Raw genomic sequence first — 72,089 nt, 5'->3', positions numbered from 1 at the left:
TTCACAATGGAAGGCCGCATGCCAGACACTTTCAGTGACTCCTGCAGAATGATGAAGATACCCTGCTGACTTGCGGTTGAGATAATTTTCACCTTTAATACGCTGGAATTATACTGCGGTCTTGTCCGAGACCATAAGCCGAGACCCGGATCCAGACCAAGACACTGAGTAATGAGACCCACACTACGGTCACATTAATGTGGTCTTGAGAGATCTCAAGACCAGACCCACAACATCAAGACTCTTGATTCAAAGCATAATCATTTAAAACTCTAAATTGGAAAGATTGGGACCTGACAAGGAAATGGAAAACATTTGGGATGTTCCAGCAATGACAGTGTGGTTCTTGTTCATTTCAATGCTGTCTAAGCGCTCCGATGAGCTGGAGTCTAGGTGTGGAAACAGTCAGATGGCAGGACCAGAGCCAGTGTGGTTTCTGCGGCAGACCTACTCTGACAGGTATGAACAAATGAAGTTGAACCAGAAAAAAAGGGGGATAAAGCAAGTGCGCTAGTGCTAAGAGGTCATTTATGCTATCAAAAATACCGTAATAGGCTCTTTGGATTGAAATAATACACATAGCTGTATAGTACCTATTCTAATGTCTGACTCCTGGACAGCTTTGTCAAAGTTGAGGGGATCTTAATAATTCTGGTATGGTGAAATTGTGTTGAGGCTTTGGCCTTCTCTCCAAATGTTCCCTGCCATGACTGTGAGGTTCATTCCATCCTGATTATAATTGCTTTCATCTTGCATCGTGACTGTTTTCAATTCATCACGGTCTGTCAGCCCAACCAGGTTCACTGTTGCAGGAATCTAATGCTGCGTTCCAGGTAGGTTTTTGAGCGAGTAAATCACGACTTTGTAGCGTTCCAGGGTCACGCCAAACTACCTGAGCGCAATATACATACTTATTGTTTCAGATACATAACATTGTAATACAAAATCGTGTGTATATTATTATCATTATTATTATATTATTATAAATTTTACTGCAACGTTATATTGTCCTGCAGAAACACTGCATCCGTAGGGGCTGCCTTTGTTGTTTTGTATGGTTTCGCAGACTATGTGACATCAGAGCTCGTAACTGGGAGTACATTGTAACACAGTCTCATCCCAAAAAGTCATATAACTGACGTCTTGGGACGTCTTTTGACCAGACGTCAATATCCGCCTTTTTAGGGCCCCCTTAAACGTCGGTAGATGGCGATCCCGGGCCGTCATACAACTGACGCTTTACCTTTAACGTCAGTTAGGTGACGGGTTAGGTTTAGGGTTAGGTTTAGGTCTGGGGTAGAGTTAGGGTCCCATAACCTCATCTACCGACTTTTAAGGGGGCCCTAAAAAGGCGAATATTGACGTATGGTCAAAAGACGTCCCAAAACGTCAGTTATATGACGTCTTGGGATGAGACCGGGTTGTACATTGATCTAGTGCGAGTTCACGGGTGGGAAGTCACGGGTTTGACTGCCGTTCGGGTGCACTTTCACGGGTATGAGGTTGGAAAAACACGGGTTACGGGTTGGCTGGATCGCGGCTGAAACAGGTTGGCTGAAACATGCGTTGTGGTGCTCTCATGAACGACTAAGTACTAGAGGGCTACACAGGTGCAAAAATTCAAAGCCTGAACCCGAAGAGACCTGTAATGTGCTACATGGAACCAACTCGGACCCATCTATTATTTCGAAAGCTGGACCCGGACCTGTGCGGATCCGAGAAATGGCATAAATGTATACCCGGACCTGACCTGGACCCATCTATTATTTGAAAGCTGGACCCGTACCCGGTGGGAAGACACAGACTCGACTGGACCCGATTGTCACATATTCCACCCCACACAGGAACAGGAAACATTGATGAGTGAACTAAAAGTCCTTGAAAATGAAACTAAGAAAAACTAAACTGAACAATGTTACTGTAAGAGCTGGTATTACTGGGACTGGCATATTTCAATTCCAGTGTTTGAATATGAAAGTGTTTACTACATGACTAAAATAGCAGTAATAATGAAACACATTCTGGGTTTTAAAATAAGACTTTCCTTGTCAGGCATCAATTTTCTTGTCAAATGCAGGATTTCTTTTCCATTCAGTTATTTTCCATTTTCTGTAAATCCCAATGACATGTTACAATAAATCTATAAGGAGTACATTTTAGGTTCTTTCCATTATTTTAATTGAGAACATGTTTACTCAGAGAGAGAGAAAAAAAGTAAAGGTGATGTGTATTTTTTTTTTCTACAATAAAATACTTGTACAGCGTTCATAAGTAGGTCCATTTGGTGGCTGATTTTTCCAAAATGGCGAAACTGTAGCACTTTCAACGTTAGTTTGTTTGATATAAAATATTGTTTCAACCAGTGCAGAGAGTTTTTTTGTCCATTTTTACAGCATGGCAGTCTGTGGACACTGAACATTTCCCAGACAGCAATATGTATTCCCATATCTGGTACACGTGGATTCCACACGGCCCTGATGTGGGGTGGATCAGGGCCGAAACTATGTTGCTGTATGGGTTGGAATGACAAAAAAAAATTAACCCTCTGGGGTCTAAGGTGTTTTTTGGGTCCTTGAGATGTTTTGACATGCCCTGACATTTGTGCTTTTTTCAGTCGCTTATAAACATATTAATGGCAGAGGTGAAATGACACTATTTAGCATAAACAGGGCTACTATATGATGAACATGTATGTACAAACTTGGCTGAAACCGGGGGTAATGCGGATATGACGTCATTGACTTGCGACTCCTCGCCCCTGCTCACACGCCCCGTTTCCTTGGTTAAAAACAAACAAATAGTTGGAAAACATTTGTGATATTGTAAGTAATCAACTAAACACAATATATAACATTGGCCTAGTGGTTTTTGGATATTTTACTGCAAAAATCCTGCATAATGTACCTTTAACAGGGACTGGTAGTGTTAAGGAGTGGGCGTGTTATGGATACGTGTAAATTTTTTTAATCATCAAAAAACATGTCTAATTAATTGAAATATGTATTATAAACTAATACAACATTTTTTTTTAAATCACACTAATTCTGTGTTGTGTTTTTTTCTGGTAATAAAATTAAGACATAAAACACACATTTTATCATTTATCATCAATTTTAATCGTATGAAATTAAATAAACTTTTTGTCAAATAACGTGCTGCACAGCTTTACTGTTAAAATTAAAACATTGATTATTCCCCAAAAAAAAATCAGTTTTGATGATAATTTATTTGGATTAGTAGTTTTAGTATTATTACATTGGGATAGCTAAATTATGCAACGGTAATATATTTCTGTCAAGTTAAACTGAACTTTTATTTTGACAGGTTGCCATGAATACCTTTGTGTTTATATCATGATGATGATTTTTCTCAAATGAAGTGATTAAATGATCACGAGTAACTTTCGAAGTAGATCAAGAGCCTGAGAGGAAGTTCGTGTGATATAGTGAATTTTATGTATGTAGTGTCTCTTTTCAAATGCCTTTTACATTTTGTTTAAAGGCTTATGTGTGTTTTGTTAAAAAATAATAATAATGTTAATTTATTAAATTAATTATTTTAGCTCGTCATACCAGAGTGATGACGTCATCGCATGCCCAGTAGCCCGCGCGCCGTGAAGTGCTTCACTCAGAGTAAATACTTCGAAGCTATCACTGTCGCGCTCGTGTTAAGTTATATTACTTCTTCAGGTAACTAAAATGCCTTGGTTTTGAGTATAAACATTGGTTAATCGGATACTGATGATTTGTGTGTGTTCATAGCACTTTGTTTTAATAAATGAATAGTGTTTCATGAGTTTGGTATGCTCGAGCACATGGTTAGCATGTGTTTCGCGATTAGCGCGTCTAAAGTTACCTGAACGTTACCCGCTATACACAAGAGAGGGCCATTTATGTCAATAATATTTGAGTATTTAAAAGTTCATGATGATATTTCAGTTTTTGTGTTATTTCAAACTTGCAAATTTGGTTAGAAATCAATTTTAGGTCTGTAAATTGAGTTATGCATTGCATCATCAGTCTTGTATGTGACTTTTTGGTAGGAAAATATATCAGAGAATGAGTGAACATGTGATTAATATCTCAGCTCCATTGTTGTCATCAATTTCATACTGGCATTTAATGTTTGAGTAGTCAGATATCCAGTCGAACAATGTTCTATTTTGTAAGAATGAGATTTGAGTGTCAACGTGCCACACGTCTTGTGTAATGGGACATGCTTAAACTCTCTTACATTCACAACCATTCATTTCTGTGAAAGAAAAGTGACATGCACTGATAATATATACTATGAGTAATTGTTACACTATGTATGCTTTTATTAATTCATTCAGAGGAAATACGACGAAGCCATCACTGCAGCGCTCGTGTGATTTATCTGCTTTATACTTCAGCCGTATTACACATGCATTTGTATCTTCATAAAGGCAAAAAAAAAAAAAAAAAAAAGTGCAAGCATCACACGTGCTTCAGTGTGACAATGGTAGGGGAAATAAATAAATCAAAATATATGACAGTCACATTTTTAGTCATACCTGGAAACAATCCTGTTCAAATAGGTTACATGGGCCATTCAGAATTAGTTCAAAGTAAGAGTTGGTATTGGTAATATGAAAAGAAATAACTTTAAAAAAAAATGTCTTTTTCCATAAATTTCTTATAAATTGTTTTTTTTTTTTTTTTAAAGTAGGCCAATACATTTTATCATGTATATTTCCAAGTTAAGGATTCATTATTTTGATATAGTCTACCTTGCATTGGAACAATCTATAATAGCTGATTAGTTTATTTTTGACAAAACACACTGTATATTTAACATATGAGCAGAAACTGCCTAACAAAAGCGTATGTCTATGTTAGTGTAAAAACTTTATAATATTAACAAAATATTGTCATTACAAACACTGTTTTATATTGCGATTAGAACAAATCTCAGTAGGCTATAGCAATATAGTTTGGATGTGTTGAATGTAAAAATAACGTTTACTAACATTTACTAATGTAGGAGCGAGAGTGAATGAACGCACAGATGTGATGTACATCTGTAGTAAACAACATCATGTGTGCGTCTGAGCTATTCATTCATTCACACACAGACACGCAATTCATATTTAAACTTTAAATCTTTTTTTTCAGTTTACAGACACTATTCAATAACGCGATTAGAACGAAGCACTTAAAGCGATAGTTCACTTTGAAATTAAATTAAATTAATCTTTAAATTAAGTTAATTTTAATAAAAATTAACATCGGTATTAATTATCTGAATGTGCTCCTCCCGAACTTTGTTAATAAATGGCTTAGCATATGCATAATGTATTATTTTAAGCAGCTCACTTTAAGCAAGTTTTTTTCTGTCTCTGTCCTCATGTCTTTTCTCTGGCAGCTGACAAAAGGATGGAGGACAAACAGGAACAATCTGAAGAATCATGAATCTAAAGAAACATATGTTGGTGTTGAAGCTGGTGAAGCTGGTGTGTTTCCAGTTTGAGAAGGTGACTTTTACAGCACACTTTGAACGATTTTTTAAAAAAAAGACATAGAATGTGCCAAATCATGTGCCATGTGCATTTAAAGTAATTTTAATGTTTATTGTATTTTAAATATTCATCTTATGATTTTCAGTTGTTTAGTTTATCATGGTAACAGGGTTGGTGTTTAAATATTGCCTTTTCAACAAATTGAAATAAGAAGATAAAAGAGTTCGCTTATTGAAAGTTTGATGGTTTCATTATTGTAATATCACATTTGTATTTGTTTTAATATGGTCAGATGAAGACACTTAACTTTCTTGAAGAGTTCACTTCGTGAAAGTATGGTTCATTATGGTAATCACTCATTTATTGTTATTTTTTAATATAGAACAAAAATAAAAACATGATGGTAACAGAGTTGACTATTAGTAGTGTATAGGCGACAATCTAAAATACAAAACAAGATACTTTCTTTAAGAGTTCGCTAACTGTATGATGGTGTCATCATAGTAATGTTTTAAATATATGTATTTAAAAATGTTTAGAACAATTTAAGATAAAAATCTTTAAGTCTTTAAGTCTAATAGCTGTCTGAAAATGCATTTAGTTTTCCATCAACAAAAAAAGTTAAAATAAAAAGAATTGATTTTTTAGAACTAAAAATAGTCATGTTTAAACAAATTAACATGGCGGAAAAAAATGTCCCCATTCTGTAGAACGACCCTGTAACTCAAGATGGCCTAAAAAAGACATTATGTTTACACAGGAACAACTGATGCTTATTTCTGGATAGATGTGCCTGCAGGAGAAACATGGAGGTTTCTGTTGGAAAGATTTGCTTTGCAGTCTATCAGTAGTACCAATGATGTCCACAGTCCTGTCTTCATCTCAGTACATGCTGTTCCTCAGAGACTTGTCCTGTTGAATGTTTGATGTCCTGTGATAGTATCTGGTCTGTTCATTAAGACACACCTCTCTTGAGACGGTCAGGGTGAGTGAAAAACATCTCCCTTTGCAAATACACACGTAGTTACGCACCAACTTTGGTGTGCTTTAGGATGACTTGTAGATCATGAGGTTTGGGCGGAGAAAATAATAAATACGGTTACTTTTCAATGGAATAACATCCTAGCATGCCAACCAGCCAAACCTTGACCCTTTGTCTGGAACTACATGTAATTCTTTACTGTAAGCGACATGCGTTTTAGTAGTCTATGATAATTTGTTCTAATGATTCCTCCTGATGGCGACGTGAAGAGGTAGCCAAATGTGTCAGCTCTTCCTGAAAGAGTCCACCATGAATCTGGTGCAGAGACAGGCGTCAGTGAAGTACCAGGATCATTCGAAACGAAAGATGACGTTCATAGTGAACACTGAAACAAAGGCGCTTTAATGTTGAGGGACTTTACCCTTCACTTTCAATTCAATGATTCGCTTGCTGTGCATTTGGATGAAGTACTGATGGAGGGTTAAATGAATCAGATTGGCCAGTAACATCAACAAACCATTTTCCCTTCACACCTCAGTGCTGCTGGCCTCATAAATTGAGACTTTGAATTCTTGCACACATGGCTTTTTGCTTGCCAGTAGTCAATATGACTATGAAATGTCTGAAATAAGAGCCTTCATTGAACAGTTTGAGAGTTCATGCAGGCTGCCAAACGCATTGCTTGATGGTCTATTCCCCTCAGACTCTCACTAACCCTGGTGGTCTTTGAAGCAAACTTCATAAGTTTTTCTTTGCTAGAGGGTGGTGACAAGGTTTGAATCTCTTCTCCAATTCAATACGCACATATCACATTACTCTCCAATGACACTTCCATGTTGCAGAGTGCACAATAAAAAACAAAGAAGCAGTCCCTTCTTATTTCAAAGCTTATTGCAATGGACTATTTTATTCTTAGCAGAAGAACATTTTAAGCATGACCATATACTTATTTAGTAAGAACTTACTACTTTGCTTTTATGGTTTATTTTGTGATAATGACCTTCTTACAGTACTTTATGCCTTAAATATAATCAAATGTTTCTGGTTAACATTGCCAGATTCCATGTATACTGCTTTAATCAACCACGGGGCTATTAAAACGGTGAAATGTTCGAATCACTTTAAAGATGACTGATCTAAGGATGGTGAGGCAGTGCATGCAGTCCATTCATCAGCAGTAATTAAATTACATCACAAGCATGCAAGCCAGAAGGCCCCTCTCACTTATGTAACCATCAGTAGTTTCCCCCCTCTCTCTTTGCCTAGTACCATGCATGCATATATGTTTGCAATAGCTGTGCTAATTGTATGTATGCTAATTGTCAATAGTATTTGACGATAGTGACAGAATTTTTTTACTGACAAAAATAAGATAAAAATACATTACTTTCTTGAACAGTTAATTTCTTGAAAATATGATGGAGTCATTATCTTTTTATTTATGTATAGAACAATTTAAAGGAATAGTTCACCCAAAAATGAAAAATTCTGTCAGCAAACACTCGCCCTCAGGTTGTTCCAACCCCGTAAGACCTTCGTTCATCTTCGGAACACAAATTAGGATATTTCTGATTAAATCTTGAGAGCTGGATCACTCCTCCAAACTAGTCCATAGGCTTCTTGAGGAATTGAAACTTGCCGGCCTCGAAAAGTTATTAAAGACATCGTTAAAACAATCCAAGTGACTTCAGTGGCTCAATCTTAACTTTATCAAGCGACGAGAAAACTTTTTGTGCGCAAAAACAAACAAAAATAACGACTTTATTTCAACTATTCACTTCCTTCTCTATGGGCATCTAGTCAGTTAATGTAGTGTGATAGCGTAGAGCTACGTCACACGTAGAGTCACTATTGGTTGACGCTGGTCATGTGCCTGATGGGTGTGACGTACAACAACAAATCATACGCTGTTAAACTAGTAACCTGACTCGACAGCCATCTTAAGTTTGTAAATGGACCGTACCTTTTCCCGATTAATGCGCAATTGAACCGGATCAGAATAGTGCAATTTTGCAAATCTGTTTTCTATATTAGTGAATGTACGGAAACAAACAACAATTTAAAATCATAAGCATATGTAGAGAGGACTTTCTGCTCCTACACCAATGTCGAATGGGTAACTTCTGAGCATAAATCTATGAATAGTGCCAAAAGTCAAGATTTCAATCGGTCAAAGGCCTCTTTGCCTGATTGTATTGACAGCCAGGTTGGCGGGCACAACGATGGCCTGAAACTGCAGAGCTCATCAGGTGAAGAGATATTCAGAGGATTTGTTTCCCTCTTCTTTTGTCTGTTTAAACAATTAAGGCCTGGACATGACAGAGAATTGGACGGGTGTCCCCTTCGAGGTCTCTGGTGTAAGATCCCACTCCAGCCGTGATTAAGTGATGTCTTTTGGAGCCGGTGCCGGTTTAGTTATTTCTTTTGTTTTGGGCTCCAAGGAAAATCTCCACCAGAGCAGATGGTGGGGTAGGCAGGAGTGAAAGGGAGATGAAGGAAAGCGAGAGAGAGGTGACACATTTTCTCCGGGAAACCTCGGAGGGCTCATCACGGCCTGCTGATCTTCCAACTGCTTCAGAATATTTTAGTGTTTTTCCTTCTTATTGGGACCTAAGGAACTTGCAGAGTTGCTATCCAGTACATTGCAAGTCCAATAATCATGTCAGATTTTATCTACAGCTTTTACTTCCAGAAATGTATAACTTTATAGATCAGGATGAGTTGAAGTGATGCAGTTGTAAAGGACAAAGTTTTGTTGGTCAGTTTACATATGACTGGAAAATGGCTTAGGTGAAGGTTTAGTTCACATATCTCAAATATACAGGATCTGTAATAAAACAAAATTTACTTTAAAGGTGTAGTTCCCATTCTAGTTCCCTGTGCAATGAATTATGACCAGACCTTTCAAGCTTCTAAAAAAGCAAGAGAGCACCATAAAACTATCAAAAGTACTTCACATGACTCTTGCAATAAATTCCAAATCTCCTAAACCATATGAAGCTTTTTGTGAGAACAAAAATAAATAAATTCAAATCACCTTTCATTGATAAAATTTGAAAATTTTCCTTTAAAAGTTCTCCTGTGTGCACAAATGCAAATAATTCCCACCGTTATTAGTCAGACCTATTGTATGACTTGTGTATTGTATATTGTACTGTATATCACTCGAATTGCATATGGACCACTACTTGTTTTGAAAATTTTATGGCGCGTTTTCATAATTTTTTTTGAGCCAATCACTATTCACTTTATTATATTGAAAAGAGCAGACAGGATTGCCTTCAAAATTCTTCCTTTTGTGTTCCACAGAAGATGGAAAGTCACACAATTTGATGGCAGATTTTTAATTTATTCCCTAGGGATAGTTCACCCAAAAATGAAAATTTTGTCATCATTTACTCCCCGTCATGACGTTCCAAACACGTAAGACTTTCATTCATCTTCGGGATTTCTGTCCCTCCATTGAAAGCTACTGTAACCAACTACAACTATGATGCTTCAAAAAGTTCATAAAGAGATCGTAAATTTAATCCAAATGATTTGAGCGGTTTAGACTTGATCGCTTTATATGATGAACAGATTGAATTTAGCCATTTATTCACATGTAAACATTCATAAACTCACATATTAATTATGGTAAACGGAAGCTCAAGCATGTAAGAACCAAAGAGGTTTGTTTATCGTGTTATGCAGCACATTTGAGCTTCTCCAAGAATCAGTGAGGTTCATTCTCGTGTTACGCAGTATGTTTAAGCTTCAGCAAGAACCAAGAAGGTTCATTCTCATGTGTTACGCAGCATATTTGAGCTTCTACAAGAACAGGTTCACTTTCATGTTACTCAGCATGTTTTAGCTTCAGCAAGAACCAATGAGGTTCATTCTCGTGTTACACAGCATGTTTGAGGTTCCGCAAGAGGGTTGTTCTCGCACGTCAAGCAGGTTCATTTGGCCTTCTGTTTCTGTTCCCTGATCAATGTTTAAATGCGAAAACATACTGTAGCAAGGTTCAGGGAAGAAGGAGGGAGGAACCGGATAACAATCAAAAAAATAAAACTTTATTTAAATGAAATAAACAAAATACCTGCCAGCAGTCCCTCACGGAACTGCTGGCTACCGAAAATAAAACATTTCCCAGGCGGTCGGTGGCGAGCTCGAGCGTCCCACCGTCAACGCACCCCAGCGCCCCGCCTCGAGCGTCCATGGCCGCGAGTCCCCCGCTCCCTGTTCCTCCCCTTATGTGGCGGACGGCAGCAGGCTCCGGCCCAAATCGAGCGGCAGCGACTCGCGCACCATGCTCGATGGCACCTTTATGTCTCCGCTCCTCTGTGAAAGATGAGAGACCGGTGTGCTTAGCAGGTACTGCTCATTAACAATCGCACCACCGGCCTCGCGACTTTCTCTAGCGTCCCTTGGCCGTCCTGCTCACCACACATACTAAATAAAATATTTTCATAATTTAAAGCGATTGATTTAATTTGGACTAAACCGGTCATTTCATATGGATTCATTTTACAATCTCTTTATGAACTTTTTGAAGAGTCAAAGTGGTAGTTGCTTAACCGTCAATGGAGGGACAGAAAGCTCACAGATTTCATCAAAAACATCTTAATTTGTATTCCAAAGATGATGGAATGGAACAACATGAGGGTGATTAATTATTGTCAGAATTTTCCTTTTTGGGTGAACTATCCCTTTTAAAGACGGAATTAAACGGAAGTTACAATAGTCTTTTTAATTTTTCCTATTATTACGTATATCCTTCTTGAACACGAAAATATAGAGTGGGACTTGATTTTATCCATGGAGAATTGATTGGATGGTTGTGGTTTGCTATTGGTTGATCTCATTTGTAAGGTTGTCCCGCCATAATGCCAGTAAATAAATGCATCATCAGAGAAGAAATGTCACTGCAAGAGGGAGAGGAAGTTATTTTGATGAAAGACTATGAGTGCACAAGAATATAAAAATATTTTTTTTGTACATCCAGAGTTTTTAGTAGTTGCATTTTGCATTTGAATGATATAACTCTAACTTCCTCTTTCGGAACCTACTCCTACTGCTTTGTGTAATGTAAGCCACCACTGTTCTCCATCATCCTTCTCTTTCTTTCTGGCTCCAGAGGTCTTGTGAAGAATTGCTGTCCACTTTTGGCCTTCAGACCAGGCCAGAGAACAGGTGGTGAAGCCATCTCCAACAGCTTTTCTTTCGCTTCAGCTCTCTGCGTAAACGAAAACGAGCCATGTGGCGTGCAGAGGCGCGCTGAAGGTGAAGGCAGGACTGGGTCAGCACGGGCACAGGATGGAGAAAGTCTTTCAGGAAATTCCTGCGCAGAACAAAACGTTTGACACAAAGCCTGGTCTTAAAACCGATTGCTACATTTCTCTCCCTTTCGTTCTCACATTCTCCAACGTTTTCCATGCCATCTGTTTGATTTTCATTTTTTTTTTTACGTACGAAGAAACCCAATTTCCTCTTTTTTAATCATACCGAGCAGTGCTGCATTGCAAACAGATCTGACCTTTTTACAGGCCCTAACTTTGCTGTTACTGGAGGCCTTCTTGCTAAACGATTTGAACACACATGATGGTAATTGACAGCGTATGTTCTTGTTGAAGTGCAATATGGAAACTATTCCTTCTCTCAAATGTAATTTCGAATCACAGGTGTCCAAATACATGAGATTCTGTGGAGTGTTCCTTCATTCCAGTCGATGGGGTCAAGCGAATAAAGGGGGGGGAGGATAATAACAGATGCAGTCACTCAGAAATGACTCCCTTAGAGTACTGTGAATTGAAAATATCTGAAAAATCTCGCTCTGACTGAAAAGCCCAATATGATTTCTAAGTATTCAAATGAATGCAGTTCTCAGTGTGACCCATTCACCTTACACTGAAAAAAATGACTCTTTAAGTGTTAATTTTAATTCGTTTTTTAAAACTGATCTTTTATATATATATAAAAAATATAATAAATAAATAACATGTTATATGTATACACATTTTATATACACATTTTTGGTGTATGAAAACCAGCAATTCAAGTCAAAAAAACTGATCTTTTCAGCAGGACACTGACAAGTTTTCAGGCATTAGTTTGGTGAAGAAATAATTTAAATGACATCACATTAGGAAAATTACGAAGACATCTCTTGACCTACGTGTCAGCTAAAAAAAATTGAATTAAAGATCATCTTGTAGCGTCTGGTGGCAATTCTATTTAGCATGGAAATCAGGTCACCAAATTATCATTATTGTCAACTAACAAGTGGAAGATAAGTATTTTTCTTGTGTTGAAGCATGTGTGGCATTTTTTGAATCTTTAAAGAAGAACTCCTGCGCAAAATTAACCTTTGGTCTAATAAAACATTGGCACCTAGTCAATCGTTCTCTGAGTTTTTTTTTTTATGATAATCGAATGTAAAGAGTTTTATCTCTAAAACTGTTCACCATGGATTTATGCAACATTCACAAATGGATTTAACTGCCGTATTATGCTATTACTGGGGGGGCATTTACTAAGTGAAAACTGTCTTTATAACGTATCATCTTATCAAACGGTCTGTACACTTACAAAGTTCTCAATGCTTCGTTTTGCATGTATGGATCCTCATTATGTTACTGTGTTAGTGTGGGGCTATTTTGAGCCTTGTTAGTGGTATAAACTAGCGATTTCTTTTTACTTAGTAAATGCCCCCATTACTAGCGTTATACACTAAACAGTTTTTAGAGATAAAACTCTTTACATTCGATTATCATGAAAACAAATATCAAAGAACGGTTGACTAGGTACCGATGTTTTATTAGACCAAAGGGCCATTTTGCGCCGGAGTTCTCCTTTAAATTCAGACTGTTTTGAAGGTTTGTTTTCCTTGACCCAGTCTATCGCGCACATCGGCATCTAGAAAACAACACTGCGTTCATCACATCCATTCTCACAGAAGTGAAAGATGTTCATTTTTAATTACTGGGTGTTAGCGTAATTTTTATCATGATCTGTCTGCATACACGATTGTGATTGGCTGGTAGGTGTCTGTTAGCTTGGTCCATTTAGATGTCACAACTATGTTTTTCTTCAACGTCCAGTAATTTTAAGTTTCACTTGAATCTGACAGCTTTTAAACACATTAAATCTGTCTTGAAACTTCTTGTTTTTTAGTTGAAGAAACATAAACAGTCTACTGTACAAAGCATCTTTTTGTCCATCAGGTCTTTCAGAGAAGACTTTAGATGCTAAATGCAGAGCTAGCATGTTGCTGTTCGTCATCTAATGCGAAAACAAGAGCGGTTTCCCTCTTCTTTCTCTTTCACATGATTGATGTGCTATAGGAGTATGAGCTTTGGCTTCAACAAATCGCATGCTCTGACTGGATCGATGGAAATAAGTTTCGTGTTGAAAAGCAAATAACATTGCGTTTATGTGTGTGTGCCATTTCTCTGCTGGAGGGGATTCTCAACACATTGTTTTGGAAACACTGACTCTGTCTTTTTCTTTCAGGTTGACATATTTATCCCACCGGGCTGAGATTTGACAAATGACATGGAGAGTTGTGGAGGAAACCCCCTGATCGTCTTGGTGTCGGGATTCCTTGAGTGAGGGAGCTGATGGAGAGATGGCCTGCTTGATACCTGGCTCTCAAGAAAGCATGTGAGAGAAAGACAGAGAAGAAACAAGATTGATGGTCCTTGTCTCTGTTGATTGGCTGGGTGATCGGTGAGTTGTGTTCAACAGGATGGTAATTGTATTACCATCTCTCCCTTGTATCTCTCTCTCTCTCTCTCTCTCTCTCTCTCTCTCTCTCTCTCTCTCTCTCTCTCTCTCTCTCTCTCTCTCTCTCTCTCTCTCTCCTGTTTTCATCCCTTCCAGATAGTTTAGCATTAACTGGCCCAGATTCTGACCAGGATGAGTAACTTTAGGGGGCATTTGGCATTTCGAAGGGGACACACATTTGTCACGTTCATACCCACAATTCATAACCTTGAGAAGTGGTGTAGCTCAGTTATTATTATTAGTTATTATATAATTAGTTATTATATTATTATTGAATCTTCCGCAGGTGTTTTGCATGTATTTTGAAATCATTGATTACAATATGTTGCATTTTAGGGTTGACGGAAATTTACGTAAAATCACTGTGTAAATGTTCTGGCAGAAAATTATTTTGTTTTTTTACAGTGATAGTAGTAGTATTACCATCAACACGAGGAATAATAACGATATATACAATAAATATGAATATATTTTGTCAATAGTACATTTTATAATGTTAGTAGTACTGTTATATATTGATATATATTATTATTATTATGATTATGATTACCAACAACATTACCTCAAATTATAAAAAATCTCATCTAAATTGATAATCGATTAATGATAATTAATAATAAATGTTAATATTTCAAAAGTGAGGAATGGTAATGATAAACAAATTAATAATATATAATGTTAAATATATATATATATATGTAACAGTACATGTATTCGTATTGAACCGCTTCCGGTTCGGTACGCATAGCCGAGCCGATCTCGATCAAGCGACACTGTTACACAGTGCAAAGAGATCCAGAAAAGAAAACATTTGAATTCGCCACTGAAGTAATAACATCGCTGCGAGATCTAGTGAGAAGCATTTACATTTCTCCGTCATTAACCGTAGATCTCTATTTGATCAAACAGCACTGATGTGGAAACCAGGAGAAATATTGTGACGTGAAGGAACTACTTTACGTCCACAGACCAGCAACTTTCACCATGGATTTAATATAGTAACACCAACTGGAACCAGTTTGGCTGGAATAGTGAAATGCTTTCAAGTACTTCACACATCTTTTTCCAGCACTTCAAAACTCAAATATTATATAAATAAATATATATTTAAATGTTATTTTTAATGTGATGACCAAAACATTATTTGTTCATCCTTCAAAGATGACTTCCATTAATAAACCTGAAAGTTTCAAGATGTAGGAAACTCAAACCTATTTAAAAATATTTTTTCTTTTAATAAATAGGAGATTTCTCTGGCATTTCTTTCTTTCTGCTGTATCGAAAAGGTACCGAACCGTGACTTTAAAACCGAGGTACCGACCGAACCGTGATTTTTGTACCGTTACACCCCTAATATTTTGTATTATATATTATAAAATTGCAATTTTATGCCTATTTAATTTGTGAATTTCCTTTAAATGCAATTTAATAAGTTCCTCTTCCTGTCATTCAAAGTCAAATTCCAATGTAACATCCTGTGAGATACGGCTATTTCCCTTTAAATTCACACTATTAAATGGTGTGAGCGTCTTTGTTTGTGTATGTGTGACTATGGTTACATTTAATGAAAGGAATTATTTGATCACAGAATAAGAAGAGAACGATAATGATAACAGTGAAAAAAATAATAATCAAACAGTGTGTCCGGTACAGCTGTGGGACAGAAAGTTTTCCTCTGGCTTTAGAACATTTCTCAAATTACTTCCTTGAATTTAATTCCAAGGTGGATTAGCAGAATGTTTGTGGTGCTTATGAGCGTTTGAAGCGTTTATAAAGAGCATTCTCACTAACAATATTTCCATCTTGGAAGCATCTTATGAACAAAATGCACATGCACATCTGGTTTTAAGTCTTTAAGGGCAAAAAAGAAGAAAACAAATGGACACTGCACTCTGCAAAGAAAAAAAAAACCCACATGGCCAACGCAAAAAGCTGAGAAACTTATTTCAAAACAGGATGAGATAAATGACAAAACTAGTGAAGGATAGTTCTGTGTTACAGGGTGAATCTTTTCAGTGCTCATCCGTCTTGTTCACAGACCATATGCTACTTATATCACAATCTTCAATCCAATTGGCTGGTTTTCTGGTAATTCCAGGAGTTAGGGTCAAAGGGTCAAAGTTTGGCTAGTTAGGACATGGACGTGAGTTTATGTAACTTCACCATCTGGTTTTGAAAATCATCTTACTCCATTGGAAATGTGCTGAGCTGGTTATTATGTGGATGTGTATGTGTGTCTGTGGTTAAAACCACATATTCACTTCACCACAACTGATCAAGGACATTTAGTGACAAGATGCGCACATTAAAAATGAGACCAATTCAGTAGTACTCCAGTGAGCCATGGAAATTACCACAGCATGTTTTCATTTGCTCTGTGGGGATCGGTTTGATTCATTCCTCTTCCCTATCCATATTCCCCAAAAACCCTTTGGTTTGTGCACACAGTTAAGAGCTTTAAGATTTTTTTAATCAATCTCATTATTGGGCAATTAATTAATCAAAATGATCACAATTAAAAGGGTTTGTTCACCAAAAAATCTAAATGATCCCATCATTTACTCCCCCTCAAGCCATCCTAGGTCTATCTTTTTTTAGCCAAACACAATCTGAGTTATATATACACTCACCGGCCACTTTATTAGGTACACCTGTCCAACTGCTCGTTAACACTTAATTTCTAAGCAGCCAATCACATGGCGGCAACTCAGTGCATTTAGGCATGTAGACATGGTCAAGACAATCTCCTGCAGTTCAAACCGAGCATCAGTATGAGGAAGAAAGGTGATTTGAGTGACTTTGAACGTGGCATGATTGTTGGTGCCAGAAGGGCTGGTCTGAGTATTTCAGAAACTGCTAATCTACTGGGATTTTCACGCACAACCATCTCTAGGGTTTACAGAGAATGGTCCGAAAAAGAAAAAACATCCAGTGAGCGGCAGTTCTGTGGGCGGAAATGCCTTGTTGATGCCAGAGGTCAGAGGAGAATGGCCAGACTGGTTCGAGCTGATAGAAGGGCAACAGTGACTCAAATAACCACCCGTTACAACCAAGGTGGGCAGAAGAGCATCTCTGAACGCACAGTACGTCGAACTTTGAGGCAGATGGGCTACAGCAGCAGAAGACCACACCGGGTGCCACTCCTTTCAGCTAAGAACAGGAAACTGAGGCTACAATTTGCACAAGCTCATCGAAATTGGACAATAGAAGATTGGAAAAACGTTGCCTGGTCTGATGAGTCTCGATTTCTGCTGCGACATTCGGATGGTAGGGTCAGAATTTGGCGTCTACAACATGAAAGCATGGATCCATCCTGCCTTGTATCAACGGTTCAGGCTGGTGGTGGTGGTGTCATGGTGTGGGGAATATTTTCTTGGCACTCTTTGGGCCCCTTGGTACCAATTGAGCATCGTTGCAACGCCACAGCCTACCTGAGTATTGTTGCTGACCATGTCCATCCCTTTATGACCACAATGTACCCAACTTCTGATGGCTACTTTCAGCAGGATAATGCGCCATGTCATAAAGCTGGAATCATCTCAGACTGGTTTCTTGAACATGACAATGAGTTCGCTGTACTCAAATGGCCTCCACAGTCACCAGATCTCAATCCAATAGAGCATCTTTGGGATGTGGTGGAACGGGAGATTCGCATCATGGATGTGCAGCCGACAAATCTGCGGCAACTGTGTGATGCCATCATGTCAATATAGACCAAACTCCCTGAGGAATGCTTCCAGCACCTTGTTGAATCTATGCCACGGAGAATTGAGGCAGTTCTGAAGGCAAAAGGGGGTCCAACCCGTTACTAGCATGGGGTACCTAATAAAGTGGCCGGTGAGTGTATATATATATATATATATATAAACAAAAAACATCCCAGCTCTTCCAAGCTTAATTATGGGAGTGAATAGCCTAGTAACTAGGATTTTGAAACCCTAAAAAAGCACATTCCATCCATCATAAATGTAATCCATATGACTCCAGTGTGTGAATAAAGGCCTTCTGAAAAGAAGCCAGGCGTGTTTGTAAGAAAAAATATTCATATTTAAAACTTGATGAACTATAATCACTGGCTTTCGGCAACAGCTGTACACTAGTCTAGTTCTAGCAGAGGAGTTATCTCTGGCCAGACGCATGACGTATTGACGGACACAGAAGTGCAAAACAAAACAATGGTCATGAATTAGAAGACTAAAATGAGAATTTGTAAAGAGAAATGTGGAGATTGAGTTTGTTCCCCATCCCTATTTGTTTGAACCATAAGATGGATGGGCTTCAAAAACTCTGGCACTATTCACTGCCATTATAAAGCCAGGATAGTTTTTTAATATAACTCTGATTGTGTTTGGCTGAAAGAAGAAAACCCTATACACCTAGGATGGTTTGAGGGCAAGTAAATGCTGGGATAATTTTCATTCTTGGGTGAACTGTTCCTTTAATTGCAATATTTGCTGAGTAAAACCCATTACCATATTGTAGCCAGGAACATAGTAAACATTATAACACTTTTAGAAATTTCTAATTTTGCACTCACTCCCACCTTTGAATAAATAATAATTATATTGTAATAGTTTTATTTGTCGCCAGGATGAAGATAAAAAATGTAGCTAAATGGCAATTTTAAGATATCCAAATGGCCGCCAAAAAAATGTGGCTTAAATCCTTTGATTTTCCTTCCAGATTTTAGTACTTTACCTACCCTCAGGTTTATATTGAGTGATCAACACTCAAAATAACCCTGAGCTCAATCTGGCAACCAAAGTCTCGTCAGTAAACCCAGAGCTCCTTTAATAACAAGCCAATGCGTATTTGTGACCATTCCCGAGATCCTCCCAGCACGTGTTGGGACCTAAGTTGGACACTGGACTTGTTGCAGGAAGCTTAATTCTTGCTGACAGCCCAGGCACGGACCAAGCAGCGGCTACTTTCAACACAGCTGTGAGAAGAGTTTGGCTTTAAAGCGAGCTGTAAAGTTTGCAGAGAGATAGCTGTTGATTTGTGTGAATGCCTCACTGTCGAAAACAACCAAGTAAAGATGTGAGGGTCACCTGAAATCGATAAGTTTAGGTAAAACTTCTTGTAATCTGCAGCTTTATACCAGTCGAAGCTGTTCATGACCTCATCACTCCATTTAAAGTCATTCCTTCATTGTCTTCCTGTAAACCTTCAATCCCAATCTGGACTTTAGACCCATTTCCCCATTACTAGAGCATTGGTTGCCCAGTCTGTAGCCATACATACATCATTAAATTGGTTAGAAACATTAGGTTGCATAATAACAAAGTTTTTATGTGAATAAAGTTGTGGAAAATGGTGACCCAACAGATTGTTTTGCCATTTTTGCTGATTTGGACACGGTCTGTTGGCTTTTAATTGTCTTCAACCAAAACTAACGTTTATATCTTTCTATCTTTCTCTTATATGCGCCTCCTTTTTCTTTTGGTTGGAAACCTAATAAAGTCACAGAGAGGCATTTTGAAGTTTATAGTCTTTTTTTTTTTTTCCTCTCTAGCTTGTGGTTTTCAGAGAATGTCCCTGTATTGGGTTTGGCAGGGTAAACTCCTCTCTTTTTCTAGCTCTGGAAAAGTATAGTAATGCAGTAAAGCATGTATTGATGTTTATATTTATAATTTGGGTTGGTGAAATGGGGCAAGTTGAAAAGAGTTTAATGGTGTTCAAATTCCCAAGGGTCAAAGCGACTCAAGTGTTAACTGACCCACCTGAGAAACTGCATTTCAATGTATTCTCTAGAAATCCATTAAAAAATAGTGTAACAACAGAGACGGATTAAAAAAGAAACAAAACTTCTTGTTTTTATTATTGTAAAATACATACAGAGGAAAACAAATCCAGAACAACAACAACAAACAACAGTTTCATCTTACAAACATATTCCATGAAAATACGGATAAGCCAGAGAAACTCTGCCAAGGGATTGGCAGGGACATAACTGTACAAAATATGGGACCCAGACAAGCTCTCCTTGAAGTATTAAAATCTTCAAGACTCCTTGAATGTATTCAGGGGGTTAACACTCAAAAAAAGCGAGAATTATTTTTAAAAACTTGTATCGTGTTTCACAAGCTTGAGGGGAAAGGTCTTTAATTCTCTCATAGGTTTCCTGAAAAAATACTCTCTCCATATACATATAAATACATTTGTGCTGTGCAAATTGCAAGAGTAAGGTCATCCTTACTATCTAGAACCATCAAATATACCAGGACATACATGGGAAGACAACAGCCATGGTACAAAGCATCTGAGTGAATGAGAATTTGCATGTGTTGTGTGTGTGTGTAGATGTGCGTGCGCATGTAAAGAAAATGATTATGTTCATCCCAACCCATTGTAAACATAGACGTGTTGTCGTCTTGAGTCCATCCTTTCTATTCTAGTGTGGGTAAGCTGACTTGTTGAGCCAGTACAATGTGTTTGTAAAAGCAACATAGCGAAGAGTCCCAGCTATACATATAATCTGACAGAACAGAGACCTAAACTAATACAGCTGCCTCTGGTGGTAGACAAAAGCCCAGGCTGTCTTAAAAGCACTTAATAAAAGCCTGGCCCTTTCTCACTGAAAGAAAACCAGTGAAGAAACCACAAACTTTGATAAATAATATTACACAAAATATCAAAATAGTTTCAGGGAGCCAGCTTCCCAATATTTAAACAAGTATTTTTTTACCTTTCTTTTTTTATGTTCATCACTTCAATGTATCCGGTGTATTTCTCATAATGAACTAATTTTTTTTTTGTTCTAGTTACTGTACGATAAATAAAAAGATGAGGCATTGTTTTGCTATTACATGTCACAAATGCCCTAAAAAGTATTCCCTGACTCTTTGATCCTGTACACTATTATACATGGTACGAACTTTCGGTGATGTAGGCTGAGGAGTGACCGAACTCACTATCATTGGTGGGGGTGAACAGTAAAAACAACAAAACAAAACTGTCATGTGACATTAGCAGGCACCGACCCCAACCAATGAGAGTTGCTCTTCAGGGTTCTGTCTGGACGCTGTCCTACCATTTCCCTGGGATTGGTGTACCACACTCGTACCATGCAATGTAGGTGATGTGAGAGTTTCCACCTATCTGGCCGAAGTGGACTGGCTCTTGTCTCATTGCTCTGTAGAAACCTGAAAATCATCAAGAAAAGCATGAGCCATGTAATTGGTTGCATTCAAACTTGCATACTTCCTTACTCTTTAGTAGGCGAAAAACAGTATGTGACAAATGTAGACAAATGACAAAAGTATGTCCGAATTCAGAGTTCTCATAAAAGATGAGATGCATATAATGGACACTTAACTATCCCATGAGGCCACGGGAGAAGTTTATTAGTGAAGGTGAAGCGGCTAACGCTATGAGGGTAACATGACTGATGTCGTACGTCCGAATTACATTCATACTATATAGAACATACTTTTTTTAGCGGTCGTGAAGTAATTACTAATTCAAAAAAAGTACCTACTCAAGATAGTATGCGATTTTAGATGTCATAGTGTTTGTGTCAGAAACAAATAATTCCAAGTTTGAGGATGTGAGAAGCTCTGAGCAGAATGTCAACAGGTCGTTGTCTCATTATGTTTATTACAACATGGTGTCGACGCAGCAAAAGTCTGCATGGGGACCGAAGATTTCAAGCTTCAAAAAGGATGCAAAGGTATGAGTTTAATAAAAGTGGTTTATATGACTTGTATATCAATATCTATACTGTATAAATCCATTAGTGTATATTAAGTTTTCAGAATTCATACAATAGATTTGTGTGAATAGCCAAAATAATTAATTTTCAATGACAATCTTCCCCTCTAGAGCTGTTAACTGCTGCAAATGGATAATTGATTCACTGAAGCGGATCAATATAATTTCACAATTAATCATTCAGAAGAGTTTTGTGAACTGGATCAACCGGTTTCAAAAGAAAGCTTCATTCTGGGTTTGGAACTTCAAAAAGGTGAGTAAATAAAAAACAATTATAAGCACAGTTACATTATATCAGTGGTTTCTTGCCGTTCTAATATCAATCAATCAATCAACTTTTATTTATAAAGCACAATAAAAACAACAGTAGTTGAACATTGTGCTGTACAGAAGAAATAAAATATCGTAAAAAAAAACAACAAGACTGACCGCAAAACTAATGAGAAAAGGGGGGGGGGGGGGTGTTTACATCGAAACCACCAATTTGACCATTCAACATTAAATCAAGGACACTTGTAGGCCAGTGAAAACAGGTAGGTTTTTAACTTAGATTTAAAAACAGACTCAGAGGATATTAATCTTAAAGATACAGGAAGACTATTCCATAGTTTTGGACCAACAACAGAAAAAGCACGGTCACCTCTCGTCTTCAGCCTTGATCTTGGAACCATCAACAATCTTTGTTGAGATGACCTCAATGATCTAGTACAGTCATTTAGTTTCAAAAGATCAGACAGATAGCTTGGAGCTAAATTGTTCATGGCTTTAAAAACAAAAAGCAAAATTTTAAATTCTATTCTATGACAAACTGGTAGCCAGTGCAACGAACGCAGTATTGGGGTGACATGATCAAACTTCCTTGTGCCAGTCAAAAGTCTGGCTGCTGCATTTTGGACCATCTGAAGACGACTAATATTGGACTGGCTCATTCCAATATAAAGAGAATTACAATAGTCAAGTCTAGATGAAATGAACAAATGAATCACTCTCTCAAACTCTGCAAATGTCAAAAAGCTCTTTGCCTTAGATAATAGTCTTAGTTGAAAGAAACTAGATTTAACTACGGCACTTATCTGTTTGTCAAATTTAAGATACCTGGCCTTGATGGTAGCTGGTCTGCAGGAAGCTGAGTTCCTGTTCTGCCATCTAGGAATGAGTCCACAAACTGGCAGTGGTCTTCACCGTGACCCGTCTGGTCTCCAATATTGTAGAATTTACCTAAAGAAAAGGTACAGGGAAGAAAAGAGCAGCTAATTTATAATCTATTCCTAATATAATTATAATTTATATAATCTATAATCTAATTTATAATCTATTGTATGGATCAGTTTTTAGAAGACTGACCGTTGAGGGAGTCGCTCAAGTAGATCTTGTACCGAAGGGAGTTGCAGAGTTGGATGCCAACAAATTTGCGGTACCATGTCCTCTTCACATACTGCTTCCCGTTGCACTCGGAGTAGGAGTCGGTTTTGAAGGGGAACTGGGTCCAAATGGCATCTTTACCTGAAAAGCATGCCGAGAAACCCCAAGATGTTATTTTACAAACTGACAAGGCCAGATATTATGTTCTGGCGCAGATTGAGCAAAACAATGTTTCTTTCAGTGGTCTTTTGAAAAGATTACTGGAGTACAGACCCCGTTTTTGTTTATACACGTGTTAGAAAAGGCTTGCTGGACACTAAGAGCAGAGGGGCTGCTACATTAGTCTGTGTTTCCATTGGCTCCTGTCATAACCTTGTCTGACTTCGCTCACTATATCCATTGTTCATTACTCTCAATTTCATGTAGAATAGACAATACACAGGAAGAAATCGAGGGAGATGAATATCAAATTGGCCCATTCTTGCAACCCATTAGTGCAAGAAGGCAACCAAGGCCCTTATTTGAGAACAGGGATGGAAGAGGATAGTGTTATCCATTTGCCACTTTTGAGTAGATGTTTTATCTGGCTGAGATCTTGGTATGGAAGAAGTGAACTCATAGGAAGTCTCCACAGCTCCCTTACTCGTTCGTTTTCTTTCCTCTACTAGGACTGCTCATTACATTATCCATTTATTCAACAGATAGGAATTTGTCACCTGAGAGAAATAGGGTGCAAAGCAGAAACACGTACCTGAGACGTTCTCGCTCACTCGCGGATCCGCTGCAAGAGAAAACAAGGCTCAAATGAGGAGAAATCAGAAATTGTGGTTTTGTTTTACAGCCACCTGGTCATAGAGACGATCAAAATGATCTGTAGCCTGCAGGAAAGTTAAAGACACAAATCGGCCAACTCTGTATTGGCTATCCATGGGTGGGCAGAGTGCCTTGAGCAAAAAACAAAAGTACAATAAATTCCAATAAGCAGAAAATACTGTGCTTTTCCAGCGGATTTTGAATCTCCCTTATGAAGAGAGATCAGCTGGCATGAACTAACCTGCTGGATCTGCCAAAGCTATAGGGTAGAGACTGAGCCTCAGGGGTTTTGGCGGTAAAATCTCATCATTCAGTTTTCCTCTATTTCTTCTCCGTCATCGCACATATGGACTCTCGTTCCTTCCTAGTTGCCTTTGCCCTGCTTTCCATTTTGTTGCTAGACTTTCCTTATGCAGGCCAGACTAGGTTTAAAACTAAAGCCTCCTCCCATAAAACATGTGGATGATATGGGTCTTTATTTGTTCCTTATTTATGATATGTTGTTAGTGAGCTTGTAAGACAGGGAAAGGTTGGATGTGTGACAACGCTCCAGGGGTGCATCAGCAGGCAGTGATGGGGCCAAACGTTACGACAGTGCGGGGACATGCTGGAGTCATTATGCTAATGACAAGCAACTCATTACATATACTGTATCTCTAAGAGATAAAGGAGAGGTCACAAATATTGGCTGACTTTCACAAGCCATGGAAAAGCAATTTGTAGCACTCCTCTGAGGATATTTACATTGAATGCCTAATGTATGACTTTAAAAACATATTTTATTTTAAAACTGGGATTTGGTTAGAATACGACGACTCATGGTTTAACTATTACCGAAATAAACAAACATTCAGATAGCTCTAGGACATCTATTTCACATTAAATAATGCATATGAATAGATAAGATACGATCAAAATTCTCTTGGAAATAAATTTTATAAGGGTCTTTAAGTGTGTCCACAATAAAGAAAAGGAAAAATCTTGTTAGTTTAAACATGTGCCAAAAAATTCACTTTTTGTATTTGTGGTTTTATATGGTTTTAAAACAACTTTTATACCATTTATTAGAATGTTTACCCCACAATATGTAATGAAACCATCAAGTTAAAAAACAACAACAAGATTTTTTCATACACCTTATGTATAAGTAAATGTTCACATTTTAGTTAGTTCACAAGTTTTTAAATCTACTTTTTTAATTCAAAATGGAGGGATGTCCCGAGTCAATCTCAAGTATCGTCATCGGGGCTGATTTGGCAATTTTTTTTTTATTTGATAGACTGAAAGTCTGGCATTCAGATCGGTGCCAAAAAAATAAGTAAAATAAATCTTGATTAGGACATACCTTGTAAAAAGTTTGTGTGTGTGTGTATATATATATATATATATATATATATATATTAATATCATGAATGATTAATTCATAAAAGTCATTAAGTTTTACAACCGGAACTAACCTTGCCTAGTCTTAAAGGGGTCGAATTAAATACATTTGGGGGACAGAATTGTTCAAATAAGCAGTGAGTTTATTTTGTTAAAATGTTTTTAATTAAGAATTAAGAGCGAATGCATTACCAGACTCTGTGTTGAAAGACACTGGTTCGCTGGGTGGCCCTTCACCAAGCTCATTCTTGGGCTTCACCTTGAATTCATAACTGTAAGGTAAGAAAAACAGAGGTGATGGGACATTACGTTTCTGCTTTGATCCTCATAAAACCATTAAGTATATTAATTTCAGATCTACTGTTATGCTTCTGACAGTGCTTCTGAGTCTGCTTAATCCAAAATTATTAAAATTGACTTCTGTATTGGAATCCTGGTGGGCTGTTGTCAAATTCCGAGCAAAATGAGGTTCTTATTTCCCGTCTTCTGAGCCCTGACACTTGATATATTTATTCTGCAGAGACTGAGGACTCAAATCCTGTGCCCCCCTTTTAATGGATCCTCCATGTGGGATGTAGAGACATAACCAAGGCCCACGTGCCTTGAGAAGCAGTCCATAGGAAGCCCTGGTTTATATTGTGTCACCAAATCTTGAGCCTATATTCAGCCTCATTAAAAAGCTAGCAAGCATGACGGCTCCCCTACAGCCAGACCAGAGCGCGCACATTCAACACCTTGTCCAGGCCTCAGGATGCGTGCAAGTCTTAACGCCCCTGGTATTTGACACCCACATCAACTAAAATACATCTATCAAATTGAGCAGAGTGCCTTAAATAGAGAGGTTGGTGTTCTGCATTTAAACTGTACCTGCTCTCTGGTTTAAGGTTCTCCACAGCTGTATGAGTCTGGTTGGTGGTCAGAATAGAAACCTGTTCACCATCAGGACCTTTAGTTGTTGAGATAACCTCATATTCTGTGAAAAGTCAAATGACAAAGAAATGGTTACACCACAGTTTGGTTACACCAAAGTTGAGAGTTAGTTCCTTACAGTTAAAAGTTGAAAGTGTTTGACCAATTGAAGTTGAGGGTTAGTGTTTTACCAATCCAAGCCAAAGTTTAGTGTTTGACCCATTAAAGTCAAGGGTTGGTGTTTTATAGATCAAAGCCAAGGGGTTAGTGTTTTATATATCAAATTCAAGGGTTAATGTTTGACTGATCAAAGTCGGGGTTAGTGTTTGACTGATCAAATTCGAGAGTTAGTATTTGACTGATCAGTCAAACACTAACCCTCGAATTTGATCAGTCAAACACTAACCCTCGGATTTGATCAGTCAAATACTAACTCTCGAATTTGATCAGTCAAACACTAACCCTCGAATTTGATCAGTCAAACACTAACCCTCGAATTTGATCAAAGTCGAGAGTTAGTGTTTGATCAAAGTTGAGGGTTAGTGTTTGACTGATCAAATTTGAGAGTTAGTATTTGACTGATCAAATTTGAGGGTTAGTGTTTGACTGGTCAAATTTGTGGGTTAGTGTTTGACTGATCAAATTTGAGGGTTAGTGTTTGACTGGTCAAATCTGTGGGTTAGTGTTTGACTGAGCAAATCCGAGGGTTAGTGTTTGACTGATCAAATCCGAGGGTTAGTGTTTGACTGATCAAATTCGAGGGTTAGTGTTTGATCAAATTCATAGTCGAGAGTTAGTGTTTGACTGATCAAAGTTGAGGGATAGTGTTTGACTGATCAAAGTTGAGGGATAGTGTTTGACTGATCAAATTCGAGAGTTAGTATTTGACTGATCAAATTCGAGGGTTAGTGTTTGACTGATCAAATTCGCGGGTTAGTGTTTGATCAAATTTGAGAGTTAGTATCTGACTGATCAAATTCGAGGGTTAGTGTTTTACTCAGTCAATGATTAGTGTCTGACTTATCTAAGTCATGGGTTAGTTTTTGACACATCAAAGTTGACCAATCAAAGTAAAAAAGAGGGTTTGTGTTTTACGAATCAACGTTTTCAGTTAGGTTAGTGTTAGTTATGTTTTGACTCATCAAAGTTGACAAATGAAAGTAGAGGGTTTGTGTTTGATCAATCAAAATCATGGGTTAGTGTTTGACAGATCAAATCCAAGTGTTAGTCATACCCTAATCCTAAGACAAGGTCAAATTCCATTCTAACACCACAATATATTACACATTCCATTCCTCAGATACAAATGGGTATAACCAAGTAGACATTAAACTATGGGTTTCCATTGATAATCCATCCCTCTATCCTACCTGTTGTTTCATTATCGGTTTTCTCCCAGTCGAGAATAATGAAGGAGGGGCATCCTTCCACGGTTACAACAGTGAGATTGGATGGGGCTGTTTTTGGAGGGTTAGTGACATTTTGTTCTCCACCCTCCTCCTGAGGGAAGTAACTCAGAGAGGTGGTGATGGAGCAGGGCTCATCTGGCTTCTTATCTGTCTTGTAGACCACATGTGGAGCTGGACAACAACACATTTGTGTTTAAATTCAGACACTTCTTTGCTTTGTTTATGAAACTCAAATTAGCATCATTCAGAGTTTTTGGCATGCACGTCTCCAGTGATTAAGAAAGTATCATTACCAATGTAGCGTTCTTTGCCCAAGGCATCAACTTTAGAAGCAGGAACAGAGCTGAATACAGAAGAGTTCTCCCAGGTCTCAAATCGGGGTGCTAGGACACCAAAAATATGAACAGTGTAAATAATTTCAAACCAATGGGTAACAGATGGTTACCATCAGGGTATTTTTAAACACCACGTGAAAATGTAATAAAAAAATGTTTAACCTTCTGCACAATATTGCAGAATATTATAAAAAAAAATCTATGAAGACAAACCTGTCACTGCAGGAGCAGATGTTGTCTTTGGTTTGGATGGTTTTGCTGTAACAGGTGGTGGCTTGGGTTTCAAGATAGAAGCTTTGTCCTGATTCAGGTCTGTTATCTTGTCTGCTGTGTACATTAATGAGTGAGTGAATACATTAAATGTTTTAAACATAAAATCTTCCTAAGTTGTTCAGTGTTAACTGGCAGAAAAGCATGTAAAACATTTTTTATTCAAATTTCTGTAGTCTAGGGGTCAATTGTTATGACAAAATAATTTTTTGCTCTTTTTTGATTGTAACTTTTTACCCACCTAATCCTCCAGGCTTGCCCACAAGATTAGGCTTTTTTGGTGGAATAGGAGGGCGTGCTGCTGGAGAACCTGCAATGATGGAAGTGAAAGAATCAAGTTTCCTCTCCCTTTTCCAGTAATGAATGAACAAACAAGGACGTGGTAAGTCAAAAATGGCACCAAAAACACAGCAGTAAGAGGTCAGAAGCCGTTAGTTCCATCTATTTGCCACACAACCCACTTATTATCTATCTTTTACCTTATCAAATACCTTTTGGTCTTATTTTTAGAATATTTGGTGTTAATTTCCACTGTGGATGACACTCAGCTCTATTTGTCAGCCGCCTGTATAATTGCTTGAACTTCTTCCATTGAGCACATCTCTCCTGCACTTTATCAATTACACTGCATTCCTGTTAAACAGTGTGTACAATAAGAGATTCAGCTTTTCACTTTTAAAGCTCTGCACAATCTTGTTCCCTCTCTGACTTGACACATTTATACTCTCAACCGTACTCTTAGATCTTCCTCATCTTTTCCCATTGTTAACCAGCAGTACGTTTAACCACTATGGGATCCAGAGTGTTCAGCTGTGCTACTCCTTGTCTCTGGAACTCTCTTTCGCAATTTGTATTTGAAAGTGATTTTCATGAATATTAAACCATGTCTTAACTCCATCTTTTTAATTATAATTTTTTTAATTTTTACTCCATCTTTGATTGTTTTGAAAGGAGCCTATAATTAAAATGCATAAGTATTACTATTATCCTGCTCATGCTATTCACACATCTTCCTAATATTCCTAATGTTTAACTTAGGTTAAATCTTAACTTAACATTTAAAGGGATAGTTCACCCAAAAATGAAAATTATGTCATTAATTACTCACCCTCATGTTGTAACAACCCTGTAAGACCTTCGTTCATCTTCGGAACACAAATGAAGATATTTTTGTTTAAATTTGAGAGGTGGACCACTGCTACATAGGCTGCCTAAGGGATTGAAACTTGACGCATGCATGAGAACTGCGATCTTCTTCTACTACTTGTTCAGTTCTCGTGCATGCGTAGTGGAAATCTCTTGAAAAGGAATAGTCGAATAAAGTCGTTATTTTTGTTTGTTTTTTCGCACAAAAGTATTCTTGTTGCTTGAAAAACTTAGTTGTGCCACTGTTGTCACATGGAACGTTTTAACATTTTCTTCAATGACTTTCTGGGCCATCAAGTTTCAATCCCTTAGGCAGCTTATGTAGCAGTGGTCCACCTCTCAAATTTAATAAAAAAATATCTTCATTTGTGTTCCGAAGATGGTCTTACGGGGTTGGTACAGCATGGGGGTGAGAAATTAATGACTTCATTTTCATTTTTGGGTGAACTATCCCTTTAATTCTCATGAAAAACAGTGGAACACATCACTACCAGACTCAACTTAGTTCAGCTTTTTTTTTTTTTTAGAAAAGCAAAAGGCAATACAAGTTTAATGCAAAAATGTCCCTCTCATTAAATTGTTTGGGTTTGAATGAGTTTGACACCTCTTTGATTTTAGTGGCTTTTTTCCTGCTTTTTTTAGCCTTTAAATATTTATATTTAGTGTTTTTGCCTTTAGTATGATAGGACAGTTGCAGACAGGATGCAAAGAGAAGGACAGGATCAGGAAATATCCACGATATGTCGGCGTACTGCCCGGCGTATCGGCGTCGACTGCTTTCAGCTTTTAAGACATTGGCATATTGATAAAAAGGAAAGAGAAATAAATCCAATAAGCCTATTTGAAAATGCAAAGGACAAGAAATCTCCTAATATGAAAACATTAATTTCCAAATCCTTGATCTATGGAAACTAGAGTATCTCATACTCTAAATAATCAAACTGACTATGCAATTTGGATGCTTTGCTAAATGGGAGCAGCAAATTGCTCAAACTCAAAGTTAATTGGAAATGAGAGAAAATTGCTTGTTTTCTTTCTCATTGCATGGATGAAGTCTAACCATTGGCACTTCATCCACCTTTTAAGCCTTCAGTTCTCAGTGCCATCTTGGAGTACAGTCAAAAGCAAACTGATTCAATTTACATTCAGTTCATCACAGGGCAATCAAACCGAGTGCAGCTCACTAAACCGTGTGGTACAAGTTAAAAATTGCTGGTGAAAAGGCCAAGCTATGCTGAAAATAAAACTAAAGACCAACAGATGTCATACTTTTACAGAGGGAAAGCAATTTCCAGAGAGGTAGCTGAGGTTTTCGTTGGTGATACCCAATGTTTTGGGTGATCTAAAACTTTTGTGGTATCATGACAGTGGTTAGAACATTTCAAGCAGTCACTGTCAAGCAAATCTGCCATACGACCCCTCTTTAATGAGAGCCATCACTGATTTCCACAGATCTTTGGCTTTTGGTCAGAAGATTCCATGAATCCATGCCAACAAACTGCTAATTTAAATGACCTGTTGTGTTGTATTCCACTGTCTTTGCACAAGCTATACAATGTGACATCACTTTGCAGATTGTTATTTCTCATCAAGTTATCAAATAATAGGGAAGAGTATGAGCAGGCTAATATCCAAACATTTAGTGTAGTCGTACATACTTTTGGTAATTTAAATATCACAGTGATGGAGTCATACTGCATAGTCTTGGAAAGTACGCCATATTGCAGAAGTCTGCTGCATCTTCCAAAACCAAGTCTCTTCAGAACCGATACACTGTGTGTTTGAATTCACCTCACCGCATATTTTGTGTCTATTACCCGATTTGTCAACTAGTTCACTAAAGCAATTCCTAGCAAGGTCCCCTTGAATTTTGGGTTGAAAATAACAGTAATGTGAATGAATAGGTTGTGGATAAATACTAAACTTTTGTCATCTTTCAGCCTTTTTTGTTTTTGCTACACAGATAAATAGTATGGCATATTGAAAAAGACCTCATACCACATGGAAGCTCGTGACTACAATAAAGCATGCAAGTAGTCATGCACACAATGAACTTTAACCAGAAGCAGCAACAGTCCTCTGCAGAAGGGAGTTTCAAACATTATTGCTGAAATGCACAAATAAAAGAGCCACAGAATGTTACGAGACAGTTTAGGACATTGCGGTGGGTTTCTGTGTCCTCCAAAAGACATGTTTTTCTCTTGAAAATAAATGTCCTAGAGCACCATGATGGTTTAGAAATGAAAGAAACCAATCTGGGGAAAAGCTTTGACAATTACACCACAAAGCTCGCGGCAGCATGGGATCTGCAGAAGCTTGCAAAACGACAACAAACGTTGAAGACAACAGGCAGATTTGCGAGCAAATGGGTTGACTGGTGAATGAGTAGATGGATGAATGGACAGACACGAGTTTACAGGAGATTATGGATGGGAAGGACACCAACATGGGCATGTGGGCTGCGTCACAAACAATGTTTCTGCAGGTTAATGATGGCTAACACACAAACAGGACGAGTTGGCTCTGTTTACCCATTCTTGGTCTGGACCACATGACGTGTTTGGGGAGAGAAAGTCCCTTATGGTGCTCACCGTTAACTGTTGGAGGGGAAAAGAGTGGATGTTATGGAGAAAAGGAAGAATAAGGTAGCATCATGTTGTTTTTGCTGAGATGCACTGCAGCTGAAGAAAACTGAAGTTTACATAGAGAGTTATAGACGGCCGCTCAACTGCCTGAGGGGAAGAGAGGCCTTTCAAGATCAGATTAGTGCAAATGCTGGCGGTCTGCGTGCCCATCGGGCTAAATCACACATACTTTGCTGACAGTAAAACGTCAGGTGTGACAGAGTATGATGGCTGGTTTGCACCCACACACCACATGTTTCAAAGGAAAAAAATTGATCTCTTAAAGAGAAAATGCCCCAAGAGAGCTGCAACCAAATGACATTGTGTTGACAGGGGAGAATGGAGAGCAAAAGAAAAGAAAATCATTTTCTTGAGTAATAATATTTTTTTTTCTATCTATTTTTTGTTGTTTCTTAAGTTAGGTAAAAATTATAAAAAAAAAGAAAAGCAGAAGAGAAAACACAAATAAGAGTACAGAAAGAAAATACTAGCGTAAGAGGGGTAAGAGTAATGTCTTTTACCCCCATATCTTCTAGAGGAGTCGCCAGGCCTGGGGGAAGAATGTCTCATGCCATTAGAGAGAGAGAAAGGGTTTCTGCTCAGTGACGTCTGGTTCCTGGTGGTCACTGTTAGGACTGAATCGATGGGTTTGGATGGAAGAGAAGAGATGGAGTCTCTCCGGATGCTCTTACCTAGATAAAAAAAAACAACAGCAGTTTTTGTTATGCCTTGTCGGCTCTAGGAAGTGCATGCTGGGGCAGATACTGAACAATTATGTAACACTGCTATGTGTTAAAAAGCTTTTCTATCTGTGAGAGATGTCAAAGTTAGCTAGTTGTGTTTCAACATATCATCAAGGGATTTAAGTTTTCTGTAAGTGTTGATTCTGATCTTCAAATGCTAAATTAAACTGTATAGTACATTCTTTCACCAAATGGAAAATGACATGAACTCTGTTCCAAAATAAGCGATCTGTCCCGCTAGCCTAGTGGTAGCATCCTATCTGAAATTACTGAAATCACACGCAAAGTACAATAGAGACCCGACATAAAATTGATTTCAATAGTATCATGCTAGCATGTTGCTAAGCTAACAGTGCAACATTTCAATAAACATAAAAATATAGCGTAATATAATTATATTTCAGTTTTAATTTTAATTTATTTTATTTAATAATACCTAATTATACCATTACGACTATCATTTGATTTGCATAATTATATGTTTTCCACATAGGATGTATGCTAGCATGTTGTGTACATTTTGGAACGCTTACAATGCGTAAAAAATACTGTCTTTGTTGGCAGCTTACTACATTGTTTTAGATAAAACTGGATGATGTGTGAATTTAACAATAATAATGTCAGTGTTCTGACTACAGTAAGGCTAAATCTGATGTGTTGGTGGTTGCATTAAAGTGCAGCAGTGCATTCCTGTGAAGACAAAACATGTGTAGGGGTGTAGGGGAGGATACAGGAAAGCTGTGACTTCAGACAATAACACAGACATGATATACACCGATGGGACAGTTGTGATAGCTTGCCTGACAGAGCAAATAAATGAGAGGATTATATGAACTGATGTAACCGGTTCTTACTGTTTTTACTGGCCGTCTCGCTCACACTGACTAGAGACAGCTCTTCCTGTAATCCATTGAGCCGGAGTGTGAAATAATGTCTGTTTGTGGCTGAAGTTACCGAATGACTGCATTTGATTGAAACGTGGTTTGAACATTCATTAATTTCTCGCGTATCACTTTTCTCCAAAACCGCCCAAAAAAAGAAGAGAATGAATTGAATAAAGCTTTGAAGTCTGATATTCTGGTGTTTAGACTACGTTTGCAGTGGTAGAACGTGTAGCCAAAGGTTGAACGGCAAACTGTGTGGTAAATAGTGAATCACTAACGCGATATGTTATTTTCTCATTACCTGTCAACCGTTAACCTAAAAAATAAGAAGGAAACATAGGAATTACCAGAGGAACTATGTGGCATCTGAGTGGCATTAGGTGCCCTGGTGTGAGGGTGTCCGTGTAGGGGTGTCCGGGTACTGCTGGGTAAGGAATTGGGGGCAGGGGTGACTGAAGGACGGGAGGATTTAGTGGGTGGGTGTTGGGGAAGGACAGGAAGGACCTCCACCAGCTGAGAGGAGTCATTTCTAACATGGCTGTTTGAATCTGTTTAAGAGAAAGGAGCAGATGAGCCCTCCATGCTGGAAAAAACAAGTCATTCCAGCTCAAGGTGGTCTAGTTGGTCAACCAGTCGAAGATGGATCATGATTAACCAGCTTAACCAGTGTTCTAGCAGCTTAATCCAGGGTAATTTACGAGGTAGGATGACTGATAATCCATCTAGACCAGCCTGTACAAGCTGTTTCGACCACCTTGAACTGGTTTTACTTGGATGTTTCCAGTAGGACTGACTGTTGAGACCATTGATTAGAGGACAATTAGGGTGGACTTTAGATTAATGTTGTTAAGAATGTTTAAAGTTGTTTGCATTGCATCAATATTAAGCTTGTTTGTGAGAGTTTCTCAGTTCCATCCCATCGAGTTTTGATGGTACGGATGCTCAAGTGCCTGTTATCGACAATGAGCACTTGTCTTGACCGTTTTGTCAAGGGGGTTGAGAATGAACTTGTTGACTTTGGTCTCATAATCAGTTTGGCTCCAAGTGGAAAAACACAGAGAGATGTAATGTTATCTTATCCAGAGTTCAGAGACAGAGGAAGACAGGAAAGGAGGTTGGACTCCCAGATTTCTGCCTTTCCCTGGTAGAACTAATAACATGGGACTGATTCTTTCTCTGCATGCTGTGACTTCATGCAGACTGAACAAAGGCCAGCAGATCAAGATGCTAAAAACTGAAAAAGAATGAAAGAGTTAAGAAGATCAGATAAAGAGATGGAAGATGAAAAAACAAGATGAGGTTCAGAAAAATAGGATGAAGAGTGAACCTGTAATCTATGTAGTGACAACTTCTATGTACTATGTAGTAAAAACAAATATGATGCCAGTCTTTGTAAAGTAATACCGTACTGATTCAATTTGGTACATGAGTGCTGACTGACATGCTAGAATTTTTTGACAATTCAAATTTTGATATCATGATAATATGACCTTACTCTGCCAATACCATGGTAAAGTGATGATTACACGATGATATCATGGCACACAATTGTGCACACCATGTTCAATACATAAAATTGAAAATGTAACATATAAATTACATATCTTTTTTATTTAGTTGAATAAGATTTAATTGTATCATTTGATGTTAAATTTCCCACTATATATACAATTATTTTATTAATTAATAATTGTGGGGTACTTTGAGGTGTTTATCACTTAATGGGTTCCGTTTGGAAACATTCAGTATTGATATTATGGGAAATATTCAGTGACACAGAAGAACAAAGAAAGGGAATGGCAGAAATAAAGACATAAGAGTGCCATTTATGGCCACAGTAATAAAACAGATGGAGGACTGAGGAAACCAAACATTTTAACAGTTGTGAAGTGATTGACAGGTGATGAAATGATAGGGGACTGAATGAGTAGAGATGAGCGTGACAGAAAGAGAGCTGATTGGTGGACACAGAATCTGACTGGTGCTGATGGGTGGAGCGTGAGCAGCCCTACAGATACCACGCCAATGCGTGACCATGCGTGACCTCAGAGGGTTTTCCGCTGCACAGCATCCTTCTGGAAAACTTACACTCACTCTTCCTCCTCACTGTGGAGGCGACCGGTCAGGAATCCTCATCACGGCAGGATTGGGACTTTCTAACTCAGCGTTCTTACAAGGCATGCCAGCATGCAGCCAATCATAACAGCGGATGTCTTTAATCCCCGCCCACACCCAGCGCAAGCGATTACCAACTGACTGCTCATAAGCAAAACTTCAAAACAAAATTTCTCTTGGTTACCCAATGGGAGCTGAGGCCATTTTGGCTCATTGGCTCTTGGAGCAGCCACAGTTCCTTGCTGACCCATTGGCGGAGCTGTGGGAAATAATGCAATGTTTCGTAAATAGAAAAAAATAAATAAATAAGAGAGAAAAAGTGAGCAGGCATCCCCAGCAAGGTTCTTGAGAGGGAGAGAGTATTAAATGTCTTTACTGTGAGCATGACTTCGATTGACTGCAATAAAACCCTGTATGAAAGAAGAGTGCAAACAGAAAGAGTGAGGGAAAATTACCAAAAGATGTCTTGGGACCTCCATTAACGCCTGTGTTTTTGGGCGATCCTGGCTGGCTTATGTTGGGGATACCTAGAAAGAAGATTGTGAAGGAGAAAACCAACACAAAACACTTTCAAACAGATAGGGGGAAAAGAACAGTACTGAATGTAGTTTGAACCATTTTACACATGGACTGAAACAATCTGTCATGATTTACTCTTACTTACTTGCAAGTACTCATCTAGCATACATTGACCAGGATTTGTCAAGCTATAAAAAGGCATATCAAGATTTAAAAAGATAAGCACCTTTAAAAAAACCCCCAAAAGTTCAGCTTAATTAGAGACAATTATAAGTTACAAATAAGCATTTTGGTAGATTGCTTCCCAAGGAGAAAACATTGTCACCTTGCTATCAAAACATTGCTTTGCTTGTGTGAGTTCAGTTAAATTTCAGTTGCCAGTTCACCTAAATTTCAGTTAGTTACCACATGAATATTAAAAGTGCCCCTAAACTACTTTTCTTGATATTTGATAAAGGTGCTTTGTTTTTAAAGTTTGACAGCCCATCATTATATGCTTTTATTGTATGGAAAAGAACAGTGTGCATTCTTTTGTGATCCACAGAAGAAAGTAAGTCATACGGGTTTGAAATGAGATTAGGGTGAGTAAATGATGACAGAATTCTCTTGTTTTCTTTACAACACAAGGGGCAATTCTTAAAAGTAGTAGTTGATGGTCTTACCATGTCGAGGGAACAGACTGCTGTGAGGTCCAGCCTGTAAAAAGAGGGTTACACACATTTTTTTTCTACCCTCTTTAAAAATTAAGTGTAGAGTGAAAAGACACAGAACAGCGTTCTGTCTTCATATCATGAAAAGAACTCTACAATCAAGGTCTCTCCACCGTGTCTAAAGTGTTCCTGAAATGCCCTGACAAGCATGTATTATTTCTTGCCTCTGCTGAGAAGATTGAGTACCTTACACACATACAACAACTGGATTCTTGACTTAAGAGATTGAGGATATGTGAGAAAGAGTTTGCTCGCAGGCACAATTCTTTATGTCCTTGACAGTTCATAAATAGACCAGAAAGCACAACAAACTTAGAAAGGCAACCTTGCCAAAGCATGGTGGGAGACCAGCTAACCATCTCAAGCAAGCTTAGACCCGCAAACCAGGCTTGTTTAAACTGCTTTTTTTTCAGCAGGGATGGAAGACAAAGGTCAAAAAGTTGATAGATAATAGTGCTAGCTTTATATTATTTGCTTATTTTTAAATATTTACATTTTCTGAGGTTGTACAAAGGGGTTATAATGTGGTTATGATGGTGTTTTCAGGTGTCATCGCCTGTTGGTTACTCTTTACTTAAATCAAAAGTTTCCACCCCTAAAATCTCTATGATATTCTGGTTGGATTGTTTTTGTGACCGCTGTGTTTTTTTTTTTTTTTTTTTGCACCAATGCCTCAGAATGCCTTTTGCCAATGAACATGGTTTGAATTAAATAACGGAGACATCACACAAACTCTTAAAGTTGTGCATGGCATGTGGTTTTGCCTGTTAAAGTCATGGTTGACAGTCCTTTACACTATGTAAAAATTTTGTTATGAAACAACACTACATACCAAGGTATTGACAAGGGGTCTGTTCGGCTTGTAGGTTATCTGGAAGTTTTTGTCTGGAAACAAAACAGTGGCAATGCAAGTTAGACTTGATCATCTTTCAGCTTCTCAGTCAAAACCTTGAATGGATGTTTAGGGTATCTGTTACCTCCCATGTTGGTGTTGTGGATCACTGGCTTGCTCCACATTCCACTACGGTCGTCTTTGTTGGATCGGACGCCGAATTCATAGGGTGTGTTGGGCTTGAGGTTGTCGATAACAGTATCAGAGGTGGGGCAGGTTTGGTAGATCCACTTCCTGTTCCTTTCTCTATAGCGGATGGTGTAATGCCTGGTTTAAAGACACAATGGTTGTTAAAAAGTCTCACAAGTCATTTGTACTCCTTTTTGGCTAGTCATAATCAATCATATGTACTGTAGGGCTGTCAATAGATTATTTTAACCGCACACCTATCGTGAAATTAAGCATACACCGTTTATCTTGTTCAAGACGTTAATTTTGTCATCATTTGATAGTAAAGTAAACCATCAGATTCAAGGGTTATTCTCACAACTGTATTTTTCTGCAAGCTTTTTTCAAGGTAAATTTCAAGGTCTTTCCAGAAATAGACACTTGGAGATTTCAAAAGAACAACAAATAACTAAATGATATAAAGAGTCCATATAATTCATAGATTTATGCACTAACATCACCCATTAAAAACATTACAGTAAAAAACAACAACAACAATGCATCAGCAAAGAGCTTGTTTACATTTTAGACAAGTCAAGTTGTGATACCTAACAGGCTTGTGAATCAATATAACGGACTTAAACATGCTTAATGTACGACTCCTGTATAAAAACTTTAGCACTTAAGACATTGGTTTGGTTTATCCCGCCGAGAAACATAGTTTGCGTATCATCTGGCCACACAGTAGTGGGATGTATGGACATTCCTTTTTGTCTGTATTTCACAAAGCGCAATGCTTTCTCCTCAATCACCCTTCTGGAAAACAATCACAGAATATGACAGATGCAAACGTGCAACGTGAGTCTATTCTCTCTGCCATCTCTGATGTAATCAGCCTGGTTTTCTTTATCAGCACTGGTTTTGGTCTGATTGTTTGAATCGTTCACTTATTCAATAATGGAACTGAAAACAGTCCCAGAGTTTAACAGTTTAAAAGTGTTCTGATTGCAAACAGGGAAGTGCAATCAGGTTAAAGAGTTTAAATAGAAATTTCTGAGGATTTTGTTAAGAATTTTTAAATTAATCGCATGAGTTAGCATATTAATGTTGACACCCACCCCCAATACTTAGTAAACTGGTTTTCTGTCACCACAGCAGTTCTCAGACCTTAAACAAAGGAGCTGATGTTAGGTTTATAAAGAGCACTGGTACACGTCTTTAGCTCCCAACTGTTTTGGTCCAGGTCAACATTTCCAAATGCCTTTCCAAAAGTTTCCCCTTAACAGAGCGCACATATTTCTCTATAAGAAACCCAGAGCGATTTAGGGAGGCTGAGTGCGTCCCAACAGTGCCTGTATCCTCAAAAAGCATTTAAACATGTAGACACACACTACACCTGCAGTGGCAGGAATCCATATCCTACACATTTTTTTTCCCTCTGCATAGAAAAACATCACACTCATTGAATGGCTCTCTCGGTTGCAACATAAATTCAGTATCCTGTCAGTGCAATGAGAGCATTGCATAAAAACCTGCACTGCGCTGCAACGCTTCTGAAGATGGGACCCCTAAATACTGGAGACAGGGTGCCATGATATTTCATTATCTGTTTTCCCCATGTTTTCCAGGTTAAATGGCCCCTAAATATGAAGTGGAGTAAATTAAGTCTTCCTCAGGGATTTGGGACACTCATATGGAACATGTTGGTGAAGGAAAAAGTAAAATCCAGATGTTGTGAGTGTAACTCACCCGTCCTCCAAGCAGTCGTTCATGATGTTTCCCTCGTAGGGTGTCTTTAAGTAGGTTCCCCAGGATAGTAGCACAGATGTCGGCGTGACAGAATCGATCACCAGGTGAAGAGGTTTGTCCAGGTTCACCTTACCTGTTACAAACCGGTAATCCAATTTAGCAGTGGAATATGTTTTCTAGGTAATGCTAAGTAAAGGTTTTCAAACATTCCCACTGGTTCAATATCACACCTGTTGCATATTTTCCACTAAACATATCCTGTCATGGACTGTTTTTTGATTGCCAATACTTAATTAAAATGAAAAAAGTACCTGTGCAATGCTTCTTCACATCATTGGTTGGGATGGGCTGAACAGCCACCAGATACTTGGGCTCAGCATCTGTGAAAGCAAGCATCTCAAGTTATTTGGGAGTTCAAAGAAAACCATGAAAAGGGCAATTTCATGGTGCAATGCAAGTTCCTTTTAATGAACTTCCGGACAACAGAAACTAAATAAGCAAGACAAGAAATGTATAGGAGTCAACAAAAGGAAGACCCCTGTGTGTCAAGGTTAAGTCTCATAAAATTTGATGAATTTACCTTTTTATGACATGAAAAGGTTGATAAGGTTGTAAAAAAAATACATTTTACTTAAAAAAAATGTTTTTTTCAAAACAATTGTTTGTTACACCAGATGTCCACACAACACATTAAATTTAATATTGTGTTTAAAATGGTACAATAAGAACTTTTTGTAGATAGAGAAAAGATTCAACCTTTTCTTTATCTTGTACACTGTTATTTGTCACTGACACAATTCCAAAAGATTCTAGTGGACGTTTATTTAGTACAAAGTCTCGAGGTGAGTAATGTGAAGCTTTTCACACAGTTTAATAGCACTGTGATGACAATGGTTTGCTAAACATCTGTGTTTCCAATGTAACCGAATTAAACAGCACATTTGCCAAAATTTGATTTGTTGGGGTGATAAGTTTGTTATTTATGCCTTTCTAACAGTTATGAATTTGTACACAGGAAAACTCATTTAGACAGAAGAAAAAAAGAAGAAGCCCATTAGGGTGTACAAAATGTGCCAGTTCCAAAGTCCACAACAATCTGGACATTTATGAGTGCATGTGCATGTGGCATGTCAGGTTGGGACGACGCCAATAATTGCTTTTGCCTTTCGGCCATCTGTTGTGCACGTGTATCATATTGAAATCTCAGCACACACTGTAAATTCAAGAACAATGATCCCTCCGTCTGTGGCCAATATTGAATAATGATGTGACTGTGTGTTCCTCTGCTGAATTGCATAGGTAAAGAAGCCAAAAACTCAGAGGCCCTTCCTTTTGGAACAAACAATTCTTTGTTTGCAAGTTTCTGGATAAGGGTATAAGCATTGATGTATAATTTTGTTCCGCTTGCATCAGTGCTTTTCATTGTGGAGAACTTCAAAGGCTTTGACTCTTAAGATCTTGTCCTCTACAATCTTAAATCACATGTTGTTTGTCATCAACACTAGTGCCCAGAATTGGATTTTTAAGGATGTTAAGATTCTGGCGGACACTGATGAGCAGATAATTATTTTCATGTTAGGGCCGATAAGTACGGAAGCTTGTTTCTACCATGGAATTTTATGGATAATTGTGACTTATCTTACAATTCTGACTTTTTTTCTCACAATTGTGAGATAATAAACTCGCAATTTTGACTTTCTTCTTGCAATTTCAAGTTTACATCCTGCAATTCTAACTGAGATATTAACTCGCAATTGTGAGTTATAAAGTCCAATTCTGAGGAAAAAAAAAAATAGGGCTTGGGACCTATATCAAAGATGCAATATCAAAAAATTATCCGATGACCAATATGATATCAATAAATCCACAAGCAACTGAAGTCTACCTGCAGAAGCAAAATTAAGCATCTGGCATGAACCCTTTGGCTTGAGGGTCCCTCTCACCTGGCCCTAACCTACTGTACTCAAAATGAATTCTGGGATTGTAGCTCCTGGGAGATTGATGATGAATGGACAACACAGGAAGTTATTTTACAGACACAAAATTGTTGTGGTTAGTCTTACTGGGAGTAATGTCCGACCTTTTTACCTTGTCAAATGTGATCTGTGGCTTTTTTGTTGACAAATGCTGTGGTTACCAAAGCTTTAACAAATAGCATTCATTTTGAGTTTAATTACAGTTTATGCTTTCAAATAATGGAAGAGTTGGCGCAAACATAGGTGTGCAAATCAAGACGGTGGTTTTGTTGGGTTAAGGAATCAACCATTTGTGGTTACTCCTCCATTCCCATGCTAACCCACAAAACAACATTAGTGATTGTTTTGTGGGCTTCCATCAGGCTCTTGAGCGAAATAACAGCTGAGTGTGGTTATACTCTAACTCACCAATCTCGGTCTCATAGGGTTCCCCGTTTTCTGGAAGTTGGATGAACTGTTTGGAGAACATGCTGGAACCATAGCCTAAGATGTAGCCCTCCAGTTTGATGTCAGGGTTGGGACGAACAAACTTCAAAACTATGGTATCCCCAGTGGCGTTGATCCGAACCTTCATATTCTGTCTTCTTACTGTGCGGAGGAAAAAGCAGTGTTTGTAATATTTTAATTGGCTTAAGAAACAGTGCTGCAACTCTTCAAACACTCTGTTTCTTTGTTTGACATTCAATGGCAGGAATAAGGAAATGCACAGAAATAGTGACTTTCAGAACACGGCAATGAATAAATGATTAATTACTTAAAGAGTAAAGAGTAAGACATTATGTTTCCCATGTGTTGGATGGGATTTGTGAATTTATGGGGTTTCCTGATTTATGTGGCCAAAGGGGGGAGAAGGAGTGTACTTTTGAGAAGTGCAAAAGTGTGTGTGCCATGAAAATATTCGTCGAGGTAAATCAAGGACAATTGCTTTCACAGTTGAGCTCCTCATCGCCTCACTCAAAGCACAGTAGCATATGGACCTCCAATATTCCACCCATTTACCCAGCATTATATTTACCAGAGAATTATGAGGCTTTGTACAGTTTCAGAATATGACACTGACACACATTTAGTGATTTGATAATTTTCTTTTCATACCTGCGCCAAGCAATTCATTATAAATTTACTCCTTTTATACCAGCGTCATCTTTCACTGCCATTTCATTGGATCATTTTCAGCATGGAAAATGTTTCGAGTCAGTTTCAGGCCCGTTGTAAAACCAATAAGCCACCAGGCTGGGTTGAGATTTTTCCGCTTCCACCTTTTTCCCATCAATCAGAACTATTTAACGATTATGCTGAGTTAAAGAGGCCACGAAAAGTCCTCCTTAAACTGATTTAAGCTGGTTGGTCTCGGCCTTTGGAAAGTGATGTGTGTATTTTACTTTATAAGTAATTGCAAGCTTGGCAGGTCAAGCTCATCGCCCCAATTTGTCAATCACAATGAAGCACCAATAATCAGGCTCATTAAAGGGACAGTTCATCCCAAAAATGAAACTTCTGTCATTATGTCACTCCCAAATCATTTGATGTCAGTAGAGCAAACTATTTAAAATTCTGAAAAATCTTCACAGCGACATTTCATAGTGACCACCAAAAACCACCATAAAAGAACAGCATTCCACCAATTTTCCTTAAATCATTTCACAGCTTTGTGTGAGAAACTTTAGTAAGCTGTTAATAACTGCTGTAATTAGATCATTGATTCAATGAGTTGAAAGCAAGAACTGGATCAGTGAAAGAATATTTACTTTGAGCCTATTCTTTTGAATGATCTAGTTTATCCATTCATGAATGAATCAGTCAGTCCGGCTTGTGAAATGGATAAACATTTGGCATGAAAGAGCAGTCTAAATGAATAGATATGTATTAATTATTCCTGTTCTTGAGTTCAACTCATTGATTCAGTTACTATCATTCTAGAGTTAACTGCTCACCAGAGGGGAAGATTTCCAGTAAATACTGACTTAAATGTGGGATTTCCTGACATAAAGCTATTGAATGACTTCAGAAGACTTAGGACCCTTAGCCTGGGAAAACCCAGACAACTTCCGGCAAATTTAGATTTGCTTTGGAAGTTAGTCTGGCAAAGAGCTCATTCAAACCCATTTCCAATCCGTCGAAATCGTGGCACCAATCAGAAACGTTGGAGCGGGCTTTACACGATGACGACAGCGCTGGGATTTTGAAGCAGATTTTGTAGCCTACATTACAAAGATGGATGCTGCCATCGAACATCACTCATTCGAATCAGCTATCGCATCTGTTGTAAGCGATTTGAACGTTTCCTTTTTGTTAAAAACGATCAAAGAGCAACACTCGGAGATGTTTCTCCGCCGGCCGCTGCTCTGCATACGTAATCTCCTTCATCGCTCTAATTGGTTTTAGTTCTACCCGCGACCTCCGTTGGTGACGCCCCTCTGGAAATGATTTGTCTATGATGCTTTGCCACACCATAACTCAGTTACAACTGAGAATGGTCTGGTTTTAACCAGGCTATAGGGCCCTATTTTAACGATGTGAAAAGCATCAAGCACAAGGCCCAAGTAAATTTGTGGGTGGTTCTTGGGCACTGTTGCTATTTTACTGGCGGGATAAATGACTCTCGTGCCCGACGCAAGTTTAAAAGGGGTTGGTCTGAAATAGCTTCATTATTCATAGGTGTGGTTTGGGCGTAACGTGAAATAAACCAATCAGGGCGTCATCCAACATACCCTTTAAGAGCAGGTGCGCATGTTGCATGCCGGATTGTTATTATTATGACGTATTAACCAGACGCACAGGAGCATTCAAAGCCGAGGAGACCGACGTTCTTGTCATACAATAGAAGTGACGTTGTATGGGGATGGGAAAAACCCCCACAAATCAGCGTCGGTTAAACATATCCATATGTGTCTTGCCACTATTGGGCAAATCCGTCTGATCCGTCATTAAATAGCCTGAAAAAAATGGGTAATTGTTAAGCTAGATTTAGGCCTACATTTTTTTACATCTACATGGACACCACAAAATGATTTCCCTCATGTGTTTATATGTTTCCTTATTGTAATGTATGATTTTCAAAAATAAAAACTGCTGCATCTGGGTTGATGAGAGAAGGAAAGTGTATGCGCGTTGTGCACCCGCTACATTATGGCCAAGCATGCGCGCTTAAAATAGCATTATGAACAACGCGCAACGCATCACTGACTTTAAACAAGGTTTTTTCTGGTCAGTAGCGGAATTGTTTTCTGGAACTGCAAAATAGCACAAGCCGAAACACGCCTCCTTTTTGCGCCGACCTGCCCTGGGAGCCCAAGTTAATTTCCTACCGGCGACGTGCATCAGGAAAAGCCCGCTTTGTGCGGGTGTAAAATAGGAATGATAAATGCGCCAGTGTACAAAGCCATTTGCGCCAAGTGCAAGATATGGCCCTTATAGTACATGAATTTGGACCTTTTTTTATGATACATTTAAAAATAAATAAATTTGGATGTGAATCACTATGAACTGATTTTGTTTGGAAATAAGCTGCATAAGATTTGTTTTCATTGCAAGATTTTTGTGTTTCCAAACTGTCTAAGCAGACACCTTTCAGATCCCACAAGCAGAAAGGTGGAACATCTACGACATGATTCAGTAACTCGTCTTCTTAATCTTTAGAAATCAGTTAAACAAACAAGTTGTGGAAGTGTGTGTGGTCAGGGAAGCTGCAAGGGAAAAATACACACTTCTGAATCACTGGGATCATTGTAAAATAAACTCCTTAATGGAGAGAACTTTAAAATGAACTCTTCTTTAGGTGTTTTTTACATTACAAAAATGTACTATATCACTTTGATAAACTATAATTAAAAGGCAGGCACAGTCTTGTTTCTTTATCAGATGTCTTTTTTAGTTGCTAAATCGTGTCAATGTAGCTTTAGATTGGGGCCAAGGCTCTGAGTCACGGACAGGCTGGACACTTGCGGTTGAGTGGTGTTGTTGGTTTATCTGTTCACACCAGCTTGTCACCACAGAGGTTTTAAAAGCCGTAGCTGAGGGATTTTCCGTTCCCAAAATGTAATAGCTTTACATCTGACAAGAATCGTAAAATGTCGATTTGCAGTTACAAGAGTTTTACCATACCAGTGGAGAAGGGCTGGACAATGGTTTAACCTCTACGGTCAAGGAAAAACACAATCACATTTTTCAGGGGAACATGCTGGTCAAATCATGCATCATTTTGAAAGGCTCAGAGTCTGAAACACATTCTTATTACAAAATGAACAAGCCAAAACATTTAAATGAAGTTTTGTTAATAACTAAGTTCGGGAGGAGCACGTTCAGATAATTAACACGAGTGGACGGCAATCAGCAACCAATGATAAGAGGGTATATATAGACTCAGCAGTCTTACCTCGATCCATTGGCAGTTTGCAGCATTTGGCCATGTCCGAATCTAGCTCTTCCTGTTTTCGATAGAGAATCTTTCGTCCAGAATTAGGAATCTTTTCCGCAACCCGGTATCATCCCATGGGCGTCAGGCCAAACAAACGGGTCATCGCCACCCCGGGCGAAACATCCGCAATCTACTTCCGCGGTATCTTTAAACCGGACCATTCAATAATTCCTGCCATAGAGATATGGACAAGGCAATGCTGCCATCTTAACGCAAAGGAATGGACATTCCTCCAGCGTCGGCCGTCGCAACAGGCAGTAAGTAAGTTAAGCCACGCTGCAGATCCAGTCCCGGCTGATCCACACTCTCAAACATCTGCCGGGTCAACTCTGTGAGTGCTTAGCTGAAAACTTTCGCGTCCCTGATTGAACTTCGCATCGCTTCAATCGTTGAATGTCGAGCATTTACGCTATCCGGATACTAATTGTGATCGATATAAATAGTTTCTGTACAATGATTTGCGTTCCTTAAACGCGATGCTTCTTTATGGCGTAAAACTCACACGTAAACAGTAGGGCTGGGAATCGATTCTAAAGAATTGATTCCTCGATCCCAAAAAGAATCGATTCCTCGATCCGAGGCGTTAGGAATATAGAGTCGATTCCAAAGCTAGGAATCGATTCCATTAACAGGAATCGACTCCTCTTTTAAGATTTCAGAAGTTCAGACCAATTCTAACCCGCAGCTTCACCATTTGGTTTACTAATCCAGAACGAACAAATCGGCAGGGAACCACCCTTAGAAATGACAAATAAATAAATGAGAAACAACGGAGCTTTTACACTAGGCTTGTTACGGTGAAATGCCATATATGGTTTGTATCCTGTGTTTGCAGCGGTCCGAGCGCATTTGTCCCCGACGCCCCCCGCAGCGTGGGTCCGGTTCCACACCCAATTTAATTCTATCGAACCTTGGTGCGTTCGCGTGCATCTTATGTCATTGCAAACGTGCACGGCGCTCGATGGAAAGCAGAACGTGGGTAAATATTGTGTATTTACTTATTTATTTTTAGTAAAATTGCTTCTACTATGCGCAGTTAAGTGAACAATACAGGTTTATTGTACGTGTGTCGCATAAGGTGGTTTTCTGCTGCTTGCAAACGGACCCGTAAGAATACAGTGGATTTACAAATATGTTGCTCTGATTCCACGTGCAATGCTCGAATACACTGCAGGCTCACTCTCGCTCGTATCCAGGGTAATTCCTCAACACTATCATCCCTTACTCATTTAACTGAATACATCACAATAAGCTAAAACGCATGCACAGGATACCTTATTTCCTGAACAAGGGCGCACCCGAGTCCGTGCTGGGTAGTCAGTACTACCACCACCTCCTCCAGGTAGTCTCGGGTCCGGTACCCCAGTGCGCACCCGGTTCCCATAATGGCGTTCACATTAGCGATTTTTCATGCGAACCTTTCCCCGTTACGGACTTAACTGCCAGGGTGAAAGTTCCCTAAGCCATTTTGAAACGTTAATAAAGATGTGTATAATCCTGCAAAGATTAAATCGCCCCTTTTTTTCGCATCTTTGTTTGCGCTCAAGAAGATGATAATCGGCCAGCCAGGCCCCAATCTACTTCCCGCTCTTGCTCGGCTTCACACCACAGCTCATTTGCACAGGTACGTTTCTCCACTGCCCAGCAGTGACGTCTACTCTGCTCCCACTGAAGCTCTGTTTCTCCGGCTAATTTTCTATACTGCCCCAGCAGTGACGTCTCCTCTGCTCCCACTGGAGCTCTGTTTCTCTGGCTAATTTTTTCCACCGCCCCAGCAGTGACGTCTCCTCTGCTCCCAAAGGAGCTCCGTTTCTCTGACTAATTTTTCTACTCTGCCCCAGCAGTGGTGTCTCATCTGCTCCCACAGGAGCTCTGTTTCTCTGACTAATTTTTCTACTTTGCCCCAACAGTGATGTCTCATCTGCTCCCACAGAAGCTCTGTTTCTCTGACTAATTTTTCTACTTTGCCCCAACAGTGATTTCTCATCTGCTCCCACAGGAGCTCTGTTTCTCTGACTAATTTTTCTACTCTGCCCCAGCAGTGATGTCTACTCTGCTCCCACAGGAGCTCCGTTTCTCTGGCTAATCTTTTCTACTCTGCCCCAGCAGTGATGTCTACTCTGCTCCCACAGGAGCCGTGTTTCTTTCGGCTAATTTTTCTACTCTGCCCCAGCAGTGATGTCTCATCTGCTCCCACTGAAGCTCTGTTTCTCCGGCTAATTTTCTATACTGCCCCAGCAGTGACGTCTCCTCTGCTCCCACTGGAGCTCTGTTTCTCTGGCTAATTTTCTCCACCGCCCCAGCAGTGATGTCTCCTCTGCCCCCACAGGAGCTCTGTTTCTCTGGCCAATCTTTTATACTCTGCCCCAGCAGTGATGTCTCATCTGCTCCCACAAGAGCCGTGTTTCTTTCGGCTAATTTTCTACTCTGCCCCAGCAGTGATGTCTCATCTGCTCCCACAGGAGCTCTGTTTCTCTGGCTAATCTTTTCTACTCTGCCCCAGCAGTGATGTCTACTCTGCTCCCACAGGAGCTCCGTTTCTCTGGCCAATCTTTTATACTCTGCCCCAGCAGTGATGTCTCATCTGCTCCCACAAGAGCCGCGTTTTTTTTCCGGCTAATTTTCTACTCTGCCCCAGCAGTGATGTCTCATCTGCTCCCACAGGAGCTCTGTTTCTCTGGCTAATCTTTTCTACTCTGCCCCAGCAGTGATGTCTACTCTGCTCCCACAGGCGCCGTGTTTCTTTCGGCTAATTTTTCTACTCTACCCCAGCAGTGATGTCTCATCTGCTCCCACTGAAGCTCTGTTTCTCTGGCTAATTTTTCTACTCTGCCCCAGCAGTGATGTCTCATCTGCTCCCACAGGAGCTCTGTTTCTCTGGCTAATTTTTCTACTCGGCCCCAGCAGTGATGTCTCATCTGCTCCTACAGGAGCTCTGTTTCTCTGAATAATTCTCATATGAGCTCTGTTTCTCTGGCTATTTTTTCTACACTGACACAGCAGTGATGTCTACTCTGCTCCCACTGGAGCTCTCTTTCTCTGACTAATTTTCACTCGGCCCCAGCAGTGATGTCTACTCTGCTCCCACTGGAGCTCTCTTACTCTGGCTTATTTTCTACACTGCTATAACAGTGACGTCCCCTCTGCTCCCACTGGAGCCCTGTTTCTCTGGCTAACTTTCTACACTGCCACAGCAGTGTCGTCTCCTCTGCTCCATCTGAAACTCTTTTCTCTGGCTAATTTTCTTCACCGTCACAGCAATGATGTCTACTCTGCTCCCACAGGAGCTCCGTTTCTCTGGCTAATTTACTACACCGCCACAGCAGTGACGTCTCCTCTGCTCCCACAGATGCTCTGTTTCTCTGGATAATTTTCTACACTGCTCAAGCAGTGACCTCTTCTCTGCTCCCGCAGGAGCTCTGTTCCTCTGGCTTATTTTCTACACTGCTATAACAATGATGTTTTCTCTCCAGTACATCACCATTTAGAATTATTATTCCTGCTAAAACCCTTAATTGATTATTTCCTCTGTCCAGCAAGCTTGGTCTCCAAGCTAACGTCGCACGCATCAAAATTTATCCTCCAAGCGGTATCTCCCAGGACCCTTCAATCCTATATTACCGCTTGGAGGTAACATAAAGAAAGGAAACGATAAATATAACGTCTCTTATAACTTGCCTTCCCCCGATTTTTCTCTTTCCAATCAAATCTTTTATCTCCTATTAAAGGTTATTTGAGCGGCAATCCAGTTTTTCCCATAAACTGTCGTACGGCACTACTTCTGTGGAGTTAAACAATTCACAAACCCTGATTAAAGGGATCCAAAGATCCCAGCCCACCCGCCCCCGACTCCGGACACCCCATAACACTGGAAATTCTCATTAAATGTATTCGGCTTTCCGCATAAGCTACCAGCCCTTCAGTTCCACTCACACACTCAATGCCACGTTTAAATTACCCTTTTTCGTTTTTCTTAGACACTCAAAAAACCGCCATCACTTTATGAGCAGAGTGAGTGCTTTCCCAGAGGAGCCCTTACATTTTTCTCCTTCATCCAGCGAGCAGTTGGTCTCACAGCGGATGCAGTGTGAGAAAAAATCTCCTGGGCAAGCACTCAATTTTTCCACTTTTCAGTTTTCCTTCTTCCATCCAGCGAGCATCGGTCTCACAGCGGATGGAGTGAGAGCTTTCCCAGTAGAGCACTTAAAATTTTCTCTTTCATCCAGCGAGCAGTTGGTCTCACAGCGGACGGACATGAGAAAATTTCCTGGGCAAACACTCATTTTCCCCTCTTGTCAGGTTTCCTCTTTCCGTCCAGCGAGCATTAGTCTCACAGCGGACGGAGTGAGAGCTTTCCCAGTAGAGCACTTAAAATTTTCTCTTTCATCCAGCGAGCAGCTGGTCTCACAGCGGATGGAATACGAGAAATCTCCTGGGCAAACACTCATTTTCCCCTCTTGTCAGGTTTCCTCTTTCCGTCCAGCGAGCATTGGTCTCACAGCGGACGGAGCGAGAGCTTTCCCAGTAGAGCACTTAAATTTTCTCTCTTTCATCCGGTGAGCATTCGGTCTCACCGTGGACGAGAGTACGAGAAAATCTCCTGGATAAGCACTCATTTTCCTCTTTTCAGGTTTCCTCTTTCCGTCCAGCGAGCATTGGTCTCACATCGGACGGAGCGAGAAAATTCCAGGTAGAGCACTCATGTTTTCTCTTTCATTTCAGCGAATATTTGGTCTTACAGTGGATGCAGCGTGAAAACCTCCTGGACAAGTATACAACAACCACACCTTGTTCGCAGTCAACAAGGGCCATCAGTCCAGGCAGTGAGCCAACATCACGGGCCTCCCTGACCAAGCATCCAGGCCCCTTCTCGAGATGCCAGCCCGCCATTTCTTGGCACTCTTTGGGGGGTCTTTAGTCCGGCGGCTGTCCTCTGCTCTTTAGCCTTTTGGGGGGAGTACTCTGGGTTCGGGCAGAATTCCGAGCACGGAGCCCTCCCTCCGGACAGCACGCCAAATACGCATTGAATCTTACTCACTCAAAATTATATGTAAGTGTGAACTCGTGAAATGAAGTTTTGTTAATAACTAAGTTCGGGAGGAGCACGTTCAGATAATTAACACGAGTGGACGGCAATCAGCAACCAATGATAAGAGGGTATATATAGACTCAGCAGTCTTACCTCGATCCATTGGCAGTTTGCAGCATCCCTCCTCCACCCCTTCTCCACACTCCTAGTCCTGCACACTCCTCTTTCTAAAAAATCACTTACATACGGGGGGAGTACTCTGGGTTCGGGCAGAATTCCGAGCACGGAGCCCTCCCTCCGGACAGCACGCCAAATACGCATTGAATCTTACTCACTCAAAATTATATGTAAGTGTGAACTCGTGAAACTTTGATAGAGAGAAAAAAAAACATTTCACATTCCTAATGGATTCAATTACTTGACTAATAATATGTTTTTAGCCAAGTCATGTTGTGCACTTCACTTTGCAAAGTTATTATCATTCAGTAATTGGTATGTTTTGCACCAAAGTTCAATTGAAATTCTGGCTTCCAGTCACTTGGATTGATTCTTTCATATGTTTTTGAATACAAAGATTTGATGTTATACCTTAAAAAGCCAGAGACACAGAGGGAGGGCAAATAGTACAGATTTGGAGCGGGAAGCAAAGGGGGAAGGTATATCTCATTTGACACCACTGACAAGCGTAATCATGCATGCTCTTTCCTGGCTCAGATGTTGAATGATTTCCAGGTTCAGACTGATCAGCCAAAGACCAGCCCCAAGCTGTGTTCTGTCAGATACGGTTCGTTTTTAGCTTTATGCTGGAATATGGTCCAGTTTTATTATTGGATGTCTGGCACTTGTTCCACTTAAAACATAATTTACAAACACACTGATTTCTAGAAGGGTCAGTTTGATTTACAGCATTCCTCCTGGACTGAATCCATGCTACACAAGTTACTTGCCAAGTCTGCATTCGAAATCAGTCCAATTTATCAAATCAATCTCAAACGATTTCAGTTGTCCCCCCCCCCCCCCCCCCCCCCCTTCTGTTCAAGACTTTAAATAAGCAAATTCAAGAAAACTAAAACTGATTTGTGGCTTTACAATGAACGACCACCAAAGGGTTAGTTCACAAAAAAAAATGTTGTATTCTGTCACTATTTACTCACCCTCATGTCCTCCAAATCAAATCTGTATGACTTTCTTTATTTTCTTCAACGTCAGTTGGGTCCAAAGTTATTTTGTCATTGCATAGACAAAAACTGTTGAAACATTCTTCATTTGCAGACGAAAAAGTCATGCAATGGAACGACATGAGAGTAAGCATTCATTTTTGGGTGAACTATTTCTTTAAGTCAGCACTTTTCATGGAAAATTCAGAAATCTGGTCCTTCTGCAGAACTCCAGGCTCTTTTGCTCCCCATTAAATGACAAACATGACCCAAATATCCAAGAAGATGATTTAAAAATGGCACTAAACTTCAGAAGAAGCAAATCACCTGAGGGTGCAGGGGGAACGTAAATCTAATGTTTTCCCATACATCAGCAAATCATTCGTCTTTCAGGCACATTTACAACAGTCCTGATCTCTGCACTCAACAGCTGTTCCCATCTCCCCTTCACCTCCCAATTCCTTTCATCCACTCTGTCTTGTTCTGACTTTTCGGAGTAATTCATCTAGGCACATTTTGATATTATCAACCAGTATTAGTGGCATACAGACAACCCTTGATTGCTATCACCACTCCTAAACACATGCTCATTTCAAAATTCAATGTTTGTTTCCCCAATAACATTGGGCTGCAGTTCCCAGGGTGCATTGTGAACCTCTATGGCTTGCTTTTACAGTACAGCTGCCTGCACATGTGTTGTTACGTCTTTGCCCCACGGCAACTCGAAGTACAGTAACAAGTAGAAGCTATGTCTAAGTCGAGTGAACATGCAGACAGCTCAGACTGCTGTTTCCTTTTAAGGCGTCAATTATCAATTCATCACTCATGCTGAAAAATTTAAACTAGACTAAGATGGTTTGCTGGTTTTAAACTAGATTAACATGGTTAAGATTGGAGAGCCAAAATCTGCAGGACAGCAGCTCTCTAGGACCAGTCTGGCCAAGCTTGTCCAACCTGGTCTATCTGGTCTTCAAATCTGGCCAATCTTGTCCTACCCGGTTTAGCTGGTCTCCCGACTTGACCAAGCTGGTATACAGCTGTTTCACAGAAGTGGTCTCCAAGCAAAACGAGCTGAAAACTGCCCAAAACCACTGCCTGGTGCAAACCACACCAGGGCAATCAGATAAGCGTATTTCTTTTCAGCAAGAATGCGATATTTTTAAAATGTCTTCACTCTTGTTGAACTCATCCCCACCCAGTAATTTAAACTGTCTTTTTGTCCAGTCAACATCCATAAGGAAACAAAGTTAGCCAACAAAGTATAAACAGAGAAAGCTGCAGGGCTGATTGACTAGCTGTGATGAATGAAGCTCAGTACAAGAGAAAGGGCATTGAGCCAGCGCAGACATTCTTCCCCTCCGGAGATGGAGGTGATTTTTAATAGCTGATGAACGAGCGCTGATAGTGAACAGAGAGCTTGTATTACTAATGCCATTGCTAATCTGAGCACACATGGATGCTGTGGGCATGAGATCTTGCACAGAAACACGCCACATATGCACATACAACTCTAGCATTAAGAAGGATGGTGTTGGAAGATATTTAGACACAAATGCACTTTGCATGCACAAATGCATTCGCACATGCACTAGACTAGAACACACACAATCAAACACCATCATGGAACAGATACATACACACATACATGCACAATAGAAACTGTGATTTTGGCCAGCTGCATACACCATGAGGTAACCATTATCACTCTGTTTAAAATTTGATTTCATTTCACAACTAGCAAAGACAGAAAATCTAAGTGCCTGGCTGGTTTCTCAAGTTGGACTCTGGACAATGGCAGACAGATTGCACATGTCTAATTTTCCAGCACCTTTCAGGCTCCAGTTATCCTTTATTTTTTTTTCCCTCGCGCCTTTGCAGAGTTTGGCTTCGCCCCATCTACAATCATGTGAGACTGACTGCTGCATATAATTCCCATAATACAAACTCAGTTCTGCTCATGCATGTTCAAATGCACCTGCAAGTTCAAGATTTATTGCATGTTCTTAAAAATGAATGAAAATTAAACTTGATGACCAGTCCAAGGCAAGGCAGGTTAATGATAATGAAATTTCTCCTATAGGTAAAGCTCAGCACCTGCAACTCCAACAAGAAAATCTTTAACTATTACAATCCTAATTATGCGAGAACTACTGCAGAAATGCATGGCATTCTCAAACACAAACAGGTGCATCACAAAAATGAAACACGAGTGCCCCTTTTCTGCAAGCATGCGGCATCGTGGTGCTGAACTTGCCTCTGACTCTTTGCGCGGAGCTGCATGCGAGGAGGAGAATTCCTGCGAGCGTCAGAAGGAAGCCCAAGTGAAGGACAGTGCTGCCTGCCATGGTGCTCTGCTCCAATCGAGAAGGGATGCTGCCGGACTTCTCTAAGACAGTTGCTGCTGGTTCTTCTGCTTGAGTTGGTGTCAGGTCAAGACTTCTTGAGCTCACTGTGTGCCTCTGCTGAGTGATAGACAGTGCGAGGAGTCCTCTAGGATGTATAGTGATCAGGGAGGGAGGAGATTGCTGATGTGCGCCTCAATCACACCCACCTTCACAGATCCACACACAAACACACACGTGTGTGTGTATGTGTGTACGGTGGGGGTTAGAGGCATGGCTTTCATTTACTGGGCTTGCTCGACCACACACTCTCACTTTTTCTTCCATCAAGGATTTTTCCCTGCAGCTTGTGGGCGTGCATGTCTGTGCTTGTGCGAGGCTGTTTCCTCCAAAATCTGATTAGACCTAATACACGGACTTGGGGCACCCCTATAATTTCAAACAGCCTAAAGGGAGTTCAAGAAGGACAATGAATGATAGAGTATATGAGCATGGGCCGGCAGATGGCATATGCCTCTCTTGATCCAGTGATTTGACCTGGTGGAAAGTACAGTATCCCTCGATTTCATCATCACGGACAGAAGCACTTGTCTATCTGCGGCCATTGCTAACCGCTGCACATTACGTCTCGTCTAGAAGGGCATCCAGCCTCACACTCCTTGCCAAACAACTTCACCTCCAGGGACATAGGAGGGGTGGAAAGCGATTATAATGAAAGTGCTTCTAACACGTGCCACTGCATGCGACATGCAAATAGAAGCACTCGTTCCAGTGAGTCTCGTCTGACCCACAGGATGTGAACAAAGACATATTCATGAATCAAGCTGCCCAAAAATTATGCAACTACAGCGGCAGCCTAGCATGTGTCTCCTACTACATCATCAGTACAGAGCACCATAAAACTTGAGATCTACTTTAGAATGTCCTGTGCTCCGAGAGGAGTTATTTTAAAGAGCATTCCAAGCACAAAAACAACACCTACAACAACAAAAAAAAATACTAGAAAAGAAAGTACAATTTGGAAATCCACGCCCTATCATGACTCAAACAAAACGTCACTCATTTGCAGCTGTGGTCATGTCTAGGACTGCTTGCTTTACCAAAACAACAGTTTACAACAATGTGAGTTGCCAGAATCAACTCAACAGGCCGTGCGATGCCTCTGGCTAGAGCTTTAACCCCACATACATCTTTCTGGTGCATATATAAAAATGGGTTATACAGCTGGTACCACTCTGAGTCTCTGTGATTACCTTGTAAAGTCTTAATGAGTTACTTCAAAAGACCGAGCTGGATAGCGCTGAGGCTTGGACAAATTAGAGAAGACTTGTAGACCAGAATCAGGTCATTACAGCTTTGTTTTTCATACCTGGAAACATGTTGACCTGTAACCCTTCTTATGAACATGCTTCAAATTGTTATGCTGCCATTTAACTGCCTAACAATTGCTCAAGAGGTCAACCTTTCAACTGAGCAATGGATTTTGCAATGTTTCAGGTTGAATCGTGGTATGTCACCTTTTTTGGTTATAGAGTTCATTTGTAAGGACATCAAATACAAGCTACTGGACCAGCATGGACTGGTGGACCAGCATAGCCAGCATGTAAATCGTTTGAATCCTCATAGGTATTTGCGCACATACTCCAAAAACTGATAATGGACATGTGCCAATTAATACTAGACCTTGTAAATTCATCATATTTAAAATTATTTCAGTAGCACACGTTTGTTTTCTAGAATATCAAGAACTGTGAAATTTTACACATATTGGTATCGACTGCAGAAATTGTGTCTATACTACCAGAGGAACACACACATATGACACACGGTCTGCTCATGGCCTCTCCTGTTGCATATCAAGATGATGAGTGTTGAAACTACAGGAAAGACATGACGGGCTCCATGCAGTGTGTATGTCATAGAAATCATGGCTTATATAACAGCTTCACCATGCCTGGCCTGCAAATTGAGCTTCTAAGAAGGGAAAATCATTCTCAGCCTTACAATGCAGCCATTGTCTTTTAGCCTTGAGCAAATGGCATCAGTTTAAGGAGTGTGACGCGGCTCTATGAAATTGATCTAAAAAGGAAACAAACATTTAAAGCCTCCCCTCCAGCATCCCTTGTTATAGGTTTACAGTGTATAACAGCTTATATAAATGAGATGTTCCATGACCCAACTGTCAGGTTGAGTTGCCTTCTTCACAGGTATCACTGTCACTAATGCTGCTCAGGTTTGGGCTTGTTCCATTGTATTCCAATGGATGAGAAGTTAAAGCTGTCTTATTTATTTATTTTTTTCTCAGAACATCTGAACTGCATGGTCTATATTACTGCAAAAATGGCCAATGAAAATGTCACCTCTGGTTAATGGCAAATTTTCTGATTCTGGATTTTTTGGCACACATCAAGCAATTCCTCAGATTTCAAGGCCAGTTTGGTATAAAGATGTGTACATAGGAGCATTGTCAGTCCCATCTGTGAGACATTTTATGCTAAAATGAAGCCCGGCTCAAAGTGGCTCCAAATTACTACAGCAAACGTCCAAAAACACTCTCTACTGACTTTCACCAACAGACTCCAGACACTTGATTTACCCGTAAATGAATTCAACTAGAGAAAAGAGAGGTTGCGGAACTGACTTTTAAATGCTAAATATACCACAAAGCTTTTTTTATGGTTATACTTTTAAGGAAAGGAAAATGTACCTGTATATCGGTGCAAATGTTCAACTATTTATGTCAAAACTAGTGGTGGGCTGTTATCGGCGTTAACGTGAGACTCTTATCGGGCGATAAAAAAAATATCGCTGTTAATCTGTTCTCAAAGTTGGGTTGGGAGCTGGGTCTATATTACGCAAGCTATGATGACTTTCACTTTGATATTTTAGCGCAGATGTATACCTAGCCAAATTGCACTGTAGGGGTCATTTAATAGCAATATATTGAAACGTCTGTTTATCCATTCTCCCTAATAAAGGAGGCCAGACATTAGAAAAATATCAGTCTATGTGTTTTAAATTTAATATGAGGGTAATACACATCCGTGATGAACGTAACACATTTTTTTTAATTTTAATACTACCCACTAATACTAGATTCATTCCAATATTACAGTGAGATTAATCTAGATTTAAAATAGTGAATCTTATGCCCATCACTAGTCAAAACTTAAAAATGTTTTGCATCTGGAAAGGTTCTAATGTGCGTATTTGGCTTTATGTACACCTTCAAAACTGAAAAGCCACTGAAATTCCCTGCTGAGTCACATAAACCATAGTTAATTACACATCATCGCCCTCTGAGGAAAACACTCACCTGTTTTTTTGACATCCACTCATCATTTGCCTGCTCCTACCCTCCAGTGTTGTGTTTTCCTCTGACCCAGATGCATTACACTGATCACAAAGAGCTCCAGCATGTGCTCATGAACATTAACCTCTATTCTTAAACCATCAGTCATTGTATTCTATCTGCTGGAGTGGATTACAGAACATGCTCTTCAGCGTGTAACCAGCTGTTACCTTAGACATTACCATGGCCTGCTCATTTGAGCGAGGATTGGAACAGAACAGACTGTAACATTACAGCTGGAAGTTGTACATAAATAATTGCCTGTGAGCGGATGGTGGCCATGACAGGTTTATGTTTTGTTTTGGTGAATGAAAATGAGAGGACGGCATGGCCTTTGCAGGAACCAGCCAATGCTTGAATTGTATCATAGCTCAAAAGAATTTCCAAACCTTACTCCTAAATCAAATTTAACGAACCTAATAGCATACAGTAATAGAATGACATACAGTGATAGAATGAGTAATAGAATGACGTCATGCTGTTTTGTCCGGATATATTGATTTATTTAGATGAACAAACAATGCTATTATGTTTTTGATTTGTGGATTAAAATTAATTTCATATTCGGAGGGGATGGGGAGTTCTAAAATCAAAAATGTCAGAGTGAACTATTTATAATATTAAACTTCTATCCGCCAAATCAATGTCATGTGGTGTGACTTTTATATGTCATTCGCTGCTTTCTATTACCCTTCAAATTGTACAAATCGAAATTGCGAAAATTGAAAACGCCCAATGGAAACACGGCAATTTCGCAAAAACTCCCATATGTCATCACAAACAAACTCCAATGGAAACAGTTTTTCACATTTACAGGTCACCTGACGTATGAAAGTTGACCATTCTTTAAAGTCAGCATGAAATCAAATTTGACAAATCTTTTTATATGTAATATTGTAGTGTTTATTATAAATGATTTATCTGTGCACTTCATTAATTTTTTTTTTTAAATTCATGTACCCTTATAATCTTTAATCAAATACATTACCCCTCTCTCCCCCATCAAAACGACCTCTCTTCTATTTCGGTCACGTACAATGGCGAAAGGTTGCGTCCGATGAGGGTGCGGCTATCCGTGAACCGCCTCTCAGAGAATCACATTCAAATCTTCCTCCATTTTGTTTCCAACGCCCATTTTCCAAGGATCCAATCAATTCCCAAAGGACAAAATCAAGCCAATTTCAGAAGCTGATTCACTCGGATATACGTCACGACAAGGAAAAATGAAAATCTCAACTTCCTTTTCACGCCGACTTTAAAGATGTAGCGGTATGTTTGGATAGAAGTCGACACAGGATTTTCCTTGCCAGTAATGCTTGGATAACAGGCCTACTGTACGTCTCTGTCGATTAAAAATAATGGCTAGTGCAGACAGTGGCTCTATACATAAACCTACCAAAAGCCGTTGCCATGATGTTTGTAATGACTTATCGCAAGAGGTTTTAATCGCAAAACACTGATTAATGGAAACGCCGTGATTTTAAACATTTAGAAAGTATCGCAAAGTTTTGCACGAATCTGTAATGGTAACCATGTTACTGACTAGCATTGTTGGGGATAGTAATGTTACAATATATAGATTACTAAAAAAGTAACTAATTGTGTTTTTTTCATTTTTCTCACCTGGGATTGCTTTTATTTTGGCAAATGCAAGGGTCCTTTCAGACCAAAAGTGAAACGAATAAGCCTGAGGCTGAAGGAAATGCAAACTCACCCCTGTACAGTAGAGGGCGCAGCTCAAACAAACCTTTAAGCCGTACTTACATTCTAGACTGCAGAAGAATAGGATGGAGAAGAAAGTTCAACACTCTTACTCCATCAATAAATAAAAAATAATAAATACAAATGTGCTTATTAGTATTGTTGACCTCATCAATCGATCATCAAAGATGAGCAGCAAAGACAAGTTAATAAAGTGAGATCAATAATGTATATTTGTATTCGTTTTTAATTATTGTAGGTTTGTGTAATATTCTGAGTTGAGATGAGATGAATAAATGCCTGCTTACATTTAGTCTAGAACTAACCATCATATTTGCGTAGCCAATTTCTCTCAACATGGGGACAGGAGAGAGTCAGTCTATAAATGGCAAAACAAAGTAACTTGCCTTACTTATCTGAAAAAGTGACTCAGATATATTGTTGTAAATGTAAAAGTATTGTTACTTTAGTTACTCGCAATGTTTTACCCCAACAAACAAAATGTGTGATAGACTACTGATATTTTATTTTTATTTTGACAGCGCTGAAAATGCAGAGGCTCCTGTGCTCTCTTTCTTCGTCTTCATTAGTTTCCTAATAGCCTATCAGCTTTATATTGGCCGTCGACCACCCTGCCATTTAGTACATTGAAAAATCCATATTGTTTAATCACTTTCACTGACCCATGTATCAAGTAAAAAAAAAAAAAAAAAAACTTTTTTAAAGTAAAAAAATAAATCTATTTCATATCACCGATGAAAAATTTCATGAATGCCAGGCAAATTTATATGGGCAATAACCCAACAGCATTTTTAAAGCAAGCACCTTCATTTTTTCCCATTCTTGTCCCTTAATTCTTAGGGGGGTCAGGGAGCCCCCATCAGCTTAAACATTGGAAGGACCATCTGCACATCTGGAACTGGCTGAAGAGAAACGTCCAGGGCTCCTTTGCAGGAACGGCATGCTGGATATTTTCCACCTCTTTATATTTGCATGTCCTGGGGAAAAGACGATCATTGAGTGAATGTAGGTCAGAGTGCCTTTTAGTTCTGCTTTTGAGATCCAGATGAGACCTAAACCCTCTGGGGTTTAATGCCTATTAATGTTCTGGACATCTTGTGCATAAATGTGTGGACGTTACACGTTCCACATGTTCATGGTGGTGAAAGAGGCTGGGATGCATCAGACTTTAATTTCTCCCGCTTGAGGGGCCCGGCTCACACTGAGACTCTTAGCGCGCTTAACACTATAGACAGGAGTGTGCTCACTAAACCCACATGTGGGCAGATGACAAGACAAATTTCATGGAAGGGTGACATCTAAGACTTTTAAACAGCTTATACTATCAGCTTATATGTCTTCATTCTTAACCATTTTTCACTAAACACTGATCTGATACAATCTTTTGTATGCACGTTTCATTCATCCACAAAACTAGAGGTCGCTCTTGAGCCGTTATGACCTGCGAAGAAGAGCGATGTAACATCGTATGATGACATGAGGATATCAGTTCTTCAAGTGCCATTTATGAGCTATGTCCTAATTCGGAAGCTGCATCCTTCGAAGTATGCGGACTTCAAGTGTCATGCCTACGAAGTTGACGAAGGGTGAACTGAGTGATGTTAAATGGGACATAATGGGTTAAATGACTTAAATATAAATACTCCCCCAATTTGTTTTTCCTGGCGCCAGGCCTGTCATGTGTCTAATCAAGATGTGTTCATATCACATATCAGTTGATATCACAAAAATGTTTCTGTGAGATTTTTGTATAGATAGATTTTTTTAATGCATTCTCCTGTCACGAAATAATATATTGGGAACCTTACGTCTCAGCACTTTCCAACGATATGTGTTTTTAAAGATTTGATTATAAAATAGTGTATATAAATTTGGTAAAATTTTAAATATGACACCCCCCCACTAGGGGGAGTCGTCAGCTAAAATGTCTTAAAGTACCGTTTTCATGGTAACGGAATGGCCAATCTCAAAATCGTTTTCAGGATGAATTTTTGAGTTTTTGAGCTTTCAAATGATACCTTATTTATGATTGTTAGAACATGTGATAGAAAAAAAAGGCCAACTCACCGTTAACATACAAAGCAATAGATATCTATTTTCTGCCTTGTTATGTGATCAGAACCAATATAAGATTAGAAACTGAATGACAATATTTACTTAAGCTGAATTTTAAAAACTTAAAAAAAAAAACTAAAAAGTTATTTAGTGTAAAATTGTCACATATGGTAAACTTAAAGCAAGCAATACCTCAAAATTTCAGAAGATGCTTTCTTTGGTCAGCCAACACTATCTCACGACCAATTCGTACGAATTTGACGCATGATTAAAAAGTGTCTAATTCGTACGACCTCACTCGTACTAATTCCTACGATTTGTCTAAACCCACGTGATGGTTAGGTTTAGGGGCGGGGTCAGGGGTAGGTCATTCGTATGAATTCATACGAATTGGCCAATTCGTAAAATATGTACGATTTAGCAAAATCGTATTAATTCGCACGTGTGAGGTCGTATGAATTGTTACGAATTAGCCACTTTTTAATCATTCATCGAATTCGTACGACTTGGTCGTGAGATCGGGTTGGGTCAGCAGGTTTTGTGATTAGGCAAATGTGTGAAGTTGTACCCCATATGGGCTGGTCTTCAACAGTTTGGCCTAATCTGCTTTTCTTCACTCACTTATTAATGTTACAGCTTTGTATGTCGACCCTTGATGGTAGGCTGAGGTTAATTGTAGTCAAATTTGGAGCAGTTGAGCATTTGTTTGCTTAAAATTCTGCCTCTTTTAAATTACATTGAAGTCTGAACCACACCACATCTAGATGCTCCCAAATTAGGCCCTGACAACAAATCCATCTGCAAGTAATGTTTGGGTCAGTTTGTTGAGGGGCATCTGGACTTGTTATCCTTTCGTTTAGATGATTCATCACTCACAACAGAGGCATATAGAACTCGAATGGAAGTGATTTAAAGCAACCTTGCTGTAAGGGATGTTGTGAAATTAAGAATATATATTTTTTGTTCGTTTAAGGGTTTTATTTGAGGCACTTAGTAGCCTCAGTCTCTTCCTGTTGAAGTCATACATTTTGGACTAGTCCTTTTGCTAGTCATCAAACATCTGGCTACAAGAGATTACAATGATGGTCTCCCATTAAACTTTTGAGCCATATAATTATGAGATAATGATTTCAGTATACTGAAACATGAGTTTCGCTTCACATACAGAAGCACTGGCACGAACTCTAGCGTCAAAAATGAACTTCCTCATAAGAAATTCCTTATCTATGATCCTCTGCCAAAACCTCTTCATTCGGTGGGGTCATAAATTGCATTGTCTGAAGACACCCATAACAAAGCCACTGCAGCCATTTCACTGTTTAATGGGAAGTTTCTCACAACTCAGTTTTCTTGTTAAATGTTCCATGGTTTCCTTCACTATGACCTTGGCCATCACCCATGACCATCCATAACAACGGTTTAGGCCAGAGGTTGTATTTCTGATAGATGGACCAGAGAAATCGCCCAGCAATGAAAAGGAGAGACTAATGAGTCGGGATGTTTTTAAAAGCCCATTGGCATCAAACGATATAAAGTCATCAAAATATAATTTCCAATACCAAATATTTCTAAATATTCCAACTCTAATCCTAGTCTCTCAACCGAGAGTTACAAAAGTTCCCAATCCAAACCGTAAGGTTCACATATTGAATGCATCTAAAAATGTTCCTTATTTCTCCTAAACATGATACACAAACACTGATTGCTGAAGAATTTCAGGCATGTTATTTCAATCTGGCAGAGATTTAAGTATTTGCTATGTTAATTCTTGCACCATAAAGGACACACACCTTTTAAACATGTTTTGTTTCCAGTTAAAACCAGCTGTCGCTACATAATACTCCACTGACCGTGTGCTAACCATTTTTGCTTTGACATTCGGTCTGTTGACAAGTTCCTTCAATGTTCACGTATCAATCAAGAAAAACTGAAGGTTTGGGTTTCCTAAACAGGGTCTCGCAGTCCTGAAATCCCAGCGATCTCTTGCCTGGAGTAATTTCTAAGAATTATTTGGCTATGTCATGTTGTACCAGAACAGATCTTTATCAATTATAATGACTCTGAACATCATGTGTGTATTTAAACACATTTGTGGAGGATCATTTACAATTGGTTGCAACCCAAATGTTTTGTAGAGATTTATGGAAGCAAATCATTTTTGATGTTCCATGAGTAGAGAAACGGCCAAGGACAAAATGCTCTCACTCACAGTTCATATTTCAGTTTCAGTTTGTTATATACATAATAATAAATAAGCATGTGCGGTACTGACAGTACTGATTTGAAAATTATGATCAATTTTGATCAGTTACGATAGACATTCTAGCAACAGCAATAAATATTATGCATGTTATTCATGGTCCTCAGTGTATAGAATCATTAAACTGGGATGTTATGCTTTTCATATTATCCAGTATACTTCACCTTTAAGGCTTATGACAGACAGCAAAACAAGTGCTCTAGGGAAGTTCCTACTTTTTAGTTCGGAAATTCCAACATGATGTGCGTTCAAGTGATTTTAAGTAAGATGGATGTTGACTTTCCAAAAAGCCTGCAAGTTTTTAAATCTAATGTAACATAAATAGACGCACATTTATTCTATTATTCCTATGCTATTGGAGAGAGTGATGGGAAATGTAGTCTTTTTTGCATAACGTTGCCTCCTCATAAACCAGATAAATGAGTGTTTACTGGCTATCATCAATGCTATTCTTCATTAATGGTTCCGGAAATGTGTAAAAACTCAACATTTATAATTATTATATTTAATAATGATTTGCTTTATCGTGTTTTTTTTTTTTTTTTTAAATGACGTGCACAACCTGGAAACATCAAGGCTTGAAGAAAGTGTTTTTAATGATATTTTGAGTTTATGCTGTTCATTTGCACTTGGCACGGCTATTGTGACGTGATTTAAACACACTAGAAATTTTAAATATGCAAAGTAACAGAAGTAAGTGACAGATCATTTCTCCTGTAATGTGTCCTTTTTAATCCTTGTTCGTTGAATCAACCAAACGACACGAAAAAAAGATTTGTTCATTTTAAAGAACGAGTTCGAACAGGAGAGTCACGAACGCGCATCACAGAACAGAGCAAGGCGACCATAAAACGTATAAAAGCTTATTAGCTTATAAAACTTTGTTTGAGCGATCGTAAGACCCTTATTCATTGTCTTGAATCGTTTAAAGTCCTTTGAACAGTTTGCACTGAAACTGTCTTTTGGACCTTGAACCGTTTGGTTCCCATTGAAGTCCATTATATGGAGAAAAATCCTGGAATGTTTTCATCAAAAACCTTAATTTCTTTTCGACTGAAGAAAGAATGACATGGATATCTTGGATGACATTGTGGTGAGTACATTTTCAGCAATTTTTTTTTTTAAAGTTAACTATTCCTTTAAGATGCATTTTATGATATCATTTCATATTTCAATTTCATGCTAACTTTAAAGAATGTCCATGCTGCTCTTTTCCTGTCAACCTCCAAAAACCACCTTAAAAGTAGCACATTTGACTCGTGTGCTACTGTATATTCTCCTGATGCCATAGAGAAGAAAGATTCGGGTTTGGAACGACATGAAGTTCTGTACCTGATCGACAGAACTATACTTTTAAACCTCTCAGTGGAAAAATCCTAGCAGAAGCAGGAAGTGTTTTTAATCTCTCTTCCATCATAAATCCAGAAACTACTTTAAAAACTGTTATCTTGGGGTGTTTTTGAAGAAAGGATGGTAAACTGTTATCATGTGTTTTTCTTATCTGCAGGCATGACTAACTGTAGGCTAAATTGCAGATGTAGCTCAGTGCTTGGATTACGATTAGCTATCATAGATTTCCTTACAGTGCATCCAGAAAGTGATGCAGGTTCCCGTCAGTGCAGGCACAGATTGGCCATCTGGCTATTCTGGCACATGCTAGAATGGGCCGGTGTGATTTAGGCCTATTGTTTTGGGCCGAGACACAGATAGTTGCGTGTTCTGAGTCAGTTAACACAGTCAGAGCGTAAAAATACGGGATATTTTTAGGGATGGCTGACGCGAAACAGACGTTTCGAAGCTTTGCGAGATCCCGAAGCGCAGATGATTCGAAACACTGACCCGAAGCGTGATTCAAAACACCTGCGTCACGTGACTACGGCTAAACGAAGCTTTAAGTGTTTCATCAGGTGGAGTGCTCCGCCTAATCAGGGTTGAAATCTGATGGTGGGGCAAAGACGCTGCGCTTACAAAAGTGTTTGGGAAGTTTGGGGATCCAGAAGGATGTCCTTACATTGATCTTGTTGTTACACTCAAGGCCCTGAACGAGAAAGACAACATAAAGCCGACTGTGCGTGCGAAGTCCGACGGTTATGCAGAGGCTCTGCTGAAATATCAAACCACCCTCACTGCCCAGACGTTTTTACGCATCTTCCAACAAACAACTGCACTTTCCAAGTATTTGCAAACTAGTAGAACGGATTTGCTCACAGCCCATCGCTTTGTCGCAAGCACACAAGACAATCTGAATTGTTTTTTAAGGGGGTAAAGACAGCAACAGACGCATTTGTGCAATGGAGAATTAAATGTGTGAGAATGACGCAGAGATGGAATTTGCGCTGCCAAACCGGAGACCAAAGAAGACAAAAAAGATGCCAGGCGAGTTATGTGATGACACAACCATATCAGATGCTGGCAGCAATGAGGTAGCACAATGCACAATGTCATTCTGGATACCATCATTGAAAGTATTTCCCGACGTTTTGCTGAAAACAGAGAACTAGGCTATACACAGATTTCGCCCTGCTTGATCCCCAGAATTTCGAACAAAACCTGCCAATCTTGCAGAAAATGTCCCATCTGTTGTTATTATGTCCTACAAAGGTATAACCTGCTCACTGACTCCTACCATCTAATCGGACTTGGATACAAGTTTCTGTTAACTCTGTCTGTGACACAAGTGAGCGAAGCTTTTCCACGTTAAAATTCATCAAGACTCGATTAAGGAGCACAGTGTCACAAGGGTATCTTGAAGCCTTTATGTTGATGGCAATCGAAAAAGAGACTCTGGTTTCTTTGGACACGGATTGCATCATTGAAAGAGTGTCGGAGAAGAGCGCGCTGATGCAACGGCTGCTGATTTAAGGTAGGTCATGGTTCTTTTTATCATACCAGTAATTTCCGCACTATAAGGCGAAAAAAAATGTTCTAAAATAGGTCATTCGTTGAAGGTGCGATTTATAATCCGGTGCGGATTATATTTTTTATATATATTAGAACATTTTTCTCATATATATAGGGCGAACCGCCTATAGCCTAATTTTTATTTATATGATTAGGCCCATTGATTCGTTTAATTTTACAGTTTTTTTTTTTTGTGTGTACAGATGATATAGGCCTAAGCCAATTTAAATAATTAATTATTAATTAATTAGGCCTAATAATTAATTAGCCTACTTTTAAACATTTATATATTTTTACATTTTTGTTTATATAATTTTTAGTTATATTATTAGGCTCATTTATTCGTTTAATTATACAGCAGTTTGTGTGTACAATGGTTATAAGCCCATTTAAATGTTTATTGTGCGAACCAAAATTCTGGCCTATAATTAATTAACTTTTAAAACTTTTTGTTTATATAATTTTTATTCATATTATTATGCCCATTTATTCGTTTAATTTTACAGGAATTTCTGTGTAGCTTATGCTACATTCCTGTTCTTACATAGTAGTCCTCCTGATTTGTAATTTGAAATGAAACATTTCTGTTTGGAAAATGTTGTTGGTATTTAGTTATTTGTAAGGTATGCTAAGGCTAAAACCAAAAAGTGAAATACAAATAATGCAGTTTTTTTTTTCTTTCGTTTGGGGGGAAATTTGAGTGGAGCGCGGCAGCGCTTTATGAACATTCTGGGATGCGCGAGCAGCGACAGTGATTTATACGATGTTGAACTGACCATGTGACAGAGCGGGCATAAGATGGACAAGAGCGCGAGTGAATAACCAGTTGATCAAGGCGCTCGGATTATAAGGCGCACTGTCATTTTTTGAGAAAATTAAATGCTTTTAAGTGCGCCGTGTAGTGCGGAAAATACTGTGTTTTTGGCCGCTGTGCCATGCTCGTGCATGCGTGTGTTTTTGGTCGCTGTGCCATGCTCGTGTGTTTTTGGCCGCTGTGCCATGTGCATGTGTTTTTTGGTCGCTGTGCCATGTGCGTGTGTTTTTGGCCGCTGTGCCATGCTCGTGTATTTTTTGGTCGCTGTGCCATGTGCATGTGTTTTTGGCCGCTGTGCCATGCTCGTGTGTTTTTGGTCGCTGTGCCATGCTCCTGTATTTTTGATCGCTGTGCCATGCTTGTGTGAGTGTGTTTTTGGCCGCTGTGCCATGGTCGTGTGTGCTGTGAGGGTCCGAAATAAACTTTTTAGCTCACCTGCCACAGGGACTGGTAGATGAAAAAATCCACCAGCCAAGCATATTTTTTTTTACCGGCCAAAATAATAAACAGCCTTTTTGTGTCACATAGGCTACATTAATTTATATATAGGCTATTTAAACATTTGTGTCATTATATTTCTGGTCTATTATTTTCCATTCTTAATTTTACATACACACATATTACACACATTAAAATAATATTTTTGTTGTGGCGCCTATGAAAATAGTTCTGTACAAAGTATTAATAAATAAATAAAATGTAAATAAATAATAAAATAATAAAATGTATGCAATAATAATTATATAGGCTACTATAATTAGGCTATATTTTAAAAAAAAATAGTTTTACTTTGCCTATTTTTTACTCCACTTACCCTGACTAATCCGATCAGAAACTGAAGGACTGGGAATATCAGGACACAGTAAAAGGAAATATCAGTTGTTTTAACCATTCATTAAAATGAATCGAGTTCGCGAATTGGACGTGTCATCATCGGATGTGTGCACGCGTTGTGTGATGATCCCGGCAGGCAGCTTGGACATCCAACAAGTTTTGTGTCAACACAGAAAATATTTCATCACTGGATAGTTTTTTCGTTTATTTAAAGTGTGGTTTAACTTAAGTCCGCTGAATGTGCGAACGCTTTTCAGAGAAGATTTTTTTTTTTAGCACAATTCTCACCCAGCGGTAATGCAGGAAGAAACTATGGTCAGATCTTTTACCATCGTGTCGATTTGATTAATAATTTGTGCAGGGGGAGAGAGAGAGAGCAAGAAGACGCTTTGGAGACGGTGGTGAAGCCTTGTTTATACTTTCGCCTGGCTCAAAAGAGAAAGAGTGAGTGCGCGCGCTCTCTCTGCTCGTAGTTGCGCCCTGTCACATTCAATTCCCATCCCGCAAATACATCATGCCAGATATTTTGCAGATAAAATGCAATTGTAATAAACATTTTATTTCATTAATTTCGGTTAATTTAATTTAAGTCTATGCGCCTCAGTCTTATATCATGACGTGTCGTGTATGCCTACAGACTACAGTGTGAAAGTCATTGCTGCCTTGTATGTTGTGTCTCAGTGAGAAAAATGTTCAAATTCTGGGGACGTTTTTTTAACGCCATCAATTAGTTGGGCCGGTGAAAACCACAAATGCCAGGGCCGAATTTTGGTCCCAGTCCGGTGTTCTGTCGATTTTTGCTGCCTTGTCGAAAAATGCTACTGTAGCGCGAATTGATCACAGAATGCCGATTAAAGTCGTATGAAATACAATTCTAATACAATTCTAAGTTATGAGTAGCTACTGTAGCCTATACTGTAGACTACTGTTTTTATTTTTAAAACGGTGTGAAAAGTAAAAATGATCATAAAATATTCATCTTTGACTTGTCAAAGTACACCTTTTCTTAGTAACTGAAACTTTCAGTTATTCCTTTTCAGCTGGCTGACCGTACAAATATTCATATGGTAGTAAGCATTTTTTTAAAGGGAAATTATACATTATAACAGGAAAATGTACCTTTTGTAAAAAAAAAAAAAAAAAAAAAAAATATATATATATATATATATATATATATATATATTGGTGTTTTGATACATACAGGATGTTATCGTTTTAGTGAATGTCTGTTTCTCAGATTATAAAAAAGTTTGCCCCCCAATTCTATATGTTCTGGCGACAGCCCTGGAACAAGCATTTGTGAAGTTTATTTCTCTGAAAAGTTTGTTTTAGTTCATTTTAATTCTACTTCTTGTTTTCAAATTTCTTTGCCAAAGGTTTGGTTGTGCCCTTCACAGTTCACATGCTTTATGGACATAAACAAAAGGATCTTCTGCACAGATGGTGTTAATTACTTAACCAACATAACCCCTGTTGTATCATAGAGGCAACAACGATTATGTAACAGTGTTAAAGCCCCCCAAAAATCCAGGGTTGTTGTTGTTATCCAACACATTTTTTCCCAGTTTCATTATTGCTGTTCCAAACAGCACAACCTGCCATCTGTAGATAGTTTCCAACCACCGTAAGATCGATATGATCCAGCCAAATGCAGCACCTGTCCTAGCCAGTGGATTTTGACGTTTTACTTAAACAAATTCTCAGTACTGTTTCAACCGGCTGTCACATTCGAACAGTAGCCACTGTCGGTTTCACATGGATGGATGTGGCTGGTTGGTGAGCGTCTTGAAGGCCCCATGTTTGGGTTCATGAAAGGTACTCGTCTCGTATGTGGATATCTGGATATTTATAATATGCATTTTTGTGAAGCAGAAAGGTCAAATAATAGGAAACACAACCAGAGAAATGAGGGAATGTTGTTCTGTAAATGTCAGGGAGGTTGTTAACCAAAGCTGTTAAAGGAATAGTTCACCCAATGAAAATTATGTCAGTATTTACTCACCCTCATGTTGTTTCAACCCCGTACGACCTTCGTTCGTTTTCAAAACACGAATTAAGATATTTTTGATGAAATCTGAGAACTGGATCACTCCTCCATTCTAGTCCATAGGCTTCTTGAGGGATTGAAACTTGCCGGCCTCAAAAAGTTATTTAAGACACCGTTAAAATAGTCCAAGTGACTACAGTGGCTCAATCTTAACTTTATCAAACGACGAGAACACTTTTTGTGCGCAAAAAAAACCCTCAACAAAAATAGCAACTTTATTTTAAATATTCATGTCCTTCTCTATAGGCCTTGAGTCAGGTTACTAATAAGTCATTATTTATGTTTGTTTTTGCGCACAAAAAGTGTTCTCGTCGCTTGATAAAGTTAAGATTGAGCCACTGTAGTCACTTGGACTGTTTTAATGATGTCTTTAATAACTTTTCGAGGCCGGCAAGTTTCAATCCCTCAAGAAGCCTATGGACTAGTATGGAGGAGTGATCCAGTTCTCAGATTTCATCAAAAATATCTTAATTCGTGTTCCGAAGATGAACGAAGGTCTTACGGGGTTGGAACAACATGAGGGTGAGTAAATACTGATATAATTTTCATTTTTGGGTGAAGTATCCCCAAATCCCCTTTGTCGACAAAACAACAGGATACATAGAGTTATATCTGAAATATGCTTGATGAAACCATGGGACGTGTTGCACAAAGCCTACAGGAATATCTTCAGATTCCTCTAGGTAAAAGATGCGGAGCAGAATGGCTACTAGCTTTCTTACGTGAAGTTGTTTATTCAACATTCTTCTTTATAAGTAATGGTATAGTATACATCCACATTTTAAGATTATTATTTCCAGTGGCCTGTACATGGGTTGCAAAGTAGTCTGACAACCTTACAACAATATGGGAAACCACAAAACGTAATGTTATAAATCACAAACGCCAATGAAAACAACTTGGTGGTCTCCAAAAAAAAAGAACATTTCCTCTAGAGCCAAGTTTCAGTAATCCCTCTCTTCCACAGAGATGTCTTGTATGTATTTATACAGCTGATGTTTTCTCAGCTCATGAGATTTACATTTTCCTGCTGCTGCGCAATAGGTTTTTCATTCTTTTTGCCAGGTTTCCTTCTAAAGATAGTCAAACTAACTTGGAAAAATTGTGTTTCTCAGGATGAGTCCATGTTATTGGCTACTCAGTCAAAGGTAATCAAGGACAGCTATTAGTGTTGAGGAAGCTCGCTGTAAATATAGCTTGCCGAGCCGCTCATGATTTATTGCTTTTAAAGAAAAGAAGTTGAAGGACCATGCTGAATAGAAAGAAGCAGG

At 39.0% G+C, this 72,089-nt stretch overlaps 1 protein-coding gene across 11 annotated transcripts; it reads right to left on the bottom strand.

Annotated features, from left to right (window-relative positions):
- Positions 1-20,018: 20,018 nt before the first annotated feature.
- abi3bpb (ABI family member 3 binding protein b) lies at positions 20,019-54,927 on the bottom strand. Of its 11 annotated transcripts, none has more exons than XM_089117259.1 (22): positions 54,742-54,927; positions 42,297-42,472; positions 40,224-40,292; positions 39,913-40,045; positions 38,141-38,322; positions 37,996-38,048; positions 37,116-37,149; positions 36,390-36,461; positions 36,119-36,193; positions 34,167-34,367; positions 32,714-32,884; positions 32,100-32,165; positions 28,664-28,732; positions 28,366-28,479; positions 28,111-28,200; positions 27,779-27,988; positions 26,367-26,472; positions 25,692-25,771; positions 24,055-24,084; positions 23,286-23,444; positions 23,037-23,159; positions 20,019-21,373 (listed from the first exon to the last, which is right to left on the bottom strand). In XM_089117259.1, exons 1-22 carry the CDS (start codon positions 54,834-54,836, stop codon positions 21,258-21,260), a joined length of 2,424 nt encoding a protein of 807 aa, XP_088973385.1. In that variant the 5' UTR covers positions 54,837-54,927; the 3' UTR covers positions 20,019-21,257. The 11 variants fall into 11 exon arrangements, with proteins under 11 accessions (XP_088973385.1, XP_088973386.1, XP_039550971.2 ...); XM_089117260.1 differs by having other exon boundaries at positions 28,366-28,476; XM_039695037.2 differs by lacking the exon at positions 54,742-54,927 and having other exon boundaries at positions 42,297-42,490.
- Between the last annotated feature and the right edge of the window lie 17,162 nt (positions 54,928-72,089).

The sequence above is a fragment of the Pimephales promelas genome, chromosome 2, assembly GCF_988280905.1.
Source record: "Pimephales promelas chromosome 2, fPimPro1.hap1.1, whole genome shotgun sequence".
Lineage (NCBI taxonomy): Eukaryota > Metazoa > Chordata > Actinopteri > Cypriniformes > Leuciscidae > Pimephales > Pimephales promelas.
Note: the sequence above shows the minus strand (reverse complement) of the source record. Positions and strands in the feature narration are given on the sequence as shown.

What these genes read in the sequence shown, in the direction of transcription:
- abi3bpb (XM_089117259.1), bottom strand. Translation starts at nt 54,836, where the DNA reads ATGGCAGGCAGCACTGTCCTTCACTTGGGCTTCCTTCTGACGCTCGCA. An exon ending in AACGACTGCTTGGAGGACGG is followed by an intron (nt 38,323 to 39,912) that starts GTGAGTTACACT and finishes TCTTTAAACCAG; the next exon opens with GCATTACACCATCCGCTATA. An exon ending in CTCCTCTAGAAGATATGGGG is followed by an intron (nt 32,166 to 32,713) that starts GTAAAAGACATT and finishes CCCCTCCAACAG; the next exon opens with TTAACGGTGAGCACCATAAG.